This window comes from Microtus oregoni, unplaced genomic scaffold (assembly GCF_018167655.1).
Source record: "Microtus oregoni isolate MIOR12 unplaced genomic scaffold, Mior012 000055F_ref0000237, whole genome shotgun sequence".
Taxonomy (NCBI): domain Eukaryota; kingdom Metazoa; phylum Chordata; class Mammalia; order Rodentia; family Cricetidae; genus Microtus; species Microtus oregoni.
Genome location: NW_024543831.1, coordinates 8,290,772 through 8,362,860, shown reverse-complemented (window position 1 = coordinate 8,362,860; position 72,089 = coordinate 8,290,772). Strand labels below are relative to the sequence as shown.

At 43.7% G+C, this 72,089-nt stretch overlaps 1 protein-coding gene across 1 annotated transcript; it reads left to right on the top strand.

The window, feature by feature from the left end:
• Window positions 1–38,064: 38,064 nt before the first annotated feature.
• Window positions 38,065–69,701, top strand: CUNH11orf53 (chromosome unknown C11orf53 homolog). Its single transcript, XM_041638402.1, has 4 exons — window positions 38,065–38,199; window positions 64,790–64,832; window positions 67,950–68,248; window positions 69,300–69,701. Exons 1-4 carry the CDS (start codon window positions 38,065–38,067, stop codon window positions 69,699–69,701), a joined length of 879 nt encoding a protein of 292 aa, XP_041494336.1.
• Window positions 69,702–72,089: the final 2,388 nt, after the last annotated feature.

The following is a 72,089-nucleotide window of genomic DNA, read 5'->3' as shown; positions in this document are numbered from 1 at the left end:
TATCCCAGTTCAACCTCCGCTTTTATAATATCTGTGTTATTTTCCAATCACATTAAAGTGGATTTCATTATGCTAGAAAGTAGAAAAATATAAAATCTTATCATCAGGAGAAAATGTCAAGAAAATGAGCTAAAATATTCACAGTGATCCTCTCTGCATTATCAGATTATGGCTTTCTTTTTTGCTGTGTTATTTTAAAGAGGAAACTCTACTGTTTTCCTCAGAACTTTTCTAAGACCCAAAGTCCCTAGCTACACAGAACACTTCACAGTGTGCCCTGAAGTCGGTAGTCAGTTTCCACAGTTCAAAAGACTCTAACCTTCGCATGTTGTTATGTTAAGAAGGATGGCCTGCGTAGTCAACCGGACATTGTAAAGTGGAGGGATGGCTACCAGCGCCAAACTATAAAAGTTGTACCCTGCATTTCCTTCAGTTGTTTACTGCAGGGAAAGCCAGGCACTGTATCATGAAGATACCCAAACAGCCCCCTAGAGTAGGGCATGACATGAAAGATGCAGCTCTCCAGACACATGCCTGCATTAAACAGTTCGCGTATGTGAGCAGGGCCCACGGAATCAGACTTTCTGGCTGTATCACATATGCAGGCGACTTCAGGCCAGGTTGGCACCTCAACACAACTTCATGAGAGGTTCTGAGCCAGAATCATCCAGCAAGGCCATTCCCCAATTTCTAACTCACAGGAACCATGAGATCACCAGTAACTTCGAAGCTGCTAAATTTTGGCGTCAATTTGTAAACAATAAGAGTCAGCTGATGTCATCCCTAAAATATCAGCCCAGCTATATTGTCAGCCCTGCCCCTTGAGCATTGTCCTATCAAACTGAATCTACAAGCAGGTCCTAGACACCTGCAGGAATTCGCTCCTGTGTATTTGTCAACTCCAATACTTAGCCCTCCCTTGCAGTCCTTTGAAGTTTAACCCAGAACTCACCTCCTAATCCAGCAGAATCGATCCCTACCTCCTCTGCACAGCCTGGCCGCATCTTCCCATCTTTATAATAGCATTTATCCCACTCCACTGCAACACACAATGAACACGTTCACAACTCTCTCTAGACTGTGAGTCATGCAAGGTCAAGGCTGAATCATTATTAATCTTGGTGTCCTTGATACACCAAAGACAAAAAGTAGTTAATGAATGCCCTGAATTTATACACAATGAATATGAATATATACAATTACATGAAGGATTATATTACCAAGACTCTCTTAACCAGAATGGAAAGCGCACATAAGATCTCTGCATTTTAGCTCAGAGGACAGGCTAAACTTCACCTGTCAAAGCAATGACTCATATAGTACATTAGGACGCCACAACCACTGATGAATCAGGTCAGTGTCATGACAGCGGTAGAGTTAGCTAGCAGAAAATGACAAAGAATAAAATAGGATAACTGGGCAAAATTTAAACCATGGATAAAATGTAGTAGACTCCATAGGAGAGCTTGTTAAAATAGGTGCTTGGGTGTACTCGACACTGAACTGTGTCCCTCAAACACTGTCTATGTCATGGAAGGAACAACCACGGCACAGTCAAGCCGCTAGACAGACCCTGGGAAGTCGCGTGCATCTGGTGATTATTTTGCTTCTGAAACCAGTATTTTGGCTTGATTCTTCTTTTGGAAATATCTATTTGTTTAAAGTTTAAGAGCACTTACCACATGCTCTGATGCTGGCCTTTATTAGTTTATTAGTGCTGCTATTTTATTATTTCTTATTATTTTTTCTATTTTTGAAGATAAACATACAATATATTCTGATGATGGTTTCCCCTGTCCTGACTCCCTGCTCCTGACTCCCACAGATCCTTCCCATCTTCCCCTCAAATCCAAATCCATGCTCATTCATTCTCTCTCATCAGAAAATAAACAGGTATCTAAAAAATCAATAATAAGATAAAACAAAACAAACAAACCAGAATAGGACAAAACAAACTGAAGAAAAACAGTCAAAGACAAAGCATAAGGAAAGTATATAAATGTAGAAATACACATGTTTGAACACACAGAAATCCTATAAAAACCCAAAACCAGAAATATCCCACTATGTATGCAAAGGACCTGTAAGTTTAAAAAAACATGCTTTGACAAAGCATTGAGTCGAAGAAACTCCAAAAAATCCACTGCGTTCAGTTTGTGTTGGCCATGTACTGCTGGGCATAGGGCCTGCCCTTAATCAATGGTTAGAATTCCCAGTGAGATTCCACTGGAGGTAAGCAATTTTTCGTTTGCAAACAGTTATCAATCGGAGGTAGCATCTGGGTGTGTTCACTTCTGTTGGTAAGGGCACCCCATCAAGCCCAGACCTCTGCAGACCCTGGGCACGCTGCCACGGGCTCTATGAGTTCATGTGTGTGCACCACCCCTGCTCTGTTTAGAGGACCTTGTTTTCTTGGTCCCATTCCATGTGACTTTTACCATCTTTCTCTACTTCTGCAGGATTCCCTGGGCCCCTGGGGGAGGGATGTGATGGAGACACCCCATTCAGGACTGAGCGTTCCGAGGTCTCTCACTCTCTGCACACTGTCCAGCTGTGGGTCTCTGTATTTGTTCCCATCTACTGCAGGAGGAAACTTCTCTGAGGGCGGCTGAACAAGATACTGATCTATAAGGATAGCAAAATATCATTAAGAGTCATTTCATTGCTCCATTTCTTTGGCAGAACAGTAGTATTTAGTGTTCCTCTAGGTCCCTGGTCTATCTGTTCTCAGATTCTTAGCCACCTGTGCCGTGTCAGGCATGAGTTCCATATCACGGAGTGGGCCTTAAATCCAGTCAGATATTTGATTGATTATTCCCATAAGCTTCGTCTTTTGTTCTAGTGTATTTTTTCAGGCAGGTCGTTGTTGTACACTGAAGGGTTTGTGGCTTGGTTGCTTTTACCATTTGTACTGGCTGGTTTTGTGTGTCAACTCAACACAAGCTACAGTCATCAGAGAAAAAAGCCCACAGGTCAGGGAACCCTGATTGCTCTTCGAGCAGATGAGGGAGGGGGACTTGATCGGGGGAGGGGGAGGGAAATGGGAAGCGGTTGTGGGGACGAGGCAGAAATCCTTAATAAATAAATAAATTTAAATAAATTAAAAAAAAGAAAAAAAAGAAAAAAGCCTCAGCTGAGGAAATGCCTCAAGAGATGCAGCTGTAAAGCATTTTCTCATTTAGTGATCAATGGGGGAGGGCCCAGTCCATGGTAGGTGGTGCCATCCCTGGGCTGTTGGCCCTGGGTTCTGTAAGAAGGTGGGCTACGCAAGCCATGAGAAGCAGGCCAGTAAGCAGCACCTCTCAATGGCCTCTGCATCAGATCCTGCCTCCGGGATCCTGCCCTGTTTGAGTTCCTGTCCTGACGTCCTTCAGTGAAGAACAGCAATGCTGAAGTGTAAGCCAAATAAACCCTTTCCTCCAGACCTTGCTTTCTGGTGTTTTGTCTCAGCAATGAACCCCTAACTAAGACATGTTTCTTCTCTGGTAGCACACCGAGTACCTTCCAGGACCATGAGCACTAGTCAGTAGGGTGAAGGTTATAGGTGGATAACAGTTGGACTTCTCCGTGTTCAATGTTAGTTTGTGGAGAGCAATCAGGAGACTTGACAATAGCCTGGACTATGTAGGGATATTCCCATGAGGCCCCTTTGGCCAACTGCTAGGTTAGATGTAACTCATTCCTGGTACTAGGGGCTTCATTTGTTGACAAAAGATATTGGGGCTCTGTCTCCATTTTTTAGTGATTTCATTTTGATCACCTTAATATATGTGTATATTTTAGGAACCTCAATTGTTTTAGATTTCTATACAATCCCTCTAATGGTCCTTAATTTTAGCTGTCCCTCCCCATATTCTCTCCTTCACCCACCTCTGCCCTTCTCCATTTTCACCCATCCCCAACATTCATCCATAACTACTCATTCTCGTCCCCTTCCCTAAGGAAGCCTGTCCCTCCCTCCCAGTCCCTCACTCTATACCTAACCTTTGTGCTTATATAGACTGCAGCCTGCTTATCAAAGATTTAACAACTAAAAACCACATACAAGCAAACTGTTAAAGTCAGTTTAAAAGGATTGTTTCTCTAAAACATTTGTTTTTTCAAGTGAAGAAACATGTTCCCCTGAGAGAACCATTAATTTACACCAACTGAGACCATGGTTCAATTATTGATTTAGAAACAGTTTTAAGGAGTCAGATATTTATGGGCATTTTGCCAAGATCCCAAATTTAAACATATATTAGCAGTTAAGGTCACCATGGCATTCTGAACAAAGTATTTTAGTAGATTCTCCTTTCCTCTCACATCCCCCTACTCAGGACTATTCCTTTCTTTTTGACCTCTCAAGTCTTCTTTTCCTCTTTTGAAAAATATTGGTTTTGGACTGTTAACAATTTAAAGGCAGTCATGCTGGCATCCCGATGGCTGGGTTCAGCTGTCTTCATAGCTCGCAGCCAGCTGTCTTCACAACATCCAGCTGAGTTCTACTGTGGGATCTCAGGTTCAGTTCTGTGGGTTGGTGGATTCTCTTTTCTCTTCGGGCTTCTGTAACAATAAACCTTATGCTTGGTCATCTATAATGAGCTGAATTTATTTCTCACAGCCTGGGAGGTCCAGAACAATGGCACCACCAGATCCAGTATCTGGTGAGGGCTTTCTGGCTGCTTCAAAGATGGCATGTCTTGCCATTTCCTCCCATCTTGGAGGTGTGGACACATGTCCACATGACAAAAAGGCAGCGGCTCCCACAAACCTTCTGGGGTTCACAAGGGCACTGATCCCACTCCTGAAGGCAGAGACTTCCTAGTCAGATGACACACACAGACATCTCAACCTTCATTTCTTTATCTAAACTCATTTCTGACTCTTGAGAAATCTGAGAAGGTTTCAACAACTCCTCAAAAATTATGAGTACTATGTTGAATTATAAAATTCATAATTCTTATATTTTTAAAGCTACAATTGCTTTGTGTCACATATTTGAAGCTAGACAACAGAAGAAAATGTGTTTTTATTCATTAGCATGAATTTTAGTGAAAAATGTAAACTTGATTTTTTTTAAGTATCAAGACAAACAGCCCCCAAATGTGTCAGTTTAATTGTAGGTAAAAAATAAATACTAAGTGCATTGCATGAAAGTAAACAACCCACAATCCATGCAGAATCAATGTTTGTATCAAAGGAAACACCAAGGCAAAGCTATATTTAAATAATAAAAACACTTTCCAGCCACATTTTTTATAAAGATTAGGCAAAAAAAAAAAAAAAAAAAAAAACCTACAAACAAAGAATATCTCACAGAGTCGGTTTGTCAGTTTATAAACAGATATTTAGAAGCTCCACTCTAGAGAAGCTTCTGGGTGAATTTTATTCCTAAATCCCGTGCTTGTTCTGCTAACCGATCACTGGACACAGCCATGTAGTCTTGGCTCCAGGCTCTAGGGCTACAGAGAGCCGGACCTCAAGGAGGACTGAATGCATAAGGAAGTGATAATTCATCAAGTCAACCAAGCGGCCTAATTTCTCTCCATTGCAGCCACCATGCCTCAAGGGTGAGCCCTCCTCACCACAGGGTCCCACCCTCTTGTGAGAGCTTTCAGAGCTTTTCAAACTCACATTCCCCATGCTTCCTGTCCACATTGCTCCCAGTTATTTGGTGCTCCCAGTTTGCAACTGGAAAGCTCTCTTGCAACTTCTCGCTGAGCCTTTTGTTAACCGGCCTCTCTCCATGAATACCTCTGGGGCCCAGGCCCCCTCTCAGCCCAATACACTTCTGGAAGGATCGTCGGGGTTCCCACTGGTGGTTCAAAGCCAGCTTTTATATACTCTTGGCCCTCACAGAATGCCATGGCCTCGGCCTCTGCCTCTGCTCACTACACACGCCTCTTCAACGAATGTGATCATTTGTTTTGTCTGATTTTAAGAAGTCAGCTCCTGGCCATGGATATGCTTGACACCCCAACTTATTCTCCTTACCTGGGATCCAACAACCTCTGGAAGCAAGCCAAAGTTATGGAGAGACGCTTGGTGTGACTAACAATCTAGCAAATTCAAATTAACACAAACATTGCCCATTTCAATACTTACTAGATTGGCAAATTTTTCAAAACTGTAAGCCTGATATTATATATATATATATATATATATATATACACACAAACGTTATGTAATATGTGAATTACCATACAGTAATGGAATTACAGTCATGTCATAGTGGAGCAATTTCATAGCACAGCTAGAAGAAAGATAAACACACCCAAAAATGCTACTTTTAGACATATGCCCACAGACATAAGAAAAGAAATATTTCAAGGTTAATTTCAGTAGGGTTTCTAGAAGTAAAAGCGGTAACCAGAGAACGATGACTTGGTGGTGTCGTTTTGTACAGAAGTAAACGTGCATATTCAGACAGGAAGAAGCGGGAGATTGGATAAGAGTAGCTCCCCTGGCACCTATTCTAATCTATTTATGGCTTTAGAAAAAGAGCGGGGGCTGGAGAGATGGCTCAGTGGTTAAGAGCACTGGCTGCTCTTCCATGTGACCTGGCTTTGGTTCCCAGCACCCACATGCCAGCTCACAGCCCTCTGTGACCCAAGTGCCAGGGATCTAAAACTCTTGTCTGGCTCTGTGGGCATCAGGCACATATACAGAGCCCATGCATACATGTATGCAAGCGCTCATACACATAAAATATAACTATTTTTTGAGACAAGATTTCTATATATAGAAACTCACAACATGGACCAGTGTAGTAATAGGAGCGGCGGGGCTGCGTCCCCGGCACCCGGCTGCCCCCACGGCTAGGTTTACCCAAAATAATTACACGGACACTGTATTCTTTTAAACACTGCTTGGCCCTTTAGCTCTAGCACTTACAGGCTAATTCTCACATCCCGATCAACCCATCTCTAATAATCTGTGAGAACCAGTCTTACTGGGAAGATTCTAGCCTAGTCCATCCTGGGTCGGAGCTTCATGGCGTGTGTCTGCCCAGGAGCGGGGCATGGCGTCTCTCTCAGGTGTCTGCTCCCGAGAGGAGAGCTGTGGAGTCTGACCTCACTTCCTCTTCCTCCCAGCATTTTGTTCTGTTTACTCCACCCACAGGGCCAAGCAGTTTCTTTATTGCTTAACCAATGAAATCAACAGATTGATATATGACACTCCCACATCAGACCAGGCTGGCCTCGAACTCCCAGAGATCTGCCCCACCCTACCTCTGAATGCTGGGGTTAGCAGCGGCGTGTGCCACCATGCTTGGCACAAAACTAAAAGCTTTTAAAGGAGAGTAGGAATATGAAACAAAGCAAAAGGAGACCAGAGTAACAGGTATATTATTTTATAAAGGAAAATATGTTCAGCCAATTCTTGGCAACAGGAGTTAAAACCTGGAATAACTTTAGAATTCCAAATATCCCCCAAGCAATATAAATGCTGTCTATGTAGAAAAAAATTAAAGATGTTTGGCAGCTATTCAACTACTTGTATTGGTGTTAGATACCGAAGACTAAGATTTGCATGAAATTAATGCATTTGTCAGGTACATTTCTCAAGCATTTAATACTGACCACAAGGACCAAATAACAGTCAAATAGCCTCTGCACTGTGAATTATATGGAAATAATCTTCTTCAAATACAAATCTCTATAAAAGCTCAACAACAACCCAAAAAAAGAAAAAGCAATTTGTTTCCACACCTGGCCTCACTTAGGAAGAGCAACGCTTTATTTATCCGACATCATTGTGGAATGAAGCATTTCAAATAATTTTACGCCTTTAAGTGCCAAGACTTTTCCTACTTTCAACTACTTGGATTGAAACCATTTCTGGAAAGCTGTTACACATTTGGGTGTCTGCCTTCCTCTCTGAGGGCAGTAGACACGAGATGATTAGAGTTTCGCTGTTGACCCGAGGTCATGCTCAGATAGATTAATCTCATTTTTTTCTTTTATAAATCCAATCACCCTCTCCACTTTGGTCTTCAGGAAGCGCATGCTGTGGTAGCTCTCTGCACACTCTGGTATGCTAAACAATTATGGGATGCTCGTCTGGAAAACTGTGCTTTTCCATGTCTATTTTAGCAAGCTCACTGAGCTTAAGTAACACCCATGCAGAAACATATCTTTGGCAATGTCTTCATTTCCACAAGGGCTCTTGAGAGATCCCATCCGTGTTTCATAGTTCCGGCACACAAAGCTATGTGAACCTAGAGATTGACAGTCCCAGCTGTCACTAGAGGATGGAGATTTTCGATGGTTGTGTAGATTTCAAACCTGTATCTTCTTTTATTCTGGGCCATCAGCCTTCCACCACCCCTACCCAGAAAAGCTTTCCTATTCTCCTTTTTGAATTTGCTATTTCTAACCCATCCTGGCCTAGGAAATTAAATTATTTGAAAGTAAGATTAGATACGATGTGACTGGCAAGCTGGGGTCTCTCCTGTGTAAACCTGGGCAGGAGTCAGTTTTTAAGCTCCTCCCCTGTGTACTTCCCACTGTCTGTAATGCTCTGAAGTATTTCTGTTGTCAGATGACATGTGGGCTGGGTTTCTGAGTAGAGGTGAATTGACCGCAGGGAAGAATTGAATTCAGGGACGCTTGTGAACCCTGAGAGGATCCCTTTCCTCCTGAGAAACATCAGAAGAAAACCAACACCCACACTGAGTCCTGAAAACTTCTCAGTTCAAATTCTGATATTTGAGAAATTTTCTGAAGGGACACACTGACAGAAGAAGCAAACATCCACCATAAATCCACGGCTGCATTTTGTAAGCTGCCTACTGACATTTATGTAATGCCGCTTAACTTCCAAGTTGAGAAAAAGTTTGCTTTGAGGGAGACATTTTACTTTCGTAGTCAGCCATCAGCAAATAATTTCCAAAGGGCCCAATTCTAGCGGGTTTCCCGGCTACAGTTTTATCAGAACTCAACTCATAAATATACGTATTATCTACTATCACTCTGGTGATACTCTGGCAGAATGTAGTGGTTGAGATGGAGGTTGTTGGGCCCAATGTCTGAATAACTTGGAGAAAACGCTAACCAGCCCCTGATCTATGCTGAGTCAACACCTAGCTAAGCACATTACTTCTGCGGCAAGGCAAATTCAAAAACACCCTCCTTTTTCTACATGGAACCATGGGAACCTTGAAAAAGTAATCAGATCAGACCACTGGGCAAAAACTACTTTCTGAGATGTTTGAATGTTTTTAGTAAATAATTCATTTTATTCATTCCTGTTGGGAGCCTGTATATGGAGATCAGAGGACCACTTGCCAGCGTCCATTCTCCCTTTTCACCTTGTGGGATTTTGGAATTGAACTCAGATCATTAGCGTCATTGCTTGTTGCGTCGAATCTCTTGTTCAGGTAAATTCCTAATGACTGAGATCTGTCCTACTGAACAAAGGAAGCTATACACTACTGTAGTTGTATATTATTTGTATTTTAGTAAACAAATCTTGCCAGAGGCAAAGCTAAAGCTACTAGAAGTCAGGCAATAGTGGCACACACCTTTAATCCTAGGATTTGGGAGACAGAGTCAGATGGATCTCAGAGACTTCAAGGCCACCCTGGATTACACAAATTAAGGTGGTGGGAGCTCACACCTTTAATCCCACTCCCACGGAGTTACACACCTTTAATCCCAGCACTAGAGGGAATATAAAATGGGAGGAGAGAGGCTTAGTCTGCTTAGTCTGCAGTTGTCCAGCCTTGGTAGAGGTAAGACTTCTCTAGTGGCTTGGCTGCTTTGCTTTTCTGGTTTCCAGGCCAAACCCCAATTCCTCTAGGTTTTTATTATTCATGCTATACGCAACACTAGAGTTTGCACCAGCGTCTCTCAAGAACACCATGGATGGCATGCTCTAACCTGGAGGGAAATGCTAGAAGGGTGCACCCCATAACTTCATCCTAGACATAAAGTTAGATGAGAGAGGAAATTCCTTAAATTATGACTGTATTCTACAATGCAAAGTCTAGTTGATGTAGAGTTAGGCCCACAATTTGGAAGAACTACAAATGTTAGAAAATGGCTGGTAATTGACAGATCATGTTATTAAGGCAAGATACAGTTTATGCTATGTTAGAAAGTAAATGTTATTTATAACTACTTTCACTTTTTCTAGGTTTTCTTATTCTAATACCAAGAAAAGAAAATACAAACTGTTCCTTTTCTATGTTTGGTACCTTAATACAGAGCCCTGTAATTCATCCGGTATGTTTTATTTTTTTTTCATTTTCAAAGGCTTTCTTGCTAGATAGAGTCTTAATATTTATAGGGACACAATTAGAACTAGAAATAACAAAAATTCTGTTTCATGAGTTCCAACATATTTATATGTGGTGCATATCTTTAAAAATGGGTTGTGTGGGATTTCATTAAAATTCAGCCTGATTTCTGATTTTTCGTGTGCTTGGAAATGATTCAGTGAATAAAACTTTGCCCAGAACCACAAGGAAACTGCAGGTTCCCTAGTTTTTTATTCACTTATAATAAGAGAAACTTCATACTCACTCGAAAACAGAATACAATCTCATCTCGAAGAGTGAGCATCTGTCCCAAGACGTCAATCAATATTTCAAGCCCCATTCAACTAAAAGTAGCTGAGACTCAAGTAGTCTATTCTAAGGACAGTTGAAGCATGTGTTTTACCTAGAAGTGCACAATAACCAAGTCAGCAAGTTATTGTTGAAAGAACAGAAACCTGGCTCAGAATGGGGACGGCAGAACAGAATGGAAAGTTGAGAATGAGGCTCACATAGAAACAGAAAAAGACAATTTGATGAGGGCAGCAAGGCTTTCTCTTCCACAGACAGTAATCACACAGTTGTGTGTGACTAGAGACCAGTATATGGTAGGTGCTTGGTGGGGGAGGGAGGAGAAGAAAGGAAGAGGGGTAGGATAGGAACATAGATTTTTGTACAAAAATTTAACTCAAATTAGATCACAGACCTAAAGTTAAAATACAAATCTATAGATTGTTGTTTTGCAAAACTATAGCAATCATAAAATTATCCCTAATTTAGGCTGGAGAAACTGCTGAGTGGCTAAGAATGCTTGCTACTCTCAGCGAGGACCAACACTCATTTCCAAGACCCATGTTGGGTGGCTCATAACCATTTGTAACTCCAGCTCCAAGGAATCCAATGCCTTCTTCTGGCCTCTGTGTAGAAACTCCCATACAACCACATACACATAATTAAAAATGAAATTAAATATTTAAATATATGTTCCTAGTTGTCAAAGGCTTACAAGGATGTCTGGGACTGAGCAAGCAGAGCACAGGGGAAGAGTTTGGGGCAGTGAAAATATTCTGAAAATAAAATTGTGGATACAATGATGCTGGCCATCTATTAAACTCCAGAGAACTTCATGGCGCAAAGACAACCATAGAGTATGCAGATGTCAAACAAAACAAAGAGCATTGTTCAGGAGATCAAGAGAATCCATGATGAAATTCAGTTTGTAAGGAAGCATCCCAACAGCAAGGATGAAACAACCTCAGTGCAAAAAGCCTTGGCCTTCCTTGGAGTGCAAGAGACTAAAGAGTAAAGGCGTTCACAGCATTTTGATTGCAGAGGTGTTTCCCACAGAATTATGGCTCAACAAGTTTGAAACCACTATATTTACACATGCATGAAATAAGCAGACGATAGAGGTAGGAACCATTATTCTCACTGTTGGCATGGGAGTTTGCAGGTGAGTGAGTATGAAGGAAACTGAGAATAGTGCCTGTGACCATGCGCTCGAGAGATGGCCCTGAGCTCATGATTGCCTTAATACAGACACAAATGACCACACAGAGAGATACAACTGGGCTACACAGGACATTTGCTGTCTCCTTCAGCAGAGGGACAATCGCAACAGCACACATTCAGACAAGGGAAGAGTCAGGAAATAAAATGATACATATGTACATGCGTGCGAGCGTACACACACACACACACACACACACACACACACACGGGTTGTGTATCAGAGACACAGAGTCAATGAAGATAAAACTGCAGTGACCAAAGCTTTAACAATTTGATTAACACGGTAAGAGAGTTTGGGATTTTTAGCACAAAGTATTTGATAACTCTCTGATAAATAAATTGATACTCTGTCCTTCCCTACCCTCAGTGCTCCACCACCCTCAGTACTTCACCACCCTCAGTGCTCCCCTAGTCCTCCTCCATGCTCACTGCTCCCAATTCTTTTTCCTCTCCCACCCCCAGTGCTCACCCACCCTTAATTCTTCCCAAATCTAAGTCCTCCCCACACTTAGTGCTCCCCACCCTTTGTCCTCCCCCATCATCATTGCTCCCCCACCCTCAGTCCTTCCCTACCCTCAGTGCTCCCCACCATTTGTCCTCTCCCACCCCCAGTACTCCCCCACCCTTAATTTTTCCCGAATCTAAGTCCCAATGCTTACTGCTCCCCACCCTTTGTCCTCCCCCACCCTTACTGAAGCCTCCCATGGCTGCAGGGAAAAGTGAGCTCCATCTCCACCACACTGCAAAGCTCTCCACACTGACTACCCCTTTGGGACCGTGTTGGCTGAAGCCAGAGGGTAAAGAGTTGAACCCTGCTCCACAACACAGGTTACTGCATACAGGATCTCTAGGGATTAGTTACTTTTTTTTTAATTGGGGTTTTATTTATTTATTTATTAAAGATTTCTGCCTCCTCCCCACCACCGCCTCCCATTTCCCTCCCCCTCCCTCGATCAAGTCCCCCTCCCTCATCAGCTCGAAGAGCAGTCAGGGTTCCCTAACCTGTGGGAAGTCCAAGGACCCCCCACCTTCATCCAGGTCTAGTAAGGTGATCATCCAAACTGCCTAGGCTCCCACAAAGCCAGTACGTGCAGTAGGATCAAAAACCCAGTGCCATTGTTCTTGAGTTTCAGTAGTCCTCATTGTCCTCTATGTTCAGCAAGTCTGGTTTTATCCCAGGCTTTTTCAGAACCAGGCCAGCTGGCCTTGGTGAGTTTTCGACAGAACATCCCCATTGTCTCAGTGTGTGGGTGCACCCCTCACGGTCCTGAGTTCCTTGCTCGTGCTCTCTCTCTTTCTGCTCCTGATTTGGACCTTGGGATTTCAGTCCAGTGCTCCAATGTGGGTCTCTGTCTCTGTCTCCTTTCATACAACAAAAGTATATGCTCAATTATGTTCATAGCAGCATTGTTTGTAATAGCCAGAACCTGGAAACAACCTAGATGCGCTACAATGGAAGAATGGATGAAGAAAGTATGGAATATATACATATTAGAGTACTACTCAGCAGTAAAAAACAATGACTTCTTGAATTTGCATGCAAATGGTCAGAAATAGAAAACACTATCCTGAGTGAGGTAAGCCAGACCCAAAAAGAGGAAGATGGGATGTACTCACTCATATTTGGTTTCTGGCCATAAATAAAGGACATTGAGCCTATAATTCGTGATCCTAGAGAAGCTAAATAAGAAGGTGAGCCCAAAGAAAAACATATGGGCATCCTCCTGAATATTAACCTTCATCAGGCGATGAAAGGAGACGGATTACTTACTTTAGACTCAAAGATATCTCCTGGATCTCTCAGGAACTGCCTGCAGAACTCTTCCAGCCCAGCTCCCTAGAAGTTGGTGTCTCCTTCCACATCCCCTCAGCACTGGCCCTAGTGGTCTCAGGGCTGGCAGGCTTCTCCCACTGAGACATACAACCTGGACTCTTCACGGCTGCCTTTGCTTTCCTACCTGCAAGGAACACACAGAAGAAATCCTCAGACATCACCTGAAGCACCTGGCAGCCCGACTGGATCATCCTTCTCTTACAACAAGGCAGAAAGGGAGGAGGAGGAGGAAGAGGAGGAGGAGGAGGAGGAGGAGGAGGAGGAGGAGGAGGAGGAGGAGGAGAAGGTGGGAGAGAAGGAGGGAGACAGAGACAAACAGGGAAACCTCCAACTTTCTCAGGCCAATGAGATGGTTCACTAGGCAAAGGTGCTTTGTGTCAATCTTAATTTATTGGGTTCCCTAGACCAGTAGTTCTCAACTTTTGGGTTAAAGGGTCAAAGAACCTATTTGCCAGAGACACCTAAGACCATCAGAAAACACTGATAAATTATGATTGTGAGGGACCAACAAAAATAATTTTGTAGCTTGGGATCACCACGGCATAAGGAAACTTATTAAAGGGTCACTGCATTAGGAAGGTTGAGAACCACTGGTATATATGTGCATGCACTCACACACACACAAACACACACAGATAGATAGATAGATAGATAGATAGATAGATAGATAGATAGATAGATAGATATAGAGAGATAGATGATAGATAGATGATTTAATAGATAGATAGATAGATAGATAGATAGATAGATAGATAGATGATAGATAGATAGATAGATAGATAGATAGATAGATAGATAGATGATTTAATAGATAGATAGATAGATAGATAGATAGATAGATAGATAGATGATTTAATAGATAGATAGATGGATAGATAGATGATAGATGATTTAATATATAGATAGATAGATAGATAGACAGATGATAGATAGATAGATAGATAGATAGATAGATAGATAGATAGATAGAGTAAAACAAGCCATTTAGTTAAAATTTAACTTCCACACGTTGGTCACACATGATTTGTGCAGGTCATCTATGAATCTGGCACCTTTCTTAACCATTAGCTTTTAAGAATTCCTCTATTTCTTTTCTCGTGTCTCATCTTAGTAAATAACATCTGCTGCCTCAGCTGAACCTTCCATCTTAATACTCTATCCATGTCTATAGAATAAGCACAGATTCAGGGACAAAGAAACATCTGTGAGATAACTTAGTCATAAGTCAGAGCTAAGTTCAGCCTACTAATTCTACAGACTACTGCTGGCTGTATTACAAAGACCTGAAATGAGAGACGCATATCTTCCCCGGGTCTGTCATGTACACACATGTGGAAATTTAACTCCTGCCCTAAAATTAATTCAAGAAATTCTAATGCTACTTGAAATATATCTGTAAATATACTATAATAACTGAAAATAGTAAATCCTACAAAAGCAATAAAGCATGAATTTGAGGCTAGACCGCTGAGCTTTTGGCTACATCATCCATTGTCACCTGCAAAGCTGGCATTGTTGGCCCCAGAATGAATCAGATCAGAAGCCAGCCCTGAAGATCAGTGGGACGACTCACACTGAAATGTGTGATGATGGAGAACCTGCCCATGGCTTTCCTGGTTCACAGAGAAATCTTAGGATCTTTAACAGTTCTGAACAGCCTACCTTGGCCAGGGACTCAGGTTTCCTTTGACACCCCTTTCTCACCATACAGAATTTCTCAGAGACTCCCCAGGACTATGAACAACAGGCTAAGCGTGGACAATGGATGGAGCGCTGTGTGTTGAGGACCAACTGCTAGCTCCATCTGCCATGCTTCCCCTGGCTAGGACTCATCTCCTCCCAGCTCCCAATGGTCCAGCTGCTTTGTTGCTCCACCCCTTTGTCCTTTCTCCTAACTCCAGGCTTACCTGGTCCTTAGTGGTAATAGAAAACTCTCAACATTGGCCGCAGCGCAGTCTGCTCTATCCTAGTGAGGCCAGAAGTTCCTTAATCTATGTTTACTTTAGTATGGCCTGAGCAAGGGAATATGGCCCCAGGTTCTGTGAGACCACACAGAGAAAGATGCCATAACCCGAGAAAACATACTGGTTAACACTTTTGAGCTATGTCTTCCAACCAATATAAAAACAAACAAATACAAAAGCCTGACTCCATTCACCCATGATGTGAAAGAAAATGGTTTGAACACAAATGTGACCCCATCTGGAAATGTTCATACAGGAGAAAAAGCAGAGAAACAGTGGACAAAGCAATCATCACGGCTGAACAAGAGAATTTGGTGAGCTAGACTAGACTGACATCATCCTAGGGGGCAACAGAGAAGGGGGTTATAGTCAGGCAGGGTTAAGGCAAGCAAAGTAACCAGCTGAGCAAAAGAACAATGTCTAGTTGATCGCGACACCAGGAACACGAGTTTCCTCCTCCTTGAGAAAGGGTAGGTACTATGGCTCTATTAAGCCCTCAAAGAGGAAAACCCTTGAGAGCTGAGCCAGCCAAGACCAATGTAAATTCTGGAAGACCCTGGGAGTTGGGCTTCAGTGGTATTTCAATTTATGAATCTATTCAGAGACATTTTAATTGAATATGAATCTTAGAATACTTGGTGGATTTTGAATCTATTAGCTAGCTGAATCTATTAGCTTCTAATAGAAGCTAAATAAGAAGGTGAATCCAAAGACAAACATATAGGCATCCTCCTGAATATTAACCTTCATCAGGCGATGAAAGGAGACAGAGACAGAGACCCACATTGGAGCACCGGACTGAAATCTCAAGGTCCAAATCAGGAGCAGAAGGAGAGAGAGCACGAGCAAGGAACTCAGGACCGTGAGGGGTGCACCCACACACTGAGACAATGGAGATGTTCTATCGGGAACTCACCAAGGCCAGCTGGCCTGGTTCTGAAAAAGCCTGGGATAAAACCGGACTCGCTGAACATAGAGGACAATGAGGACTACTGAGAACTCAAGAACAATGGCACTGGGTTTTGATCCTACTGCACGTACTGGCTTTGTGGGAGCCTAGGCAGTTTGGATACTCACCTTACTAGACCTGGATGAAGGTGGGTGGTCCTTGGACTTCCCACAGGTTAGGGAACCCTGACTGCTCTTCGAGCTGATGAGGGAGGGGGACTTGATCGAGGGAGGGGGAGGGAAATGGGAGGCGGTGGCGGGGAGGAGGCAGAAATCTTTAATAAATAAAAAAAAATTCTCCTTTACGAAGGAAGTATAAGTTCCAATTTATACTATAGTTTTTCTCTTAAAGATCTGGGCATACTTTTGAATAAAGACCTTTAAAAGATCTGTAGCCAACCCTTGCTCTCTATCAATGGAATGGTGTGTGAAGGCAAAGCCATCCTTACTCCTCTTTAATTAGCGTCCTGATCCACATTCCACCAGTCTGCTCCCTGCACCTCTTCATGTTACCCTATGTAGACTACAAAACCCTGACTTCATTTTCTGTTATTTAAAACTGTTGACACTTTAATGTCTAACTCACGGACAGCCCTTACCTCCTGCCTTTAGCATGCTCTTGCACTAGACTCTGGGGACTGAGAGATGAAGTGACAGAGAGGACCTGAGCCACTTTGCCTCTTTGCCGTCAAAGCCTGGTTTCTCCAGCATGCTGTCAGGAAGCAGGGTTACAGGAAGCAGAAGTTACAGTGTCTCATCTTTAGCCCACCATTGGGCACTTTTGGCTCTGCTTCTCAAGTTAACTCCTTTTACGTACGACACCGCTCCTTTTGATAGTGTCCATGTCCCTCCTCGGCTCCTCCAAAGAGACCATGGAGGAGTTCCACTTGTGCCTCCCTCCCTCAGATCCAGCTCTGATCCAGCCTCCTTAGTCTCCACAGCCTCCATCTCTACAGATCATGGCTAAGGCTATTCCCTCTGCTAGAAACTCTCCTGTGTGGTCCAAAGTTATCTTCCACTGTGGCTCCTAAGCCCACAACAGGCATCTGTATCCTTGTCTTGACCACACCCTCTTCTGGACCCCACCATCTCCCAAATTGCCTTCCACTGCTCAATTAAGTGAGAAGCAATGGGCAAGCCATCCTCCAGGGACTAAGACGTGATCTGTATTTTCTTGGTGCCTCCCCTCATGTGACTTTTCCCACCCATGCGCAGAGGAGGAAAAACACATAACAGAAGCCCCACACACATGGCTTCTTTCCCCGGTCCCCTATTCTCACCCCCAGTTTCATGTTTGTGCATTGCTATACCAAAACTCTGGGCAACTTATAAATAACAGAAATTGGTTCCATGTAGCCCTGGAGGCTGAATAACCCCAGTTCAAGCACCAGTTTCTGGTTTCTGCTGAGGGACATGTGTCCCTTACTGTCTTGCTGCCTCAATGACAAGGGGAGCAGACCCTGTGCTCTTACATGCCAGAGGACTGAAGGACACAGTGGGACCTCTTAGTTCCCTTGAGCTCAAGCTAATAAGGGTGTTAATCCCATCCTTGTGGGAGGAACCATCTGGATGGAATCACCTTCTCCAGCCTCCCCACCTCCAAATCCCATCACATTGGCTCATGGATTCTAAGACAGTGAGTTTTAAGGGACCTGGAGCTCCACCCTCTATAGTTTTCTTTTTTTTTTTGTTTTGTTTTGTTTTGTTTTGTTTTGTTTTTCGAGACAGGGTTTCTCTGTGGCTTTGGAGCCTGTCCTGGCACTAGCTCTTGTAGACCAGGCTGGTCTCGAACTCACAGAGATCCGCCTGCCTCTGCCTCCCGAGTGCTGGGATTATAGGCGTGTGCCACCACCGCCCGGCTTTTTTTTGTTTTTTTTTTTTGTTTTGTTTTATAGTTTTCTTGCCTAGACTTGGGGGAGCGATGCAAGTAGGGAAAAGGGTGGAGCACCTGCTGCTTTCTTATAATCGTGGGGGAGAGGCCTCATAATGGGAGACAGCTGCTGTCTAATCATTTTCACCATGGCCCCTGGTGTCCGTGGTGAGACATTAGGATGGGAACCACCCGACAGCATTCTTTAGCAAGTTTCAACAGAAAATGCAAAAGCTTTAAAAAATAAACAAAAAGGACAAAATGTTTTCACCACCGAACTCAGCATGCAAATCTACTGATGAGAGATGAGTGAGTTTGTCTTCTGCGTGAGCACAGAATTTACTTCCTATCTTTCTCTTTTCCTTTTGACAAGGTCTCAGTATGGAGCCCTGGCTGGAACTCATTATCTAGACCAGGCTATTTTCAATCACACAAGGAATCCTCCTGCCTCTGTCACTGGAGTGCTGGGATTAAAAGAGTGCACCACCATCGCCTGCGCCATGTTCTAACTTAGTAGCCCAGTTCCCTTGTATGCTCCTGGTATGTCATGAAGGAAGGATTATTTCCCCAGCTGAAGAAAGCTAACAGCCACTTAGATTCCCAAGGCTTCCAGAATCCTCCCCTGAGCAATGGGGACGGGAGCATGCTCAGAATCCCCCCCCCCCCCCAGCCCGGGGAGGATGCTGGTCTCCTTCACTCCCTAGCCACTGTGTATCCACAATCAGTCAGCAAGCCACTAAAGGCAGGGCAACCTGAGGCTTCCAAAGAACAAAGGAAAGGAAGACAGTTGTTTTCAGGGGAGAGCAGGTTAGCCCCAGTGTGAGGTCAAAGTGGACCCCTGAGGCGATATGAATGCCATTTTCAGGTATAACACAATAATATGTAACTCTTGTATCTGGCTGTCTATGGCTCCCTCCTCACTTTTACAGCCTCAGTACTCGCTCTGAGAGCTGATGAATGTCATTACAGCTATCTGAGACAGAAAGACACACAGAAGCAAGCTGGACCCTCCCTCAGATGGCTCTAAGTGTAGATGCATTCCTGAGTAGTATCTCACCACATACAAAATCTGTGAGTACAGCACCCAGCCAGAGGAGCCACTAGGTAAATACTTCCAAACCAAATGATTTCAAATGATCTAGGAAAGTAGGAGCCATTTTTTTTTTTTTACTTAAGGAAAAAATGAAAACAAACAGGAACAAGAAAACAAACTGTCAGTTATATACGCAGTGCTTACAAGGGGAGGAAGAGCCAAGAGCAGGATGGACAATGCAGGGCGGGGGACTGGAGCCCGCAGCCTGACTGTTATCCGGTTGAGCTTCCACCCCGCGAGGATGCGGTCAGCTGGAAGAAGTTCAACCCCAGAGAACAGGCTGCCATTCTCATACCAGATTGCTTGTTAAATGCAGGGCTGTCCCTGACCCAAAAGCAGAAGGCGCACCATGCCAGAACTCCTTCTTCGAGAAAAGGCTAGATGTTCTCTTGTGGGGGTCAGCGAGATAAGGCAGAGCCTCTTGGGTGCCGGAGTTTGCTTGGCTCAAACTACTTTGTAACTTGGAGCGTGGTAAAACAATAATACTAGTCAGCTGATTATCACAGTTCAACAGCCCCATCTGGCCACCAATCTTCTCCCATCTCACAGGAAAGGAAGAGTGGGGGGAGTACTTTGCAGGGAAGGGTGGGAAATGGGTTAGACGACTGGGCTGAGGACTTTGTGCAAAGGGCCTCCTTTCCTGCAGTCCCCCATGAAGGACTGCTCAGGCTGATTTCCAGAATTTAAAGAAAGAAAAAAGTCCACACCCTCCTTTCTCCACACTTCCCCAAAAGCTCTTACTGTTAACCCTGAGCGCACAGTGAGCTACGTATAGAGTTGAAGCGCCACCTCGTGGCTAAAGCCGGAAGTACATCCAAGGATGAATCGGGCAGGGGGCAACAGAACCAAAACCAAGAACTCCCCACTGCTCCGGGCTTTCTTTCTGCATTCCCTGTAGCTGATAGCTGCACAGCACTGGATGCTGCCTTTACAAAATATCAACCTATTGAATAATGTTGCCCAGTATGTTAGGCACAAAAGCAAGGTAGCTAGAATACAGGCGATCTAAACCCCACACCCTAGCACTTCTCTGACGTGGTGCTCCTCCAAATAGCCCTTCAAGCTTAGAGCCTCCTGAACAGCTATGGACCCTAGTTGGCACCCATAGGAAAGTAAGTTCATTCAGAGATTGGCAGCATGGAGCAGGCAGGGGACAAAATGAAGGGGGAGGGCACAGGTGGAAGGGGGGGGGGGGCGAGAGTCAGCAAGCCAGATAAAGTTCATTCTCGCCAGAACACAGCTTTCTGCAGAGCCTACACAAAGGTGCAGAATATTCTAGGGAAGGAATGGCCCAGATTCCTGTGGTTTCAGGAGCTGGCTGATGTTTAACTCTTTCCGGTTGACACGTTTAAAGGAGCAGCCTGAAGGGACCAGAGTTAGCAGAACCGGTAGAGGCAACTCGCCTGGGGCTAGAGCTCTAAGCATCCCCTCGGGAAGGGTTGGAAGGCCAGGCCAATGGATCCCAAGGCCTCCAGCACAAGGGTGATCTGGGTCAGGCATGTGAATGGGGAGGTTTTTGTTAAGAAAGGAGAATTGGGAGATGTGGTCAAGGGAACTGAATACAGGAATATAATACAGTTTCTAGAACTCTAGGTAATGTTCCCAGCAGGGTGTCAGGTACCAATGAGACTGTTAACTGGCAAAGCCAGTCTGGGATAGTTCTGGATGGATTTGTACTAGTGTCTAAGGCCAGAAACCAAAACACTGCTTGGGATGCCCCCCCACCTTACTACTAGAAACCTAAAGGTCCAGGGGCAAGCACTCCACAGTTTGCCATGAATGCGTCTTCAGACGTTTCTATTTGTCCCTGAACTTTTTTTTTTCCTTCTCCTGGTTTTTTTTTTAATTTATTTATTTATTAAAGATTTCTGTCTCTTCCCAGCCACCGCCTCCCATTTCCCTCCCCCTCCCCCAATTAAGTGCCCCCCCCCCTCAGCCCGAAAAGCAATCAGGGTTCCCTGTCCTGTGGGAAGTCCAAGGAACCCCCCACCTCCATCCAGGTCTAGTAAGTTGAGCATCCAAACTGCCTAGGCTCCCACAAAGCCAGTACCCTGAACTTTGTGACGCCTGTCCTGCTGGTGTCCCGGGTCCAGGGAAGCCTGGCTTGCAGACACAGCAGAGAAAGGCGTAATTCTTGTCCTTGTCTGGGGTGCTGTGACAATTTGTGCTCCACCCTTTCTCTCCATTCCCATCCTGGTGGCAGACACCCTGCCCATCTTTGCTGCTTCTTTCTCTTCTTTGTGTTTTGCCTTCAAGGTCATGCTTGCCTTGAGTAGATTGTGGCTTCTTTACCTATTGTTCCAAGTGAACTGGAAGCTTACTTTCTTCCAGGGGCCGCATTTCACGGGTCGCTCAGGCTAAAACCCTTAATTCTGTGTCAGAACTCTGCCATGACTACGAGACTGTCGCTCTGTCTCTGTCTCTCTGTCTCTGTCTCTGTCTCTCTCTCTCTCTCTTTGTGTGTCTGTCTGTCTGTTTGTACCTCTCTTTCCCAATAACAAACAGTCTAGACTGCTGAAGACCTCCCTAAACTTACTCAGGCTAACAGGGTTCCCGGGTCTCCATTCACTTGTTATACACAGCTGCCTGGGCCCTAGAAAGGAAGGAACAAATGAGCTCCTATGCTAAAGGATCGTCTGCCCGTCTGCGCTGCCTGGAAAGGTTAAGGTGCTGTAACAAAGAAGCCCTGGGTTACAGTGCTTAAAAAAGTCCCTCTCAAGCTGCAGACGAGGACGTTGGTCAGCTGTTTGCTTCTGTTTTTCTGAGCACAATCCTTCAGACTCCTTCTTTTCTTTTCTTCATTACCATTTAGAGAATGGTCTGCATTAGATATTTGAGCATCTTCTGCATTCCATCCTTAGAACTCATGATCTTAGTGGGGAGTCCAAGAGAGTAAATGGGTACAGTTCAGAGAAAAAAATAAGTACAGTTAAAAGATCTGTAGAGATTAAATGAGAGGGAAAGGCTCGCTATCCAGGGATAGCAGGGGGCTCTTTAGAGAGGATGCATTGCCATATGAGATGGGATTGGAAGGATGGGCTCTGGGAGGCATAAGAAGAACCTGTACCAGAGAAGACTATGATGAACAGATGTGGGGCTTAGAGATGCGGGAAGCAAATCGGGGGACACTACAAGCCACCAGACAGTTTGGCTCCACTAGAGGTTACTGTGCTACCAGAGAGGACGTGGATGCCAGGTTGAGACCTAGTCTTAGTTTATGGGCCTGGGCCATGAGAGTCATCCAGGATTCCATTTAGCAGTAAACGTCAGAGCTGTGGGTGACCAAGGCGGATGGAACGGAAAGGTTTAGCATGGAAAGTGAAGGGAATTCACCGCTCAGGGTGAGAAAACAGACTGGAGTCTGATGACAGATGCCACCTGGGTCTAGTTAATCCCAGATGTAGCCAAAGTGACAGCCAGATATAGCCATTGCCAGAACTACACTCTTCTTAGAATTACCATAACTTGAGCAGAACCCTTTCTCTGCTATGCCAGTGAGTAGAAGATGGAAGAGGAGGAAAAGGGGAGGGGGAGGAGAGGAGGAGGAGAGAAGAGGAGGGGAGGAGTATGGGAAGAGGAGGGGAGGGATATGAGGAGAGGACAGTAAAGGAGAGGAGAGGAGAGGAGAGGAGAGGAGAGGAGAGGAGAGGAGAGGAGAGGAGAGGAGAGGGACAGGAGGGGAGGGGCATGGGGAGAAGAGAAGATAGGGAGAGGAGGGGAAGCGAGGGGGAGAGGAGGGGAAACAGGTCAAAGGAAGAAGTGAGAGAGGGAGAAGGGGGAATGGAGAAAAGATGGAAAGAAATGTTTCCCTTTCTGAACATGTGGGTTAGCTGTGAGCTTGGCACAGTCTAGAGTCAGTCACCTGAAAGAGTCTCAGTGAAGGACTGTCTAGGTCAGCTTGGCCAGTCAGCATATCTATGAAGAGTTGCCTTGAATGCTTTCCCTGATGAGGGAAGACTCAGCCCAAGAGTAGGCAACTCCATTCCCTGACCTGATGTGGGAAGACCCATTTCACATGCAGGCCCAGCAGAGAGCGATCTGTGGAAATTACTTCACATTTCTTATTTGAGAATTGAGTTGGGGAAATCGACATTTGGACTAATAAATCTTAGGAAGATTTCCTCATTTCATGAACTCTGCGCTACATGTGAATTCATGTTTCCATAGTCCCAAGATAGAGTCATGTCATAATCGCTGTAACATGTGGTGTCCCTGCCTGTGTCACTGATGACGTACCACCTCAGGTGACTGACTGCATGACTCTCCAAACAGAGCTTCTTGTGAGAGTGAGAGGGGAACGATCAGAGGACAAATCATTATAAATATGATGGAGACTGTCCCACCCAAACCTGGACAGAGAAGCTCACCCCAGTTTTATCCCTTGTAGTAAATTATCTAAATATCAGCTAAAATGTCTTTCTAAAAGAGTACATTATGATTAAAAAATTGTCATTAAAATATCTTGTCAGAGCTAGAGAGATAGCTCAGGGGTTCAGAAAGCGTTCTTTCTTCCAGAGCACCCAAGTTCATTTCCCAGCCCCCTCAGCAGGTGGTTTACAAGCTCAGAGGGGATCTGACACCTGCTTCTGGCCTTCATGAGGACCTAATGCACCTGTCATATCCACACCCATACACACAGAAGCAAAGTCAGTTTCCAGTGGAAGCCACACATCTAGGAAAACATAAAAACATAGTCCAGCAAAGATGTCTATGACGTAAGGCGTTCCAGTATATGCTGGTCAGGCCTGTGTGACAGAACAGAAACTTTGTTTCCAAGTTCTGAACTTAAATGCCCTTCAAGCAAAGAATGGATAGGGAAAATGTGGTATATTTACACAATGGAGTACTACACAGCAGAAAAAAAATAACGACATCTTGAAATTTGCAGGCAAATAGATGGATCTAGAAAACATCATACTGAGTGAGGTAACCCAGACCCAGAAAGACAATTATCACATGTACTCACTCATAGGTGGTTTTTAAACATAAAGCAAATAAAACCAGCTCACAATTCACAATCCTAGGGAACCTAGACAACAAAGAGGACCCTAAGAGAGACATACATGGATCTAATCTACATGGGAAGTAGAAAAAGACAAGATTTCCTGAGTAAATTGAGAGTGTAGGGATCATGAGAGAGGGTAAAAGGGGAGGGAGAGGGAAGAAGGGGACCAGAGAAAAATATATATCTCAATAAAAACAATTTAAAAAAAAAGAACAGAAACCCACTGTGTTTGATAACATATAACAATTCAGAATCTGAACTGAAGTGTTTCAGGCAGCCCTCATTGGAGCTGCATGGTATGAAATTTAGCACAATGCAATGCATGCATGTCCTGTGTTCAGGACCAAGGCTGCAGTAAAACTGCACCATGCAACACAGGCAAGCACCACCAGAAACACCTCTGGTTCATTAGACGTTTGATCTTGCAATCATTTTGGGTTATCTGTGTTATAGGACTGTGAAGGAGAAATGGGAGGTGGGAAGGAAAGGAAGAAGTGTGTATTGCAAACCACACATAAGGAAGGGCAGTGTCTGTACAGATCTCACATCAGTAAAATCATCTTGGTACATCCACAAGTAAACCATGAGAGAGAGAAAAAAGCATATCTGTGGCTGAATTTTAAAAGAACTGCAGAATTTTTATCAGCACAAAGTGAGGGGATGGTGCTTTGATTTGAGTCGAGTATAAACAAAGACAGAGGCTCTACAAGGACCCTTGAGCAACACTGAGCAGGGCTGAAGATCTATCAGTTGGTAGGGTGCTTGGCTACCATGCACAAAGCCCTGTGTATGATCCCCAGCACTGCATCAATTTTCTCGTGGCACATACCTGTGACCCCATCCCTGGGGAGGTAAAAGCAGGAGTACCAGAAGTTTAAGGTCGTCCTCTTCGGCTACCTAGCAGAATCAGGGCCAGCCTAGGATATAATAGGACCTCTCAAACATAAATAAATAAACTACACAAACATTTGAGTGATTGGTTACAGCTACCGTAAATGCCATCAGCTCTTAGGATTTAAGAACGCGGGGAGGAACTCTTTACCATGTGAATTACCTGGCGTGGCTATGTAATACTCAGACTGGAATAGGGGAAGACTGGAATAGGCTGAACTTTATAAGCATTCTGAGTGATTCTAGGGAAAGTGGTCCAAGAACCACAGGAGAAGCTATGATGCTTAGAGAAATGGCAGGCAAGGAAGGAAGGTGGGATGGAGCCAGATCACAGGCAGACTTGACAGCCAGCTAAAAAGGTCGGTGATCTTCATTCTGTCAGCAGTAGGAACTCATAACTGTGTAAGATTGCTATACTCTACTTGGAATTATTATTTCAGGCTCTTTTAATAGTATGATGTTTTAAGGCATCTACAAGCTCGCTGGAGTTTATTATCGAGACAGTGAATAATCGGCCTAAGAAATTCCTAAGAATGTGACCCTGAACTGCTTGCTGTCTGGGAGAACACACGATGAGCTGGAAAGACTGGGCACCGCTGCTCGAAGAAGAACACGTCACCAGGGTCTATGCAGTCCATGAGATGGGAGTCAGAAGCAAATAACCTGAGACGAGTTTTGTTTTTTTGGTTTTCTTTTAGACATCCAGAAACCCAAGCAGTGTGACTCCATGAGAAAAGTGAGCACAGACATCGAGCATGCAAATTTGTGCATCAGAAAATTCCAGAAGTTCTTTTAATCTACAACAGTCTATCAGGTAGCAGATCTAAAAATCTCATCCTCTCATACTCTCTAACTCTCTTACCAAGTACCTATGGCCCCAAAGGTAGTTTTAAATATGAACTATTTCTATATTTCCACATACACTTACAGTATCAAAATTAAAACTAAGAATTGCTAGCTCATTCATTTAAATTGACAATAACAAAGCATTACATATTAGCACTCTTTCTAAAAAATGTATTTTCTCCCCTACTCCCAAAATCTTTTCAGTGAGAAAAGCGAAACTGATTTTTGCAGTTTGGTAAATTACTTTATCATTCAACTCCATAGAAAACAGCTCTGGTTTTTTTGTATCTGCTTCTCGAACCTGTGCTATTATGCATCCAGGAAACTCTAGGATTCACCTATGAGAAACTGGGAGGGTGAAGGATTAATCACTCGCTGCTTTTATTATGGAGATAGTTTTGGACTGTGCAGAGCCCCTGGGGTCTCTAGAGCATACTGATGTTTTAGATTCTTTTGATCTCACTCCGTTTCTTGAGAAGCACTGTGTGGTGCCTGTGTGAACCTATGAAACATCACTTGTACAAATCTGGAATGGCTAGGAAGATGTTCCAGCAGGTGCCTAGTTCTAACCTTGTTCAGAATAGCAGACAAAAGTCTAAACTAGATTAAGCAGCAACTGTAAGTAGCTGAAGATGAGTGGGGGAAATGCTGAAATGCCTGCCTTCTGTTCTCATGAAGTTTTTCTCCAGAGGAATTCAGAGCACCAAAAGGAGTCTTTTTTAATGAAGACATTTGATCAAAGGCAGCTCTCCGTGTACTTCTTTGAACCCCACTAGGAGGGCAACTTATAGAATGTTTTTTAAAACAGCTTAGAAATATTTGATACATGAATCTCTGAAGTAGCACACATATTAGGTTATAAATAAGAAGGCTATCTACATGTATTTAAATGGTCTGATATTTTATTTCTGTTTGCAAATGAAAATATCTAAGATTTTTAACTATGTCTAAAAAGCAGCCACTTTCAAAAAAACCTAACTGCCTAGGCAATACAAGTGCAGTACCAACTGGACAATATGGACTTTTACAGGCAACACACTATCTTCTAAAGCCAAGCCCTAAGTTAAGGGATGAGGAAACACCACTGCTATTCACGAAGCGAATAATAGCTGCATTGTTTCCATAACAAACATTTAAGAGAGTTGTTTCCTAATGGAAACTCATTGTTACTGAAGAAAAATCCATAGAGAGGGGAAAAGTACCTTCATATATAATCTGCATTGGGGATGCAAATTGGAGAGAAACATACACCAAAGATTTGCATTTAATCAAATCTGAAGCAGGTCATCTCAGAAGCATCGCTCCCTATGCAGAAGGCTCCCCGCCAGGACCAGCCTGAGCTCTCTGGGATATCAGGACCCTCTCTAAGGATATTCACCGGAGGCCAGACGCTCCGGCACCATCCAGGATGGACAGTGGTGAGTGGATTACTACAATAAGAGCAATCTTTAGAAATCCTAATTCTTAACAGTCTTAACCTCATCAAACATAAAAATGCAATCACACTGTCTTTGGCTAGAGTACACACAAATTTAAGAACAAAGGCAGAAGTCAACTGTTGTTAATATTTTCATAACTCAAGTCACAATGTATTGCTCTTAGATTTGATTTGAGTTTGCCTTAAGTTTAAATAGGTGCTCATTCTGAGCAAGCAATCTATTCAAATAAACAATATTCTCATAAAATGATGGTTTGAATATTAACACATTTTTCCAGTATAATGGAACTTTGCGTTAAATGTAGGTACTTTCTGGGAAGCCCTCATATAAAGGAAGGACAGAAAAATCCACATGTGTACAGAGCTCAAAACATCTCTTGGCTTCTGACTTCAGGCTCTTTTGGTTAACATCCAAGATCACTCTCTTAATGTATGATTAGAGGAGGCTTGAGCGTCATTTCACAAATTCAGAGTACATACAGGTCTTTCCTAGTGTGTTCATCTTGAAGTGGTATGTGTTAGTGTTGACGTAGAATAGAGCCTACCCAGTCAGGATCAACTTTGAGATGTCAATAATAGCAACATTAATGTTAATAAATGACAGAAGAGATACTTCAAAAATTCTTTATTAAGCACTTTGAATAATAATGATGCATCTTAACTGAGAGATCTCCTCAAGGAGATCCCTCCCAAAATCTAGGAAGTGGGATGGACCTGTCAGAACTCCTGCCCGATGCAACATGGCCTTGGTTACCAGTGGGCTCCCCCGTGGGAGCTAAGAGGCAAGAGGCAGGAGATGAGACAGGTTGTGGGTAGCCCTTGCGTGATGAAATGACTTCAATGCAATCCTAAAGAAAGCTCAGAAATTTCACTATTCCTGCTGAAAATGCTTTATCTTTACTGCTTACGCTGCCCTGAGCAATTGACATCATTTTCAGATTAATAAGAAAACCCTTCTAGACTCCATGAGCTTGGAGACTGTTGACCCTGACCCCTCATCTCCCCAGATCAGAAGACCCGCAAACAGTGGGCTCCTAGCAGATGTACAGCAAGCAGTACTAGTGGTTCTGAGAGGGTATCTCCCTTCCCTTTGGTGAGGCAGCTAGAGCTATGGAATGGGATAAGGGAAGGAGTACGTACGGGATGGGGGCTGAGAGTAATTGCACACAGACTGAGCACACTGTATCTCTGCTGCGCTGTCTGGGACCTCATTCTTGCCTCTCTGACAAGCAGAATCTGTCTCTCCATCAACAACCCCTCCCATTCAGTATTTCTACTTTGTTTCGGATGATGGGGGCCTACGTAGACTGCCCTAAGGGACTATAATTCAGACACTTGTGACTACTGATTTCCTTGTGTTGTTGTCCAGTTGCATAACTCAAAATGTAGTTTCTTTCCTGAAGTGATTCTGGTTTCTTCCTTGTTTCTTTCACCAGACCATTTCATTCTGCTTCTTTATGTCACAGCCCCTCCTTACCTCTCCAAAGAATGTAAAAGTAAGAAAACATAGCACAAAAAATTCATTAAAATATTAAAATAAGTATGTATTTCAAATATCATGTGTGTACTTAGCATAACTAAAAATGCATTGGGGAGGGTCACCAATATTTTAAGCATTAAATCAATTTATAATATGTGAGTTTGATTTGATGGGAAAAGCAAATTTCAAAACAAATGAAAACAACGACACCATTAAGTCTACTGTGGATCAAATTCTCCAAAGAAAGAGGGGGACAGTGTGACAGACACATTTGGCTACATATACATAATCATAACCCAGCAGTGCCAAGTTCTTTCCTGATTCTAAAGCATAAATTGATTTCTATTGATGAATTTGCGTGTGCTTTCTCTCTGGAAACACTCATCTCTGTTTTCTCAACAACCCATCTGAATGTAAGTTTGTATCTAGAATATTTGAATAAAAACTCTCCAATCCTCCTTGCCGACGCAGGTGTGGACTCTAGGCACAGTGCACAGAGAGGGTCAAGTATCTAGGAGTGGAAACTCCAGGAACATTTGTGAACTCTAAATACCACTCCGTTCAGAGCAAAGAATATAGACTCTACCAAAGGAAAAAAACTGTGGGATTTTAAAGAACATATGCTAAGCTCCATTGATTTGCTAAAATTTATTTTCATACACCCGCCTGGGCTGTTGTCAAAGCCACACTGCTGCCACAGAGCTGGTTTGTGCACCTCCTTTACTACCCTTGCCCCTAGACTCCCAAAACTAAAATCTTCACCTCCGCATCCTATGAAAGGACTCCCAAGTTCTAAGAACCTTTCCAATCCCACTGGCTCAAGTTCATCTCCCCCAGCTTTTTAAAAGTGTTACTGAGATAAAGAGATAGATAGATAGATAGATAGATAGATAGATAGATAGATAGATAGATAATCATCTATAGATAAATGATATATAGGGATATAGATATCTTAACAACTTGTAGGCATCAATATATATATATATATATGTATGTATGTATGTATGTATGTATGTATATGTATATATGTATGCAGTTTTTGAACCTCTACTAAGGACCAGGTACTTGAAATTGCTGGTTATCCTTTTTTCTCTGGGCCCCCTTTTTCTTTCACTTCCCTGGTGCTTCCATATTGATCCAACACTACTGTTCTGTCTTTCTAGATTCTTCCTACAGTGGTCCTTCCATGGACCTTTCTTTCCCTAAACATCTGTAATTAAATATCCTCTTCCTTCTTGTTATTCCTTCTCTATGGAGAGAGCTATTTTCATGGCTCTAATTATAATAGTTTTAAAGACATGCAGTGCCAGCCCAGATCTAAATTCTTGTTTTATCTACAGGACACTTTTACTTTTTTATTTGATTGTATCCCTACAACTCCAAAGTCAACATATTCAAAATGTTCTTTCCCTATCCAATCTTCATCATTCACTATTTGTTTTTGTGTGTGTATGTATGCATGTCTGTGCATGTGTGTGCACACACATGTGTGTGCATGTATGTGTGTCACTTTGAGAGCCCTCCTGAATCTTCTGTCCTTTCTTGTCATTTTTGCTGCTGCATGCTAGCTTCCATCTTATAAGTTCCCACTCCCTCTGCATCCTCATCCGAACCCTGTTATAGGATCCACTCTTCCTTGAGTCTTTCAAATATTTTTCAAATCTTCCAAAACTATGACAACGGTCATAAATCTTTCCCACTGTTCTTCTGAAGGGGCAGGCAGGACTTTTCCTGTCTCTTCTCTCTCTCTCTCTCTCTCTCTCTCTCTCTCTCTCTCTCCTGTCCTTCTCTCATCTTCTCTCTTCTCTCCCCTTCTCCCTCCCTTTTCCCATTCCCTTCGCTTCCTCAATAAAACTCCTCATTAAAAAAAAAATCTCTGTTAAATATTTTAGTGGCCTTTTTCATCTTTGATATCAAGTGTGCCCTACAATAATGTTTCAATCAATTTCTGAATGTGTAGAGGACAGTTGTCCAGTAACATTATGTCCACAATGACATCATACCACCTTACCTTGCAAAAGTACACTCTGTGATGTCTGCCCAAGGTTGAAATTGCCTAACAACTCATTTCCATAGCATGTTACCACACAAAACCATGCACGACAGTATATATTTCATTTTAATGTACTATAAATCTTAATTGTATCTACTCATGTACATGCATAGGTGGGTTGAGGGGGCTACCATACAGTACACCATTCACATCAAAGTCAGAAGACAACTCGTAGGAGTCAGTTCTCTCCTATTATATAGGACCTGGGGATTGAACTTGGGTTGTCAGGCTTGGTGGCAAGCCCCTTTATGTACTGAGCCATTTCTCCAGCCCAGTAAAATAAATTCCTATAGACATTTGTTGGTTTACTTCAGCACTTGCTGACAACAATGATGAAAAACTTTCTACAGATGTTTCCTTAGACGCCTAGTGTGCGGCAGACACAGGCATCAGGGTATACTAGTGAGAAACCCTCTTCCCGCAAGGAACAGTCAACAATATGCTTCTAAATAGAAAACTCTATGGGACATTATAAAAATGGTGGGTCCTAAACAGAAATCAAAGTACAGGAGAAGAAGAATCTGGAATACATATAGGGACAGTACAACATTTAAAGTGCTTTCACGGAGAGGACATTAACACCGGGGCTCTGAGCAAAGACAGGGCTGTCGGTCACAGTGGAAAGGAAGTAAAGGACAGAGGAAGACAGGACAGTCAGTCACAGGGGAAGGGGGATAAAGGACAGAGGAAGCAGGACACTCAGTCACAGGAGTAAAGGACAGATGGACAGGGTGACCAGTCACAGGGCTGAGGGGTAAAGAACAGAGGAAGAGGGGCTGGGCAGTCACAAGCATGAAGAGGTATAGGAAGAGGAACATTCTGCTCAGAGGCAGTAGTATCCCCAGGCAGAAGCACTCTTGGTCCATTTCAGAGCCACACTAGAGTGCAGAGAGGGAGAGCACAGAGGAGCCAGCGAGCAGGGTCATCTGAGCCTCTTGTCAAGGCTTTGGGTTTCACTGAGTGAATGAGGAAGTGCTGCGTAGCTCTGAGCACAGCAATGACACAACTGGATTTTTTAAAGGACGCCCCCGCCTCCCGTGGCTCCTAGCACCATGGCTCCCACTGCTGGGAGGACAGACTAGGGCCGAGATGAAGGATGGAAACGGCAAGCCCATTAGAACAGTGGTTCTCAACCTTCCTATACAGTTCCCTTCATAGTTTCTCCTTTCCCCCACAGCGTCAAACTATTTTTGCTGCTACTTCATAACCGTAATTTTGCTATTGTTATGAATCCTAATGTGCATATCTGATATGCAGGATATCTGATATGCAACCCCCGTGAAAGGGTCATTCAACCCCAAAGAGGTTGCAATCCACAGACTGAGAGCTACTTTATTAGAGGGATTCTAGAATGATCTTCATGAAAGAACAGTATTTCTTCTGGAGATGAAGGGAGACTCAGGAGACTCTCGACCTATACTGTGTGTAGCATCCCTGTGTGTTTCTAAACCACCGCTTGTGAAGCGTGAGAGAAAGGAGAGTTGAGCACTGCTGTACAGTGTGGGGAGTGAGGGGCTAGGAAGGTGGTGTTGCCATCAGCCAAGATAGGGAAGCATCTGGAAAGTAGGAAGGAGATGGTTTCTATTTGGACATGGGCAGGCCGAAATGTCTGCTGCAGATGCATACAGAGATGGTTTTCCAAACCTAAAGTGTAGGTCAGAGCCTGAGTGAGTGTTTGAAACTCATCTACATACAGGCTCATTTAAACTAAGAGCTGTTGCCATGTAAAAAGGGAATATGAGTTTGAATCCCTAAAATCCATATAAGGAGCAGGAAATGGCCCTGCATGCATGGTAACTCTAGCATGGTGAAGGGCAGAGACAGGGGTTTTCTGAGTGCCAGTGAGCTCCAGGTTCAGTGAGAGACCCTGCCTCAAAGCAATAAGGGAGTGACAGCAGGGGACCAGACATCCCCCTGTAGATTCTGTACATACGTCCACACACGTACATGCACTATACATACATACAAACCATGTAATTAATTAGTTATTAAGGAAAACTGCACCAATACTTGACCCCTTCCACACAAGCATGGCCTCTTCCTGCCTCTTCTCGTTAGCCAATGCATATCTACTAGCCCAAAGTCTCTCTCCTCTAACTTATCTCGACATCCTTCTAAGTTCCCTCTTAGCCTCATGCCCTCCCACAAAACTTGGCTTAGACATCCAAAGACCACTCAACTCTACTTCCTCTTACATGGAAATGCCTCACTGATCTCACTAAAATGGGATTCTGCTGTGTTTGAGACTTAAACATCCTCTATGGCATACAACCCCCCGTCTCACACTGAGTCAAGACCAATAGGTACATATGCCCAATTGTTTGATGACAAAACTTCCAGAGTTTCCATCTGGTTATTTTCTGTCTTGTGAACTGTATCCATCTGTTAATTATCATGTGATTGCTATTTAAATTATTTACAAAGAGCATGTTTGCCATAGGCTCCTTGGCCTGCACATAAGACAGAAATTGCTAGTTCAGATTCAAATAATCAATTTAAAAGTCCTTCAGAGAAAAGCAATGTCAAGACTGTCTGCAAGCACATGGGAAATCCAGCCTGGACCTCTTCTCCTCCACCCTCTCTTCCTTCCCAGGCCTGTCTGAGTCTGGGCCTTCCATCATGCAGAGTGGCCTCTCATTGCTCAGCAGGACTGCCGAAGTTAGAGCTGACTCTCACTTTTGACATGTTGATGTCACATCTCACCACACACAGGAACGTCATAAAACCCTTCCTGCTGTGTCTGGTCAAGATTCAGGCACTTCTGAGGAAATCAGAATCACCTAGAGAGCCAGACCACATCCTTAGGGTTTCTGACTCAGTGCTCTAGAGTAGGGTCTGAGAATCTGCATTGCTCACAAGTTCCTGGTCACTGATGCTGAAGATCCAGGTGAGAAACTCAGTTGTATATTCTCAACTTGATGTGTCTACCAGGCTTTGACCCCTACTTTCTTCCAACCATTAAGATCCCCATTAACCTCCCCCTTGGGGTTACTCTTCATGCATACTGTGACTGTCTTATTCACCCCTCCCCCATGCCCCATCTTTCTTTCCTTCTTCGAGGTTGAGGATCAACAGGCTTTTATCACAGTTTATTCCTTTTTCAGGACTAATTTCTAGCATTCCTGTCAAATACTTTACTTTTTTCTTCTTATTAAAAATATCTTTAATTCTTTGTTACCCCTAAACATGTACATAGGCAGGAAAACCCAAGCAAACCTCCCCTTAATACTGAACTTCTCTCTGGCCATAATCCAATCCCTTGCTACTCTTTCTCTTCAAACTTCAAGAATGATTAGGACCCCTCCCTGTCTCCATTCCTCTCGACATCCACATTTGACTTCTATGCACCCCCACATTTTCAGTCTCTTTTGCTAAGGACCACACCACCCACTGAACTGGAAACACTTCTATCCTCATCTTCATTCTATCTTTCTTTGCTGTAACGTCTCCCACGAAGTTCTCGATGGGCACTGGTTCTTCTCCTATTGATCTTGCCCCATCTTCTTTGTAAAGAAGTAAAGTCTTCTCTCCCTCTCTCAATATTTCTTCAAATGAGAATATAACCTGGCGTCTGTCATTGATCTTCTGGTCCAGAACCCTGAGCCTGTGTGTCAGAATATAGCCTGGCTTCTGTCATTCATCTTCAGGTCTAGAAGCCCCACCCTGTGTGTCAGGATACAACCTGGCTTCTGTCATTCATCTTCTGGTCCAGAACCCTTGCCCTGTGTGTCAGAATATAGTGATATACAATAGAGTTTTATTCCATCATAAAGAAAGATGAAATTAATGCTGTTTGTAGCAAAATGCATACAAATGGAGAACATAATATTAATAAAAGCAAGTCAGGCTCAGAAAGACAAATGTGTGTTTCTCTCATTTGTGGATCCTCAATAATTACATAATACATAAATGTCTTTATGAAACTTATTAATATGCATAATGAATACATGCCAATAATTATATCACACACACCCATACAATCAGTGTCATAGGGATTTCAATATAATTGTCTCAGCACTTTAGAGTATCCTGACCTGTTTATCCCAGTAGGCCAGATGCAGATTATGACTTCGTCATCACGTGATCTCATCAAACATTCCCCTGAGGGATTACTTCCTCTTTCCTCGTTTGTCATCAATATCATGATGGCTTCAAACTATGTCTTAGAGCAATGCTGGAAACATGAGGAATTCCTTTTAATCTTCCCCTCCATAACCTCGTACCTCTAAAAAATGTTCACATCTGGCCCTCCTACCTGCCGTATGATCTTTTGTCTCTATTACTCTAGAATTTTCCAAACTGAACTCCCTGTGGCTTTGTGGTTCTCAAATCCACCTCCATGCTGTTGTCTGAAGAGTCTATCTAAAATGCAAATCGAAGCAGACCTGCCCTTGCTTAAGAGCCTCTAGTGGTTCTCTGCTGACAGGATGGAGTCCTAGCTGCTGCAGCAGACCAAACAGCATCATGGTTGAATGCTATTCATTTCCCCCGTCTCCCTCTGACCACTTCCTCTCTCACACCTCATTCTGTTCTGCTCCCAGGTCTTTGCCTGCCTTGCCCTCTACACCTGGAATGTTCTTCAAAGCCTCCACTCACATTTCATCCTGCCTTTTCCAGCTCCCACCCACCCTGTCTCCACAAGGAAGTAATACAGCCCATGTTTCTCTAAATACTCCAGACGATTTTCACCTTGATATATTTCCTTTATAATTATTTTAAGTTACTTCCCTCTCTACTAAACAGTATGTTCTCTTGTGTTCTATTGACAGAAAATATTGGATAAATAACTAATTAATAAACATAGCCTAAGGCTTTTCAGAAAACAGATAAGATATAACCTACTCTAGGTCAAATCTCATGCTTTATATTAGACAGTGATTAGAATGAAGTACTTCATTTGTCTTTAATCGAAACTATATAGACCAAGTCTTGTCAAAATTAGACAAAAAGGACCATTGAAATATCTTACTTCGTGGAAAGCAGACTGTGCAGTTTTATTCGAAGTAGGTAACTCATTCTTTTGAAACCTACTTTTGTTTTCCCACTCCATCTGCATACAGGTGTTTTTATGAAACTAAGTAGTTTCAAAGAGTTTTCAGATATATATGTATGTACATATATATATATATATATATATATATATATATATATATATGTTATTTTCCCTTATAAATCCCTGAAGACAGCTAAGAAGAAATTATAATCATTTCACACATGAAGAAAACAGGGCTGAAGGATCATCATTTCCACAACAGTAACTAGTGTGTGGCAAAGCAACTCCTGATGATAAACCAGCAACCTCCTCTACCCATTACTTTGCCTATAACAGTTCTCTCTGTGTGTCTTTCTCTCTCTCTCTCTCTCTCTCTCTCTCTCTCCATCTCTCTCTCTCCCTCTCTCTCTCCTCTCTCCTTCATTCCATTCTTTATGTGATAATGTAATACCAATTGGTTTGTGTGTTAGCAATATTCTAGACTTTTTACAAATCCAAAAGATTAGAGCCGTCCATGTGCCTCAGACACGTATACATGAGTACATTCTGTCATTTGCACAGATACCCAGTCTGTACCAGATGAATTTGCTTATAAGCCAGCAACACTTCAGCTGAAGTGGATCACAGCCACCCGGCCTACCGCAGCAATTTCAAGCTTAAGAATATTTCAAACTGTGTCTAATTCAGCCACTAACTCAGTGCTTGAACACACCTTCAAGGTGGTCCAAACAGGAGATTCTGCAGTAATTACTTGACTGTCTGAATTCACCAATCTTACAATCGCTAAAGACAGTGCTGGCCAACTGCAGAGCCTTGGGGAGACATTTCTCTATAAATCCACCCATCTGCCACTTATTGGCAAAGGTTTTGTCCTAGTTGCCAGAGATACAAATTGACCTGAGTTTAAAATGCTTCTAAATTGCTATCAGTAGAGGATTTGGAAAATAACGTAGCCCAGTTTGCTCTTATATAAATGGATTAAATTAAATAATGCGTGCAAATTGGCAAGTACTATAGTATCTTCAACAACTACATAGAGTAAGTACTCAATACCATGTTAACTAAACCAATAACTCTTCTTAATCTTTGGTATAGTTTTATTTTGAGGGTGTGGGGGGGTGGAAACCAGAGTCCACCATGGAATATCTTTCTCTATCATTTTCTACATTGATTTTTAAAGCAGGCTCTCACTGACCCTGGAGCTTGCTGACTCAGCTAGATCAGAAAGTCCAAAGGATCTTCCTGTCTCTGCTTCCCCATTGCTGAGATCACAGGCGTGTATCTCCATACCTGGCTTTTTATGGAGCCCTGGCCCCCCCAAACACAGCAAACACTTTACCAACTGAGCCTCTCCCAGTCTCCATTGACATAGATTTTAGCAGCAATTCCTTAAATCCAGTCATCAGATTCTCAAAGATAAAACACATTTAATGAGGTAAATAGAACCCCGATGACTTTCTTGTTAGGAACATAATCCTCAAACAACCCACTTTGACTTTCTGCCACACATCCCCATACTGACAGAATGGGGTAGGAATGCAGTCTCTTAGTAACCTGAGTCATGCAAATTTAACTTCTTCCTGTGTAGTAAGAGGCGTTATTCCAAGTTCATCCAACCCTTGATCTTGTGACCAAAGCATAAATTGTAAATCTTATTGGAACAAATTTTGACAAACTGGAGTGGAAATAAGAAGTCACTTTGAAGAGCCACTGTGTAGGAGATAGAGGTGTGTCTCTTCCATCTACACAGAGGGTGGGTAAATTTTCATCAAGCAGCAGGAAATAGGACTCATTTGAATCCATCTCAAATTCGAGATTTTTCTCCTTCTAATGAGAAAGCAACATCATGAGCTTCAGCGTTTGGCAAGTGACCTGCTGGCTCCATCTATAACTGATGGTGACTTTTCCATTTGCTTCAGTCTCTGGGGACTACAGCAAGCGTGTGTACCAGGGCGTGAGAGTGAAGCACACCGTCAAAGACCTCCTGGCAGAGAAGCGGTCCAGACAGACAAGTAACTCCAGACTCAATGTAAGTGCTGATTCGATTCCAGCTGAGTCCTGCAGGTCTGAAGCCTCTGTTAAAGTTCCTTCTCTCCTCTCCTCCTTTACCTGACCTCACCCGCTCTTCCGCCTCCTGCCTCTTGACTATCCTCAAGAGAGAGGACATACTTTACCTAGGACATGCTTCAGAAATACTTTGACATTTTTATTCCTCCCTGCAAGGGCAATCTTTCCTCTCTGAGGACACCCATGTCATAGTATCCGGGGACTTGATTAGTGACATCAAGGTTTGTGCTTGAACTTTTATTTGCTACACTCTCCCCATTGTCCTCCTCGCCCCATTTACAAATGGTTTTTGTTTTACTTCTGGAATTTTCTGTGTATTGCTATTCATCTGCTATTGCTCATCTGACCCTGGAAATAGAATGTGCTACTCCTTCATGTTATGTAAATAACAGTCCATAAATGCCTGGCCTCCTCCTTATTAAGATATCTGGTGTAATAATAAGAAGGTGAGTAGAGAGAGTGCCTTTGTCTGCCAGGGACCATCTGTGTATGTGACCCTGGAAAAGTCTCTGGATGCAACAAAAAATAAATAAATAAATGAAGCAACCAAAATGATCATTAGGGGTTCTCATGATGTAAAAATGCCTGACTGTTCATCACCCCAAAGCATGTGATTTTTCCAGCAACATTTCCAGAGCTGTGTGATCTAATTAGCTTACTACTTCAGCTAGGGACAGTAGAAACGGGATATACCTGGACTTTTCCACATCTCCCAGTCACTGCTTGAGAAAGGCTCAGGGTTTGAGGATACACTGCTGACCTTTGATATACATTGTATTCTATATCCAACAGATGAGATTTATAATAAGTCCTCTCTGAAATTCTCAGTAGGTGTTTTTTGTATGTTTTTTGTTTGTTTGTTTTTGGATTTTTGAGACAGGTTTCTCTGTAGTTTTTCGAGTCTGTCTTGGAACTAGATCTTGTAAACCAGGCTGGCCTCAAACTCACAGAGAGCCACCTGCCTCTGCCTCCCAAGTGCTGGAATTAAAGTCATGCGCCACTACTGCCTGGCCTCCCAGAAGGTGTTTTGAGCTTCATTCCTATCTGTCAATCACATCTGTACTTACAGCTTTGCTCTGTGCCTGATAAGCTGTGCTCAGGTCTCAGAAAGGGACCAGAGAATAGCAACGGTATTAGGCTAACATGAAAAATCAATTCCATGCATTCTACTAATATAATAGCCTGAATGCTGGGCATGTGCAGATAACCAGGAGTAAATGGAGCAGTCACATCTAGCATCTAGCACGGGGCACACAGGGGAAGTACTTTCTCCAGAACAGCTGCTGGCAGTGTGGATACCACCCTCCATATTGCTCCAATAGCAACTCCTATGACATCAGTGATCAGCTTCGGAATCAACTTCTGTATCAAAAACACCTTTTATGCACATCCCTGCTACCCTTCTCTTCAAACAGCCTCTTCCTTTGAGTTCAACACTCAGAACAGCTTATAAGAGAAATCTGAGCAGCTGGGCTCCTTGTCTGATCCCCATTCAGTATTTCTCAGGGTGCTTGCTCAGAAGCATCTGGAGGGTGTGTTCGAAATATCATTACCAGACTGAGAGGGAAATCAGAGAGAGTGGGGTGGGGGTGTTTCTGAATCTACTCAAAATGAACCATTTCTGTGCACAAATGAGGGGATTGCTCAGCCACAGCTTCAAACAAGAGAACATTGAATTTTGAAACCTAATAAAAAAGTCCCAGGAAAACATCAAATTAAGTAGAGAAGAGGCACACGTAAGGACACTACAGGCAGGGAATGAGCTGTGTATCTGTACAGCATGCATTAGGGCAGATTTCACAGCTTTTGGTATCATCAATATTTACATACAGGTAAGAAGGCAGAGTTATAGACTTCTATTATAAAAAAAAAAGTTGTGCCATATAAGAAAACAACAAGGCAGGCTATATCCAAATGGTGAATTCATGTAGATTTTTAAGAGCAAAGGACTTTGTGCCCAAGGCCTATAAATATCAAGTCATAGATGTTTGTCTTCTTTTTCTCTCGTTTTTAAGTTTTTCTTTTTTAAAATAAAAATAAAATAAGCACAGTAGTAAGTCAAATTAATTAAATATCAATATTCTATTAAATCTTTTAGACTTCCATACAATATATTTTAATCATATTCACCCTCAATTCCTTCCCCTAACTCTCCCCAGATCTACCACCCACCTCCCAACTTCATTTCCTTTTCTTTCTTTAAACCAGAGTCCAGTCTGTGCTTCCCATATACCCACCGCTGTGGGGCCATCCGTAAGAGCATGGTCAACCTTTCAGAGCCAAGCTCATTGAGAAAACGGATTCGCCCTCCCCAGGAAGCCACCAGCTGACCATAGCTCCTCTCTTTATGACCCCTTGCTGGAATAGCAACTGGCTTCATCTTGTCCCAGTCTGTGCAGGCAGACATAGCTGCTTTGCAGCATGAGCACAGAGATCCTGCCCTGCCCAGTGGTTGCTGTTTTGCTCTGGTCCTCATTTCCCCGTCACTCTTACAATCTTTCCAACCCCCTCTTCTGCAACAGTCCCTGGGCTTTTGGAAGAGCAGGGTGATGGAGATGCCCTGTGTGTGTCTGAGCATTCCCTCCATACACACTTATTCTCTGCCCTCAGGTCAGTTGTGAATTTCTCTGCCAACCTCTGTCCACTGCACCAAGAAGCACCTCTGATGAGGTCTGAGAGGTGCATGTTGAAAACATATCATTTCATTTCATAATGCACAGATGCTTGGGCTTGGCCAGAGAATGATCATCTCGACTTTCTACAGTCTCCTCAAGAAATTCTTTTGCAAATGGCTATTTACAATAAAGAACAAGTGCCCTAGCCTCACATAGCACGGTGGCTCCTTATCTCTTATCTAGCTAGCCCATTGCTGTTGGCCTAAAATGAGAAACTGGGAAACAGCTGTATGGAGCATGTAGACAGCCTGCTAAATACCAAATAAACCTGTAAGAAGAAAAATAGCTACACATAAAAAGTGTACATTCATATAGCCAAACACTAAGCTGAATGCTTATGACCACACAAGCAATATGAAAATAGCTATATTTATGTGAGGATAGATTAAAATATATTTTCTGTGTTTTATTTCATTCCATGGGCACATTATCCTCTGAGATTCGCATTTACAGTTTCCCATTTTACAGATAAATATGTTGAAAACAAGATAAAGGAAAGAACTGGTACACTGGAGAGATGGCTCAGAGGACCTGAATTAGGTTCCCAGCATCTGAGTCGTGGGGCTCACAACTGCCTGTATCTCCAGCTCCAAGAGACCTTTCACCCTCCTTTGGTCTACATGGACACCCTCACACAGACACGGACAGACTCACACAAACACAGACATAGACATCCTTACACACACACAGACACAGACATGGACATCCTCACACACACACATACATGGATACCCTCATATAGACACCCTCATGTGGACACAGACACATAAACTTTATTTTTTTAAAAAGTGCACAATTTGCAAAAAGTAGATTTGTTGAGTCTTAATTCCATATTTAAAAAGTCAGCTCAGACTGGACTAAAGTAGAACAACCTTTGACACATGAAAATAAGGAGAGAGAGAGAGAGAGAGAGAGAGAGAGAGAGAGAGAGGAGAGAGAATATAAGAGAGAATATATAAGAGAGAATAAATATCAGATAGAAAAAAACCTGGTAACAGAAAAGTGAGTCTCCCGAAGCCATGGTCTTGGCAGGCCATTGTAGGTGTACAAATGGACCTTAACTCTCTCTCCTCACTGTATCATCTCAGCGCTAGCATCGTCTTTCCCACTTTAGTGATGGGTAAGCTTCCGTGGTTAATCATGTAATTCATATGTGAGCTCGTTTGAACTTTAAGCATCTCTGAATTGATTTTCCAGTCTGCTTACTATTTAAGAATACTGAGAAATCTGTCTAGAAAGGTGTTCGCATCAGTCACCGCCCACTCTGAAGACCTATTTCTATCCCTGCTGTGAATGTGACTCAAAGAGCAAAAATTGGGGAGCACCCTATAGCCAGCAGACCCTCACTCGCAGGGCTCTGATTTCATGAGCAGGGCTGAGACCACCTCCTTTTCTCCATACTGATACGTAAGGATACAGTGAGTCTTCAGCCTCAGATGGGTTTATAACAAGGACGCTACTCATGAGGCATGCTTAAAATCTTCAGCTGGCAGAATGGCTAACAGTCAATGATGAATGGTCCCAACCCAAAACTGAATTCCCAAAGATCCTAAGTCAATCCTCTGGGACCAGTGGGCAGATGCAAGTATCTTGAGAGGAGTTTACCTGGGTGGGCACTTAATGCAATCAGCTGTGTCCTTCTAAGGGAGGTTTGGGATGGAGACACAGAGAAGATGCAGGAGTAAAAGGTAAAGCAGCCCCTTCAGTAGAGGTTGGAGGCAGCAAATCAAGGAATCCTGGCACCTGCAAAAGCGGGTTGAAGATAGGTCCCTCAGTGAGCACCATAGCTGGGACAACTTTGCCAAGAGCTAATTTTGGGATGCCTGGCCTTCAGAACCACGAGAATGCATCCAGATGCTCACTGTGATAGGTGATAGGAAACTTGTGCATGGATTATGAAAAGTTAGGTCCCTCTCATCCGACCCCCTTCCGGATGGTTAGATGCCCTTGCCACCACCTGGGTCCTGAACCACCCTCTGAGTAAGGTGGCACAGCTGTGGTTTTCTATCTTTACCAAAAATTTTCTCAACTCTCATAATTTCGCAGTAAAGTTTTGGAAAATATCATAAAACAAAGATCTTGTATCAAGCAAGATTTTAACAAAATCTCCTCCGTCTGTTTTACCTGTTATACTATGGCTGTGCAACTGCTGTGTCTATGTGCTTTTAAATTGTGAATTTCTTCATCTTTTTTCCTATCACTCTTCACTACATCACTGGATTTCTGCCAGAATAAATAGATACCACTTGCTAACACCTGGTGCCAAAAATAGATAATTAGATTTCTGACCGATGAAATTTTCTACAACAATTGAATTCCTAAAAGCTAATCATTTAATCATTTAACTTTTTAAAGATAGCATCATAAAATTCAATAAGCTCTGTTATCTATAGCACAAAAAGAAAAATCAATAGGCCTAATTGCCACCATTTTTCTCTTCCGTTTTGAAATTCTGTCAGTGATTCACAGGCTGTTTAGCTCACTAATCAAGTTTTTCTTATGCAATCATAAAGATTCATCTAGAATCACTAACTATACAGCAGCTGGCATGAGGGGAGAATGAAAGACTGGAATGTCAATTGTGTGGGAGGGTAGGGGAGTACCTTGTCGTGTGTGGGAGAATAAGAAGGGCCTGGAAGCACAGTCTGTAGTTACTCTCGCCTACACATTGGTGGAGATGGTGACGGCTCTCACTCTCAGCACGCCCACGGAAACACTGCACTTAGTGACAATAGCCACGCAGATGCGAAGGCTTGAGTTAATATTTTACATAAACATGAGGCAAAATAAATAGAAATATCTGGCTCCGCTTTTGAAAGCCTTTAACTGAAGGAAATGCCAAGAGCTGTTCCACGTAGGAAATATTTGAGCTATGCCGTCTTGACCGATGCATAAAGTCAACGCAAAGCCAAACTTACTTTCACAGGGTATGATTCTTTCCTCTCAACCTCAAGTGTTCGCTTCTCAACTATCAGTGATTACACCTCTGCTCTTTGTCTACCCGGTCCTAAGTCCTTCTACTTCAATTTGCTGCTGAAGTCTCGGTCTAGGGCATTGGGGAAGTGACCATATTGGCAGCTGGGGTTCTGGGTTAATAATTTGTCCTAATCAATTTTCTGGTAAAAACATCATGAGTAGTGTAACGGAGCCTGGCAGAGGGTCAAAGTGAAGGAAGCTCTGAACAGAAGGTAAATGGGTATCATCAGATCTAGCATCTTTATGGCCTGGAGTCATTGCAAATGTTTGCTCTTCTCGGAGAGGTGTGAAAACGCTAACTGCAGGACAGCTGTCCCCTGGCAAGCGCTGTGCTGGGGACTGTCTTTGCACTGAGGCCACGATAGGGTGGGAGGTCTGTTCAGCTCCCTGCCCAGCGGCTGCTGGGCTCTGCCAATCACATGCATGCTCCATTTACCACTGAATATAAACCTGTGACATCCAGATCTGTAATTTGCATCTGGATTTCCTACGAAATCCTAGCGGGTGGGGGGGGGGAATACGCAACTGGAAACCGTATATTATGTCATCTCAAAAGTTTCCTTGACTGCCCCGAAAGTGGAAAACATAGTCAAGACATTTCTTCTGCCCCCAGAGACAGTCTGCTGCTGGCTTAGTGTAGTCTCTTTAAGACCCTCACTGTAGTAAGTTAAAGTGGTTTGGGGTTTATCCCATCTCCTTCCTGAGCCTTGGTGCCCCCGTCAGTAATCAGAGTTGAACCATTTCTCTAAGTCACCTCTCATCTCAGCATTCATTTTTATTTTTATTTATCTCTATGTGTGTGCAGGTATATTATACATGTTTGTGGCAAGGGTGGGGTAGGCACATCTGTGTGCCCACGTGTGTATAGAAAGCAAGCTCAAATGTGATTTAGGAACTCCTTGGGACTATTTCCTACTAGGCTGGAACTCACCAGTTGTGCAAGGCTGACCTCCAGGGCGCCCCAGACAAGCGTCTGTCTTCACTGCCTTTCCTCTGGGATTGCAAACTCCTATCATTATGCCCAGTGTTTTCCTGAGGACTGTGGGATCAGATTCAAGGCCTACTGGTTTCTGGGCAAGCACTTTACCAATTAAGGAATCTCCCCATGCTCAGTATTCATTTCTAAATAAATTTTATTTTGTATATTTGAGATTTATAATGTGATGCTATGAAATAACATGTAGATAGTGAACTGGTTACCATAGTGATACATCTTAACATATACATAGATGAATACACACACACACACACACACATCATTGTACATAGTTACTCTTCTGTGACAAGAATCATTGCAATGTGTTTCTTTTTTTTTTTTCTTTTGATTTTTTTGAGACAAGGTTTCTCTGTAGCTTTGGAGCCTGTCCTGGAACTAGCTCTTGTAGACCTCGAACTCACAGAGATCCACCTGTCTCTGCCTCCCGAGTACTGGGATTAAAGACATGCGCCACCACCGCCCAGCTTGCAATGTGTTTCTATGACAAAGGTCCCAAACAGTAAAATTTTGTGAACCACAATCCCCAGTACTGGGTATCAGACCTTTTGACTGGTTCTGCCTAGTTCCTCCTCTGAACTACACCTTGGTATTTCATTTTTAAAACCTTTTTTAAAAAATTGTCCTCTTCTTTCACCCTCTTTATTTTGGTTATTCATTTTCAAATGTTCTTATCATGTTATTTAGTATTTAAAACAGTCTGTGAGGGCTAGGGAGATGACTTGGTGTCTCCTGGAGACTAGGGAGATGACTTGGTGTCTCCTAGAGACTAGGGAGGTGATTTGGTGTCTCCTGGAGACTAGGGAGGTGACTTGGTGTCTCCTGGAGACTAGGGAGATGACTTGGTGTCTCCTGGAGACTAGGGAGGTGACTTGGTGTCTCCTGGAGACTAGGGAGATGACTTGGTGTCTCCTGGAGACTAGGGAGATGACTTGGTGTCTCCTGGAGACTAGGGAGATGACTTGGTGGTTCTTGCAGCATAGGGTGATGACTTGGTGTCTCCTGTGGGTTAGAAAGATAGTTTGGTGTCTCCTGGAGACTAGGGAGGTGATTTGGTGTCTCCTGGAGACTAGGGAGGTGACTTGGTGTCACCTGGAGACTAGGGAGATGCCTTGGTGTCTCCTGGAGACTAGGGAGATGATTTGGTGTCTCCTGGGGGCTAGGGAGATAGATGGCTTGATGGCTTAGCAGGGAACATGGTTTCTGGTATGCATGAGGACTTCAGTTTTCATTCCACCCACTCAAATAAAATCTAGGAGTGGTGGCATCCATCAATAACCTCAGTGCTGGGGCCAGGGAGAGAAGGGCAGAGATACACAGGTTGCTGGGGCTCACCAGCCAGCCAGGTTCAGCAAGAGATTCTGTCTCAGAATAATAATGATGATGATGATGATGATGATGTTGATGATGATGATGTTGATGATGATGATGATGTTGATGATGATGATGTTGACCTGCTGAGGAGATGGTTCAATGCTAATGAGCTCACTACACAAGCATACGGACCAGAGTTCCTGTGTCCTAAACTTCTTACAAATGTCAGGAATGTGGCTCTCAGCCCTTAATTCAATCCTCAGAGGTCCTAGAGCAAACTGACTATGAGGACTAGCTGTATTTTGAGCTCTGGGTTTTGGGTTTGCTTAAGAGCTCCTGCCTCAGTGGATAAGGTGGAAGAAGAATGGAGGACGGCTCCCAACACCAAGCTCAGGCTGTCACATGCGGGTGCACACTCTCAAACATAGGTGTGCCCACACCCACGTGAACACGTGTGCAAACACACACGCATATCTCACATGCAGGAGAAGATGCCTGAAGTCAACCTCTGGCCACCATACATGCACACGCAGATAACACCGCATATACATACATGTGCACGCACACACACACACCACACAGTAGATGGCTGAAGGAATAATCTGACAACAAGCCTCCGAGAAGTAGCTTGTCCTGACTTTGCAGCTTCCTTGAGCTGCTGTTGGAGACCGCCGTCACCCAGAAACCAGTCGTAGTTCATCTAAGACAAGAAGAACTTAGGCTGTATGCCCAGGTTACCTCGATCCATGCCCCAACTCCGCCACCTACAAATTGTGTGTTTGGCTAAGGTTTCTCTACCTTTCCTTAAACCCTGCCAAGGTTATCATAAAAGTCACAGTTAATCTTTGCCAGGGACTTACCACAGCATAGGTGCTCGATTGATGGAGTTTTGAGGAAGATGACTCCGGAAGTCAGGGAGCAGTAGAGTCCAACAGAACGCACTAGGGGACAAAGGTCAAGGGAAGGGAGAGCTCCACCAGCCTGTCTGCCACATGAAGTAGGTGAGCCAACTTTGTCTGCAGACTGGACAGGCGAGAAAGTGGAAAACAAGCCCTTCGAAACTCATGTCTGGCCCTGCTTAGGACAGTTTCTCAAATATGCTCTTGGAAAATATGCCCCACTCCCCGCTGATGTTTTGTTATCTCTGCCCATCCTTTCTGGATGATTGGCGGTGTGATAGAATGGCCAGGGGCTTGTTTTCAGAATTATGGATCAGGCTCAGACTCCATCAGTAGAAGATAAACCTGGTTTCTGAGTCTCAGTCTTGTCCCACAGAGATGGGGACAGTAATACCCACCATAGGCAAGGACAACAGTGACATTAGGTTACGTCTGTAGAGTGCCTGGCACAGCACCTGATGTGTCCTGAGGGCTCAGCATGTGGCAGCTTTTCTGAGTGTTAGAACAGTTGGCACACGGCACCACTTTCTAAGCTCCAGAGACAGTAAGTACCAACCCCATGCAGACATCCATGAGAACATGGGGTGTTCTGAGAGCAGGCCTGGGAATCATCCATTCCCGCCCTCATTAGTACCGTCTCTAACACAACGGAAACTCGTCAAACCATTAACTCTGTAGCTCAGAAAAAAACTACTCCCAATGAGTGGATGAGGCAGCAGAATGGCAGGCGCGAGGGCCAACAGTCTTCAATTTTGTGGTTTGAGGTCTTTTGTTTTTAATGGTGTAATTATACATATTCATAGTACAATGTGATCTCTTGATATACTTGTACAGTATATAATCAAGCAGTGCGCCTGGCATATCCGTCCCCTCCAACAGTGGTCATTCCTTTGTTTCACTATGTAGGATGCACGGTCAGTTACCAGCCAGAGTTGGATGCTGCTGTGCAAGGAAACCTTCAGTCCTTTCTTCTACTCCAGTGGTTCTCAACCTGTGGGTCGAGACCCCTTTGGGGCCAAATGACTTTTTCCCAGGGGCTACCTAAGACCTTAAGAAAACACAGGTGTTTACACTACAATTCATAATAGTAGCAAAATTACAGTTACGAAGTAGCATCAAAAATAATTTTATGATCGGGGGTCCCCATCACATGAGGAACTGTATTAAAAAGAAGGTTGAGAACCATTGTTGTATTCACAGGTACCATCCTACCTTTTAGCTATGCTCCTTCCCTTCTCTCCACACACATCCCCCTGACCCTTCCCAGTCTCTCTGGTAACCGCTCTAGGAGATGAACCTGAATAGGTTCCAGATATGACCAAGAACATGTAGTAGCATCATGGCATCCAGTTCCATCTGGGCTGCCACAAGTTACAGGGTTTCTTTCTTTCAAAACCAAATAATACCCTGTTATACACCTGCACCCCATCTTCACCCACCTGTGGGTAGCTCAGCTCGCTCCCTGTCTCACTTGAACATGAAGCTAGTGTCACCCTCTTCCCTTTCGTGGGCCAGGACAGCTACGGTTAAAAGTTTATGTTAACAGCCAGCGCTGACTACTCCAACTGCTTCGCTCTGCAGTCCTAAACGCTCTTCTCCTTGATAAGGGTTTGACTTAGTCATCAGAAACCCCATTTCACAAAAAGCCTTATTTCAGACGGCAGGAAGAAGATCAAAGCCAGGATTTGCTACCCACTTACTAACCTGATATAACTTCCTCAAGCTGCGGCTCCTGAGGGTGAAAGGGTCTCTTGAGAGGTGTACAAGAGAGGGGATCAGTGCTCACCACAGCTCAAAGTGCCCCCTTCTCCCCACTAGGCAGAACTCTTCCTAACTCAAAATTTCCTCAGACCTCAAAACACATTCCACCCATGCCCCAACACACACACACACACACACACACACACACACACATACACACACGACTCTTACTCCTAACCTCCAAGGTTAAGCTTAAGCCCCTCTGCATTCTGAGAAAGATAAATCCTCTTTCCTCAGATTAAATTGGTTTTTGTTATAAGTTGGATTTCTGAAGGAAGATGGAAAAGAGAAAAATCACATAAAGCACAAAAGTAATCACATGGCCTACAAATAGCCTGACAGGAATTTTAATATCTGGTCAAGGACTGGCACCGGTGGTGCAATTGATCTGACTTCATCCCTTATCTCCAGGATCATTATCATCATATAATAATTAATAATAATAATAATAATAATAATAAATACTTGGATGTGGTGACACACGCCTGTCTATCCCAGTACTGGGGAGATGAAGGCTGGAGGATTGGGAGCTCAAGGTTCTCTTCAACCACATCATGAACTGAACACTACCCAAGACCCTGTCTCAAACACTAATCATCATAGCTGCCATTTACTGGGCTCTGAAATGAGACTTTATAAATATCCCCATTTCTCTACTTTAAAATAAGCCCATTATCAGCAAGAGCTCAGCATCCTGTGAGGGAAATTAGATAGAGGCATGAAGAAGCAGGCAGAGAGCTCTGGGACTCAGATTTGGGCCCAGATTTGTGGGACTCCAAAGTGTTTCTTTCATCTAATGTGTCACCTGCCAGTCTCATGTAGCCCAGGCTGGCCTCAAATCCACTATGACTGAAGATGACTTTGAACTTCCATTCCTGCCTCCCCCTCCAGAGCTCTAGTCTAGATTGCATGTGTGCGCCACCATGCCTGGCTTTTGTAATCCTAGCATTTGTACATGCTAGAGTAGAATTCAACCAACCGAGCTATGTCCTCAACTATACCGCCTCCTTAGAGGTATGTATCCATAGCAAGGTGAGACAAGGTTTGGCGTCACCACTGTTTTTCAGGTCTTCACATTGAGCTCCAGGCTTCGTATGTAATGATGGGTTCCAATCTTGTGCTCCCCATTACCCGCATGCAAATCTCCATGCTTATTGCAACAGGTGTGTAGATTGTTCAGGGAATGCCCCACCCAGCCAAGACCAAAACCAGACACCCCTTTCCTGTGATTCCAAATATATTTGAAAAGAAACTAAACCCCCTAAAAGTTCTGTTTTCCTTCATCAATTTTCTCCAGTTCGATTCCAGAATCTGCTCCTAACACGTGCCCATGTCCATCCTTTCCTTCTCCCCTAGACCACTAGATCTCATGGGTCTCTCCACGGTCCCACCCAGCGTATAAGACCTCCTGAGCCAGAAATCCAATCATGTCACACATGGACCTTGAAGAAGCCTCCTTTCCATCCTCTTAAAAGTCCCTCGGGCTCACACAACCCGCTTCTCTCTGCCTTTCTCCTCTTACGTGCTTACCCCCTGCTACATCTTGTGGTGACAACTCTGATTCGAGGAGCTGATGTGGCTCCTGCGTTCCCAGGTAGGCAGAGTAACACATGAACTTCATTCCCAGATCAACTCCCACTCGAGGGAGGATTTCTGAACATGTAGTCCCTGGAAACCCATCCCTCCATGTGATCCTACTCCCGTGGTATGCAGAATTCTCTCATCATTACACACACAAGAGGGCATTGCTCATGTTTTGATATTTTATTAGGATATATTAATTAATTTTACATGAGTTTCATTGTGACATTTTTAAGCATGTATATATTTTGATCATATGCCCCCTATTATCCTCCCTAGTACCCTTCCCCTCTCACTGATCTCCTTTCTCTTCCCAATTTAATCCCCTTCTACTTTCATGTCTTTTTCTTTTGGAATGACCCAATGATTCTTAATAGTGTTGCTTATAGACACATGGGCGAGGAGTCATTTGCAGGAGCTAGTACACCTTTACCATGGCTTGACTATAAAGAAAATGAGTCTTTTCCTCATCTACCAGCTATGGTGTATATTCTGAAGCGGTAGGACCTCATGAGCTCCTTCCCCCTCCAGACCAGAATGTCGGCAGGCTGTATAGATTTTGTGCAGGTAATCACATCTGCTGTGAGTTCGAGAGTACAGCAGCCATACTATGCCTGAAAGTCAGCATTAGCAAAGATAACAGTAACTGGAGAAAGAGGAAGGCAACATCCTTATACCTTCCCTTCATATGGAAATAAGGGAAGAGATTGGAGGATGACGATTACCAATGCTCTCATTTCCCGGGACCCTATGCAAAAGGCAAATGAAACCCTTTCCTGATATGGAACTCTTAATTTCAATCAACACACACACACACACGCACACACGCACACACACGCGCACACGCACACACACACACACGCACACACGCACATACACGCGCACACGCACACACACACACACACACACACACACACACCTACTAAACTCTGGCAGTTTGTACACTGGTTGCCCGTTAATGATTCCGCTGGCTGGAAGGAACAGTGTAAGTGGATTCTGACGCTGATTACCCATGTTTTAGAAGCATGGAGTTGATCATATAAACTCATAGCTACTGTCAGGGTACAAATGCCATCTAGGATCAGGCGTTGTAAATTTTTGGACAAGGTGCCCCAAGCTCTGAAGGCATATGAGTGCAAAGAGTTAGTGGCATGGCTATTAAAGAATACACCCACGATTGGAGCTGATTTCCTAAAATTAACTATTCCGCAGCTCTCATAAATAGAACCAATCCTACAATGGTTTTGGTTTTAGTAAGATTATATTGCTTGCCTATGCACAACTGACAGTCATTAAATGGCTAATGGGTGTTTAATATTTTGCTACTGCTTGGGGGTTTTCTGTTTTCTTGTGTTTTTATTTTTTCTTGATGATATTTTCTTATATTTTGAGAAATGCCTCGTGCTTATTTGGTAACTAAAGTTGTTGAAAAAGCTTTAATTTTTTATATATTTTTTTTCATTTTACCTTACTTTCATTTTGTAAATTTTCCGCAGAAAAATCCACATCTTACTCCCTTTTAAATTGTCAAAGTTCTCTGGTAAAAAGAACCCATGTCTAACCAGAGAGAATCTTCCCCACAGCTTTTGCTTATTTTCAAGGCACAGGGTTTAGCATGTTGTTGTTAGCATTGCTAAATAACCCCCTTCCTGAGCCTAGGAATTAAAACAACAACAACAACATTTTCTGAGCACTCAATGCCTTGTAAACGCAAAATGCTGTTGTTTGAATCTAGAGACACACACAATATGGTTGGTCTTCATTTGAATGAACGCTTTATTTTCTACTACTTTCCAAACCACCTTTTGTCTGGCTTTAATTAGACCACTGTCCTGCCCTGTTTGGAGAACTGAACCACATTTCCAGAGCTTTCTGTGGTCCCCACCCAGCCACCTGCTCTTTCACAATTACAGAAGAAAAAGAAAATGCTAAATAATAATAAAAGCAAGCCTTTCACGGGGAACTTATTTTCTCAGCTGTCCTATTGGTTCCATGGAATTTTCTTTTTAAATGTCATGAAACTTAAAATCATTCCTGGTGGTGGATTCTTTCATGCAGCTTGCAAAAATAATCAGGTTTTACAGCAAAACAACTGTGACAGGTCCAGCTGGCAGGTCTGAGGTTCTGTGGGGATCCCTGCCGGCCAAAGAGCTTCCCAGTCGCTCTTGTTGCTCTAACTTCGCTCCACAAATACAAACAGCATTTCAAAGGCACGCCGAGAGCCCGGGTGTAAAAATATGTTTTATTTTGTGACTTAGGCAGCAGCAGACCCTTCCTTACAGAGACAGCCTGCACAGATTGGGTGCCAAGCGGGAGAGCTGTGAAAATGAAATCTTAAGAAACTGTCAAAAAGTTGGAATTCTGTAACCATGTGGGCTTTCCAAGGGACATAAAATAGCTCATGGCTCGGAAATTTAGACACTCAGAATCATTTTTTTTCAAACATTTGAGATTAACCATAAGGATCTAAGACCTAATACCCATTTTAATATTGATTAACTAATTGCTTTAAGTACAAAATAAAACAACCGTTTTGCAACTGCCAAAGAGAATGCTCAAGTAGGAAGTGTATAGGAGAAGCCTGTGGAAGTCCCCTCCATCCACTGCATTCAGTTTCACGTATGTTCTTACACATGTTTGCTTGGGACCTAAGTTGATGCATCAGGGTGACGGACTTGCGCACTTACGTTATATAAATCCTCATACGATTACAAAAGTAAATTCGTGTTTTCACGATAAGTTCTTTTCCCTTAGAATTAGAACACGGCTTTCATGCGACACTTTGCCTCTGTGTGTGTGTGTTTTTTTTAAGTTTTAAAACAATCGCTTATCTCTCTTACATAAATGATGTGGGCCCTAAGGCCCAGGCTAGGAAGAGTGAAGACATACCACACAAAGAGAGGCTTTGTAAACATAAGGCAAGTGTTTTTAAGGATGCTTCACTACCCCTTCCTCAATTAGACATTGACATTGGCCTTAGGACTGAACCTACACAATTTGTCATTAAATTAAATCATGGAAGAATCTCCAGGCCTTTGATCTTGTAAATAGGGACGCCTGGCCCCTCTGTACATCGTGGGAAGGTAACGGTGGTGAAGCAAAGAGGACGGGAGCCCTGGGAATTGTACAGTGTCCAGGAGAGATGGCCGGTATGGCTCTCAGCGGTACAGGCATGAACCAGCCTTCCTGGTAAATCCTCTAAAAGGATGCCAAACAGAAAGACAAAGACAGAAGTGTCACGTGCCAACCTCCTGACTCCCCTCATCATCAGGACCCTGCTGGACTCTAACAGCTGGACACTCACTCCACCAACAACCCATGGCTTCTGCATCAGCATCCTTGTTCCAGAATAGCTCTTCCGTCACGTGTGTACCACTGAGACTCTGAGCAGTCATTGCCCACTGGTGGACAAAGTCCAAGCCTTTAGCACTGCACAAAGGCCCTTTGTAACCATGCTGCTGTGTCTTCCTCTGGCTTTTCATCATCATTCCTGTCTTCACACTTCCTGCTCACATTCCCACATCTCAGACTTGCTGCTGTAAACATCCCAAGCTGAGGCTTTCCCCACAGTGACACATCTTTCTCCAATCTGCTGAGTGATTTCATCTTTTTAGACTAGATTCAGGGGGCATCTATTCTATGACATTAAAACCATCCTCTCAAGACAGCCAATCACTCCAACTCTCCTCTTTGCCCTTGCTTCTCTACCTACACCACATTGTGGTTAAACAGATCTAGAATAGAACCCAGGCTGTGCCACGCGACCATGAACAGATCAAGCTATAGACTAGAGGATATCTATGACGTCATCCGAAGATTCATGGTGAACAGTCGGTGAGAACACCTAGCGCACTGAAGAGAACACAAACACATCTTCGTAAGTGACACATACATTTGTCACTAAAAATGAGTGGCACCTACATAATGCCTGAAGTCGAGCCTGACAAGAAGCAGCTACAGGAAGTGCTGGTTCCCTCAGCTTCAACTGTTACTCTAAATACTTCTCTAATTACCCTTGCATTTGTATAACTATTGTCGCTAGGAATCTGTACGTTAACTACAAAATCCATGTCTCCTTTGTGCTTCTGGAAATCACTCCAGTCCTGGAGCACAGTGGGCACATGATATATTTTTCTGTGAGCATCAAAATGAAACATCTGCCGGCCGTGAACAGGCTACTCTCCGCTCCTTACAGAGAAGCCAAGCTTCTCCCTACCAATCCTCAGCTCATGGGATTCCTTGCACCCGGGAGCTTCCTAGCCCCTCAGGCTTCAAATTCAAATCCTCAGTGCATTCACTAACCTGATTCCTAATCTCGCACTTGCAGAAAGCCAGAACAGCCATTGGCTCTCATGAGCGACTTTTCCTAGACATGTATCTGCTATCAACTGCTGCCTAAGAAACTGGCCATGGTAGTTTAAAACAACTGTTGTTTCTTGGAGTTTTGAGTGTCATCCGGATCCTCATTTATTGTCTCCCAGGGCTCCTCATGCAATTGCATTTAGCTGGAGTGTCGGGGAAGTGCATGACCAGGAGCATTCTCCTTTGCCTGGCTGGTAGTTGGTGCTGCTGGCTGTTGGCAGGGCCACCTCATTTTCTCTTCACAGGGTCTTCTGACCTCCAGGAAGCTAGACTCCCTTCCTGAGGAAGGCAAAGGATAGTGACTGACCTTCAAATCCCCTTGAGGCCTCAGATCTGAAACTTACCTGTCCCTTTGGCCATGTTTTATCAGTCCACTCAAACCACAACCCGCTCCCCTAAATTCAGATCAGTGACTCTACTTCCCGACGGGAGGAGCGTCCAAGAAAAGGTAGTCGTGGTTTATTTTCACAGGGGGCTCGTCTCCTTAAGCGGCTCCGAATCTGAACAGCTGATTCTTCTCTTCGGGCACCTGTGAAGCCCTTTGGTGGTTTTCCACGTCAGGGGTGGCCGATGAACTTCATGATTCTGCTGAGGAACTAGCACCCAGAACTTGCTAAGGTAGCGGTGAGAAGTCATTGGCACACGGTAGATGCTCATACCTGGAATTTCTAGTCATGACGCAGTGCTTGTCCTGTTTGTGATTAGTTGAATGACTCAGACACATGGTCCGTAAGGGAAATGTGTTTTTCGAATTTTGCAAAAAAAAGAAGTCAGATTCCTTAGAAGATGCTTGAGGTAGTGTATGAAATATGACATGGATCGGATTTCCGTGGGTTTGGCAACGTATTTGTCACATCAGCGCACCCAATTCTCTATGCCCATCTTTATTTCCTGGCAGGAGAAAGTGTGCCAGCCTAACAGGGGTAACCATTTGAAGGTAATGTGTGTGGACATCAGCATAACTTTATGTTCATTACGAAGAGTGGAATCATGTGACCTGAAATGGATCTAGATGTAAAAATGCGGTGCTAGATGGACCTGCCTCCCAAGTGTGGGTATGATGATAGCCAGAAGCTCAATGTGTAAAGTGTTGCAAATACCTTGGAGATACTACCTACTCACCAACAGCTATCACCATCGCTTTTGAAGAATCAATATCAATATCTTTAAGTTTAAGAAGACGCTTTACAAACTCTGTAATTATTTTTAAACGGATTTAACAGTGCAAGAGAAACACTGTGCCAGTGTTTTAAATGGCACCTAAAATATTATAGGGTCATAAAAATGGCAATAAATGTACTCGAAGGAAACTCCTAATCTTATCACTTTACTACCTTGGTGACCTATTAGTTCAAATTAACTCATTTCCATGGAGGGGCTTTTGGGGCAGCTGTGAGACTGCCCTGCTAGCTACAGGAAGTTGCAGATCGGCAAATTTCATTCAAATATAAACCTCTAAATTTGGCTACCTGGTATTGCAGGATCCTGTTGTTTGCAGTATGCAAAATAAAAATTATATACCATCTTGCATGGTCACAAGCTAGGGACTCCGAAATATGGGATCCAGTGTTATTGGTAGGATGGGAAGGAACTGAGTGAATATCATGTATTGAGCAAATAATAAAGGAAGTGAGCTGCCCCATCACCTGGGGAAGGAAGTTCATCTGGCCGAGGCTGTTCTCTCCTAACCTATGAAACCCGAGAATGCGATGGAGAAGTAAGCCCTAATCCCTGAATCTGTCCAGGGAAGTCCCCCCCAGTCACACAAGGCTCTTTCTTCCTTGTTCTGTGAGATGAACTGGAGAGATGTGTGTTAACAATGGTTTTAATGTGGTTCATTTGGCTAGTTCCTGGCCACAGAGGGGGACACACACCAATTATAACGACAGAATAACTAATTCAATAAAAGTCTTCAGTAACAAGATTCTGGTGCTGGGTTGTAAGGGCTCATCAGAATTTGTCAAAACATATCAAATTGTATATTTAAGATCAATGAATGTTAGTACATGTAAATAATGCCTGAATAAATCTGGCCCCCATCAAAGTAAAATGTCATGGGAAAAATTAAGAAAAAAAAATATATCCTGTGTGTAGATGTACATATTTTCACATATATACATACCTACATCCACACACATGTATACGCATCTCAGAAGTATCCAATTCCATCTGGTAGTTCTGTGAGCTTGAAAATTGTATAGTTTCTCTGAATGACATTAACTCTCCTTCAAGCTAAATTTTTCTAAAATAGTGGTACATTTCTACTTATATTTTCAAATTATTAAAATTCTTGGAAGGTAGCCCGGTATGGTGGTGAAGAAGTGGGCTCTGAAATCAGAGTTCGTGGTTGAACCCGTCCTCTGCCACCACAACCACCTGCCCTAGGAAGAAACTGTGTGTTCCTTCGATGATTCAGCCTCATAGTCAATAAAATGAGAATTCTGATACTTACCTTTGAAGACAAAAATCACTAAGCGATTAAAATAGAATTTATCACAATGAAAATGTAAAATATTAACTAAAAACAACTCACTATGGATCTGGGAAGATGACTCAGTCTGTAAGGGCAGAGACGGGAGGATCCCAGGAGCTTGCTGCACAGACTGTGTAGCCAAATCAGTGCGCTCCAGGTTCAATGAGAGATCTTGTTTCAAAAACAAGGTGGAGGGTAACTGCAGAAGATCCCCGACCTCAACCTAGGGCCTCCACTCACACATGTGTGCACACTCACATATGTGTGCACGCACGCCAGCACACTCGGGCACATAAATAGATATTTTTTAACTTAAAGAAGCAAACTACAGTTAAATAATTAGTGAACCAAAGAGATCTGAGGAAATTTATACCAGTCTCTAACAAATGCGAAGAAACACAAAATCATGGATAGAGGGTAAACAAGAGGAGGGTGTAGAACATAGAGTATAAAAGCGAAAGAGCCAAAATAAATCTAAATAGTCTCAGGGGTTGTAATAGGGATAGAGTAATAGCCAATGAGATAATGGTTCAAAACAGTCCTAAGCTGATGAAAGACTCAAAATCCCAGACATGCAAAGACACAAAGCACATCCTGCTCAAGCAGAATAGAGAGGAGTGGGATCTACTTCCAGACAATATAAGCTGAGCTTGAAGAACCTAAAAGGTGGAGGGGGGGTTCTATTTTAAAAACATCAAGAAAAGAAAACACAGAATCGCTTTAAGAATAGCAGCAGACTTCCTAACTGAAATTATGGCAATCGAAGACAGTGGTCTTATGCTTTCAAAGTGCCAGGAAATTAAATACTAAAATGTTCTAATTATAAAATTAGAATTACCTTCTAAGTACAAGGTCAAAAGCAATGGTACCTTTAGATCAATAAAATCTGAACTAGTTTACTGAACAAAAGCACATTACTGGGATTTTCTAAAGAATTGCTTTTGGAAGATAAAACAAATACAGGAAGTGTGGAAGAGCTCTGGCCAGAGAAATGGTAAACACAGAAATAAATACAGTAGAGAATTGCTTAATGTAACAGTGATATCTAATTGTGGTTGCTTGATTTTAAGAATAAAACAGGCCAAGGTTTAAAAAAAAAATACCATAGCAAAATGGCAGTGAGCGTTAACGTCCTTGGGCTCTTGTCTTTCAGGAGAAGTTTTAAGATACTGTTTGTAGGCCTTGTTAAATCTGCATGGTAAAGTTTTATGAGTGACCATAAAGAACGGAAATAATGATAATCCCCACAGTGGGCACAAGGTGAAATTATATAAAGGGAACGAACACAAGAGACTTCTTTTTGTCAAGTCATAGATAAAATGAACTAGACTCATAATTGGTAGAGCCCTTGGTGTTAAAATGGGGTTGGGCGGGAGTCGTCCTGGTATTGCCACTGTAATGATGAAGATTATGCAGAAGGAGAAAAAGAATGAGAGGTTCAGGGTTGGTGATGGAAGGGAGAGATGGGGAACTCTGAGAGCAGAACTGGAGAAGCCACGGGATCTTTGTCAGCCAGCGGGAGCTGCCTGGCTGCGGCACAGCCTGGTGCAGTCACGCGGGCTGATGAGTGATGTCTGGGGGATCCATGGTGCTCTAGGACTGTCTGAAAGGCAAACCAAGATTTCATTCATAACATCATCCTTGTCCCAGCTTGGCTAGAGACAGGAGAAGACATGGGAGCGGTAGGGCCACAGTTGATTCAACCAGAGAAGCACCCTGAAGAGCAAACCATCCCACTACAACCTCACCTTGCTGCAAAGGAGGCTCAGACAAAAGTCGGGAGGTATCAGGTGTGTCAGTCCTTCCAGGAGAGACACTGACAATCAGAAGAGGAATTCTGGATAGTGGGGGCCCTGGCAGCATGGGGGTGGGCATGTGCCCCCCCCTCAAGCTCATCTATGATTTAGTCAAACAGATCTGCACCTCTCTGGCCACTGCATCTCCGAGTTCCTGTCAGTCACTTAGCTAAGGTAGCCAGAGGTGTCAGAACACACCCGTACTCCCAGCAGGCAGAAGCCCAGGCCTGAGTTGAAGGTCTGCGTGGACTATGCAGTGAGACCCTGTCTGCCCAATTACTCTCTGGAGTAATTCACTAAGAACAGCAGGTTTTTTTGTTCTTATTGTTTATCCATCTATTTTACGACCCAGCTGCAACCTCCCCACTTCCCTCCCAGTCCCTCTCTCCCATTCCCCATCCCTCCCCCCAATCCCTTCCTCCATCCAAGAAGAGGCAGGTCTCTTATAAGTATCAATAAAGCATGGCATAACACTAAGCACCTCCCTATGTATTAAGCCTAGGCAAGGCAGCTCAGGATGAGGGGTAGGGTCCCAAAAGCCAGCAAAAAAACGTCAGAGACAGCCCCTGAGAATAGCAGTTTTTTTTTTTTATGACCTAATATCTGTTTATTTTTTTCACCTGTGGGAACATGTACATGACTATGTTATCTGTGTGTATTGAGTGGGTACCTGTGCCCATGTGCACACTCACAGAGCCAACCGCAGTATCTGTTCCTTATTTTCTCTGGACAGGGTTTTTGATCAATCTGGAGTTAGAATCCAACCAACCAGGGCCCTGTTCCTTCTATCTCTGCCCAGTTGAGTTTTCAAATGCATGCAGCTCCTTCTCTTTCTGCCCCAATATCTCTATAGGGTTGCAGGTACATATATGACTAAGCATCTAGCTTTTTTTTTTTTTTCTTTTTTAAATTTATTTATTTATTAAGGATTTCTGCCTCGTCCCCACAACCGCTTCCCATTTCCCTCCCCCTCCCCCCGAGAATAGCAGTTTTAAAATAAGCCACGGAAATTCCATAAATGAATTAACTCATAATTGTATGCCATGCTAAGGAACAGATGAAACCTCTGTTGTCTCACCAAGTCCTGCCCAGGAGATGAATTTGACCTCTGTCCAGTGTGTCTGCACCGCAAATGCTATCTGCACTCCGGTCAGTCGGAAGCCTTCTCCTTGGGATGGGGAGGTGGCTCCATGATAGAGTGCTGGTGTCTGGCCTTCACAGGCCCGGGTTCCACCTCCACCTAACATAGCTAAAGGAGAGAGGCTTCTTGGTTACCAGGCCAACATCACAACATCTCAGAGCCTAGGTCTGAGTCACTCTTGTTCCACTTAATTACTCCAAAGCTAGACAGAAGAGATGCTGGCAATTTTGTTAAAGCATATTGTATTAATTCTGTTCTATATTCTTTTTAGCAATCTCTTACTGAGCCTGATGTATAAGCTAAACTTGATTAGCACGTATAAGCAGGAAAAATAGTGTATCTAGGCCTCGATAACAAGAGGGGACTACTGTAACAACGTCCATTTAGCACAGCCGGGCTGCTGTACGCCAGGTGCTATTTTAAGCACTCCACACCTACGTTCTAATTCAATTTTCATGTACCCAAAATTCACAAAAATGAGGCAGGCCTGGGATTCCAACAGAGACATGTTGGTTCTAGAGCCTTCACTCTTAAATGCAGTGCTGCCCCTGAGTGGTTGCACGATGATATTTTACCTGGAAGACAGAATTCAAAGTCAGTGCGATACACTGAATGGTTGAGACGACACGATCCCTAAGATGGAACTCTAACCTCCGGCACGGTGATATGTGGAGGACTTGGAGGTAATCATCATATTGGATACATGATCTCTGGGTGTCACTTGAAGTCACCTTCAGAAGACCGCAAACCAGAAAGGGACCCTCATCAAAAACCAAGCCATGGCCTCAGATTCCCAGGCCCTGGGACTGTGGGATAACGTGTTGCTCCAGCAGTCTGCAGTCTGCCTTGGAGCAGACAGAGTGACTAAGAAGACGGCTGGTAGGGGCGTCTTGAGAAAACTGCTCAGTCAATAAAGTGCTTACCATGCAGGCATGAGGACCTGAGTTTCATACCGGGCACCCACACACAAAGCTGGGCATGACGGCACAAGCATGTAACCCCAAAGCCGTGAAAACAAAAACAGGAAGATTCCTAGGGCTTGCTGATCCCCAAAGATTTCCATGAGCCCTTGCCTCAGAAAGGAAGGTGGATGAGATTGGCCTCCTTTGGTCTTTAAACAGACATGCCTGTGCCCCACGCATATATATGTATACACACATGAACATGTACACACGAGCATACATGAAAACAAGACAGCTCAAAAATGACGATTATCTTCAAATATTTGAAAAGCTCTACCTGGAATAAGAACTAGACGTATTCTATATAAACGGAAGAGATGATTAGAAAGGAGAGGAGACTTTTACAATCAAGTTTATGGAATCATATCTCCAGGAGAAAAAAAAAGCGTGAGTGGAGAAGCAAACAAGGCACCGAGTTCTCCATCATCGAAGATTGGATACATGGCGTTAGAAACATGCAGGCTGGTTGAGTGAGATTCTGTGAAACCTCTCCAGCTCTTAGGAGTCTCGGGACCGTGAAGGCATAGGCTGAGAGCTCAGGCCTGAGGTCTGAGTACTAAGGATGCTTAACCTCCTTGAAAGGTTTTTTCAGCTCCTTCTTTATTTGGGGCCATTTTGGAGCTACCATTTGCTTTTGTAATATTCTGCAGTGGTATTTCATTTGCATTTTAATAAATAAAGCTGGCCTGAAGATCAGAGAGTAAAACAGCCACCCTGGTCAGTCTTAGAGACCAGGCAAGGTGACACACACCTTTAATAACAGTAACCACACTTGTTTGCCATAGAAACCGGGTGGTAGTGGTGCATGCCTTTAATTCCTGCACTAGAGAGGAATATAGGATGGGAGGAGACAGCTCTCAGTTAGTCTGAGATTCCTGGAGACAGGATCGCCATTTCGGACTGAGATAGAGGTAAGAGCCTGTGGCTGGCTATTTTGCTTTTCTGGCCTTCAGGTTAAACCCCAATTTCTGTTTCTGGGTTTTTATTAATTATGCTACAGTATCCACTTCTTTTTTATTTTATCTGTGATTGTGTTATGCTGTTGTATGCATGGATGGTACATACACACGTGTACATGTACGTGTAGAGACCTCAGGTCACTGTTGAACGGCTTTCCTCCATTGCTCTTCCACTAAAGACTGGCTAGACAGCAATCCTCAGGGATGCAATGGTTTGTAATGCCTACCCCTAAGGCAGGGTTACAAGCACATACTGCCTGCCCAGCTTTTTACACGACTCCTGAAAATCCAAACTCTGATTCTGGCGCTTACACAGCAGATACTGAACTGACATCCCAGCCCCATTTCTATAAGACACTGCAAATTCATTTATCCTTCATGCTGATGCCAGTACATCAGCCCTCCTCTAGAATGTGTTCCCACTCATCCTCATATCCACATCACTCATCTTCCCAGTCATGTAGCACCAGTCCCAGGTTACCACAAGGGAGAAAGCGGAAAACAATTGAAATACATTGTCTCCCAGTTCTGGGGATGTCAGTCGGTCCTGGTCCCTGGCAACTGCAGGAAAAAAAAAATTCCTTTACTTCCTCCTAGCTTCTACCAACCAACCTTGATCCCTAATCTTGAGGTTAAATCATTCACATTTTTCATATCTCCATATGACCCTCACCTCATCTGTATCACTGTTCTCTTATTTTTTTTAAAAAAAAAATTGTTTAAAATTTTGTTTTTATGTGTATGGTTATTTTTGCCTGTGAGCAGTATCCACAGAGGCCCAAAGGGGGACACCAGATGTTTTGGGACTAGAGTTACAGATGGTTGTAAGCCACCATGTGGGTACTGGGAATTGACCCTGATTCCTCTGGAAGGCCAGACAAGGCTCTTACCTACCAAGTCTTCTATCTAGCTCCCCTTTTCTTCTGATAAGGACACATCTTAATTTAAGTAATTATCCCTTCAAAGATCCTATTTCTAAATAAGGTTCAGTTACAGTTACTAGGAATTAAGGCGGGACTTTAATGTTGATGCTCAGCTGGTCACAGGATCACCTCCAAGCCTGATGAAGTAAGTTCCATACCCAGAAGGTGGAAGGACGCAACTGACTCCTCAAGGTGTTCTCTGACCACCACAAGGTGCACGCTCCCACAGGGCACACGCATATACATACACACACGTACATGCACACACATAAACACACATATACATACACATATACACACATAAACACACACACGCACACACATAAACACACCATACACATATACACACACAAACACACCATACACATATACATACACATGCACATAAACACATCCATACACATATATACACACATATACATGTGCACATACATATATACACACATAAACACACATTTACACACACATACACACACATAACATGCACACACATACACATATACATACAAACATACACGCACACATATATACAGGAATATACACATGCACACACATACACACGCATAAATACATATTCACACAAACACACATCTAATGAAACGTAAAGGCACGCAATTTTTCAACAGAACAGTATTCTGCCTACCACTTCCCCACCCTCCACCATCACTGCTCTGTGTGCTCTCTGAGAACTGCGTTTCAGCCGGGCGTGGTGGCGCACGCCTTTAATCCCAGCACTCGGGAGGCAGAGGCAGGTGGACCTCTCTGAGTTCCAGGACAGACAGAGCTGTTACACAGAGAAATCCTGCCTCGAACTGCATCTTCTCTCCACAAATGTTTGTTATGCCTTTTATGAACCATGCTCTACTTTGAGCGAGAAAGAAAAATCACACTCAGGATTCCTGCTCTCCGTGGATTATTTACTTTGCATAAAGACCCACAATAAAATGTAGCCACTCAGGGTTGAGGCCAACTGCCAGTCGCATATAGGAATGCAAACACACTGATATATATGTGCATATAAAACACTGTCTAAGATATTTTATGAATGAGTATTGACACAAAGAGTAAAACACAGGATAAATCATTCTGTTTCATCTAGCTAATGCTTCTTGGCATATCTATCAGAACCTAAAAATTTGGTTTCTCTCTTGCAAAACTTTATTCTATTCTATATAATAAACTTACATTCTACTCTAAATTGTCTTCCTCCAAATCTTCAAGTAACATTTCTAAGCATCAAAATATAAGAGTTTAGAGAGTGAAGAGGTAACTGTTCATAAACGATAGTCATACAAGCATGGCGACCTCACTTAAAACCCCAAGATTTATGCAAAAAGCTGGGCATAGTATATGCTCACACTTCCATGCTGAGGAGGTGGAGGTGGGAGTTCCAGTGAGCTGGAACTCACTAGCCATTCAATCTGGCCTAATCCACAAGCCCAGATCCTGATGAGAGACCTTATCTCAAAAAAAAAAAAAATCAAAAAACCAAAAAGCACGCTAACCAGCTGGCCATCCTGAAGACAGCACCCAAGGTTAACCTGGGTACCTCTGGCCTTCACACACATGTGAACACGTGTGCACTTGTACATGTGCATAAGCACACATGTCCACACCCAGAAAAGAAAGGAGGGAAGGGAGAAAGAAAGGATGGTTTGGAAATATATTCCTACTTTTAAAATTAAATTCGAGCTGTAACTAAGGTTGACAACACCTGCATTCTGTTTGCCTTCCAGGGCAGTGTCAGCTCCTCCCAGCCTCCGTTCGTCCAGATGCCAGGTGAGACCTTTAATTCAACAAGCAATTTACTGGCTTTTAAGCAGCAACTGAGCATTTGCGTTTTGTTTTCCACCAAGCCCAGAGCTACGCACATGTTACGCAGCTACTGTATCACCGAAGTTCCATCCCCAGCCAAGAGCCGCCGAGGTTCTGATAACCGCCTCATTTTCTCATTTTTGCATCTTAAAAAAAAAAAATCAGTGAAGACAAATCTCACCGAATCATCATGAGCTTAGTCCTTTAGGTCTTGAGAGGCAGGCTGTTTTCAAAACCCTGCCTGGAAGAAGCTTTTAGGCCAAAGCAATAGTAACCAGGCTCCGGGTATAGTGTTAAAACATCTAAAGCTCTGACACCATGGTCTGATCGTAGACAGAGGGAGAAAGGAACATTAGGGGCAGGGGCTACCTTTATTAAGTACTTTCCATGGTACATCACACACAGCGTTCAAGATACTGTATTCATGTCAGTTTCCTGGGTCTCAATTCCGCCATCCTGGGAGGATAGGAAAGGAATATTCTTAATGGTAATAAAAGTGATATACCCCCTTGCCCTCACCACTCACAAGCCACACACACACACACACACACACACACACACACACACACACACACACTATTCCTCCAGATCTCAAACTCCAGAGAGATTTAGCACTTTTCAAGTTGCATAAAGCGGGGAGTTCCAAAGCCTCCCGTAACTGAACGACTCTTGTATTTTCCCATCGTGTTTACTTCCATTTGAATTTGCTTGCCTCTGCTCTTTTGTACCAGAGGGAGTATCTGCCGATTCTCCTACCTTCTAGAATGTGTCTCCTCCTCTTTAAGGAGAAATGGATACACTGAGTAAAGCAGAGGCTTTCCCTCACGCTTGTTTTTATTTTGAAATTGGAACTATAACTCCGTCATCCTGCGAGTCCTATTTACCTTCTCACTCTGTTCTTTGCCTGCACCAATTCTTGGGATGTCTTCATGACATGAATTTTCATTTGCACGGATTTCTGTTCCCGAAAGGGTGCTGATAATTAAAACTGTCACCACAGAGTTCAATTGTGCAGGCACAGATTGGATATTGGTGAATTAAAAATGAAAGCAGCGTAGCGAGTCAAAACCTGCTAAAGGGTTTGCTGGGGAGATTGTTTGCCCCGAGTGTGCCCCCTGCATGGAGTGTTGGATGCAGCATTCCACGCCTGGGTCTACAGACCAGACACTGCATGAGATCTGCTACACCACCATGGGACTTTTAGACCCACTGGGAAGATAGCTGTAGCAGTGACAGAGTAAAGAGCAAAATCTAAGACGCCACGGCCACGTTGGCTGGAAGGGGCTCAGGCTCTCACTGTGACAAGCCACCAAGGGAAAGATCCCAATGATCTTCATTCCTCTTCTCTCTAAAGAATAGGCCGGATGTCATCAAACCGGACTCTCTGAACGTGGCTGACAAGAAGGGCTGACTGAGAAGCCAAGGACAATGGCACTGGGTTTTGATCCTACTGCATGTACTGGCTTTGTGGGAACCTAGTCTGTTTGGATGCTCACCTTCCTAGATCTGGATGGAGGGGGGAGGACCTTGGACTTCCCACAGGGCAGGGAACCCTGACTGCTCTTTGGACTGGAGAGGGAGGGGAAATAGGGGAAGGGGGAGGGAAATGAGAGAAGGGGAGGAGGTGAAAATTTGTAATAATAATATAAAAATTTTAAAAAGTTGTATTTGGAAAAAAAAAAAAGAATAGGCCGGGACAGGGACAAAGCTCAGTTGTAACCTCCCATTGTTGAGGAAAGGGACGAGGGACAAAGATGGCATCTCCTCCACATCTCAGCCCTTTTGCAACCTCCCTGTGTTGGTCTTGATGATGAGATTCCACCCTCTACTATATGGACTGTACAAGTGATAAATTACACAGACCTGGAGTCTGTGTCCCACACGGATTCCCGAAAAGCGTTGAGCATCTCTCCTCTCTCTTGAAACCTACTGGTCTTTCTTAAATAAGGTTCTTGCCAGTTTCAGTTTTCCCCTCTTCCTTTTGAAACCCTATTCAAGCTGTCTCCATAATGTCCAAAGTGAATGAGGGATCCAGTGTGACCACAAGGGGGCAGCAAATAACACTAGAAGCGTCAAAGCCAGACATGTGTGGCGGGATGGGTATTGTTTTTTCTCAAAAATTGACTTTTCTACAACTATACTGTCCCATGGCAAGTCATCACTTTATGCCAGCCGGGTGTGAGACAGGTGGTGAAGATCAGTGCGCAGAAGAATCAGAAGACAGTACTGCCCTTGGCAAGAGATGGGCTGTGTGTTATCTTATCTAGAGAGACATTACCTCCTATAAGAAGCCCAGAAGCAGCCACTTGGAAACTGTCCTGTATGTTACAGGATGCCGTTCAGAGATCTTTATAGTTCATTGGAAGGCATAGGTTCCAAATAGCCCAGCTTCATTCTGTCGCTGCAACAAATGCCATGACCTAAAGCAACTTTTGGGAGGAAAACACCCTTTTCAGCTTCCAGATTCCTGTCCATCACTGAGGGAAGAGGACCTAACTCTGCAGGCAGGAACTAACTTAGGCAGGAGCTTGGAGCAGAAACCATGGAGGAATTTTGGTTACACTTTTGCTACTTTTCTTCCACAGCCCAGGGCCGCCTGCTCAAGGAATGACGCCTCCCGCAGTGGGCACCCCCTACATCAATTAATAATCAAAGCAATCCCTCACACACATGCCCACAGACCAACCTGATAAAGACACTTATTTGAGACTCTCTAAGCCATGTCATGGCGACAGTTAGTATTGACTAGGATACCAAGGGGCTCTTTAACTTACCTCTCTATGCCCCTCTTAGAAGCATCTGGACCTGGAAGATACTTGATACATCATTATCTGGGAAAAGTTATTGTACATCTAGCATGAATTCATCCCTAAATCCAGGGTGAACTTTAAGCATATCTGTTATTTGGGCTGAAACAGTGATGCAGGAATATTGTACACCATTCAAGACATGTATATTTCTTTGTCAACGACGTCAGGCACATGTGGGTACCATCTTTTCACGGGGTCCCGATGAAGGAGCTGCAATGCTCTGAACTTCCAGCATGAAACTTTTGCTCACTTCTTTTTCCCTTGGCCACAGGCTCGCCAGTCATGTCAGGTTACTACGGTGTCCGGAGATCTTTCCTGTCTGACTCCGACTTCCATAGCAGCAAGCAGTTCTCAAACGACCTCTATCCCTCCGGCGTGACTAAGCCCTTTGCCTGTGAGTCCTCAGCGGGACAGAGTCACCCGGGCCTGCTGGAGTCCTACCTGGCAGAGCCCTACGGAGACTACCGCCCACCAGCGCTGACCTCCACACCGGGTTCCCTGTTCGGCACCTCAACTCTGCCACCGCTCCTGCCACCTCCGTTCCCTGGCGATCCAACTCACTTGGTGTTTGTGAGTACGGTTATTTCAATGTGCAGGGAGGAAGGGGAGGCCCCAGCTCCGGTGGCCCAGCCCTCATATGTGGTGACCAAGCTGAAGCCAGAGATAACTCACCAGGGGATTCTTGCTCTGCTCAAACCTGGAGGTGCCCAGTCAGGCTGGACCTGCTGGGACACTTCTGAGGGATTCAGGCCTGCACAAAGATCACATTAACCAAGGCATCGAAATTGTCTAGCTAGGGTTTCGAATCAGGGGCCCTGTAAAGTAGAATTCAGGCTCCTCTTGTTACTATCCTGTTTGCTGAATGCACCGCACCCTGTTAGAGTAAGACTTGTTTAAGCCCATGGACCCTAAGAAGCAAATGCTGAAGGGTTCACACTCATCTTCTGCTCCCTTGCCATTCCCTCTGCTCCAGCTTCCTCCGGAAGCCTACACACACACACACACACACACACACCGTGTTCTCTCTTGATCCCTCCAAAGAAATAAGTTCAGAAAGATCTAAAAAAAGCTGCTAATACTCCTTTTATAGAAAACCTTAAAGCCTCTTGGCACAAAGGAATGAATCGCTGAAGGTGGAATTTTAGACAATGAGGGCGGGTCAGGGAATTAGCCTTATTTTGTGACAAGAACTTTCATGGGTCTTTGTTCATTTAATATTTGCAGCAGCTCGATTTTGGGCCCCATTTCACAGACGAAGGGCTCAGAGGGTGGTAGGTGATGCGGTGAATGAACTCAGTCCACCCCAAAGAAAGTACTGTTGAGGAGGTAGGGAGTCCCTACCCCACATCATTGGAGGACTACCCTAAACCAGAACCAGGTACCGCCTTCCCCTGCTTGTGTAAAGAGGAATGCAGGACCCAGAGAAACATCCCTGAGTAGAAATTAACCCAGATTCCCCTGACTTGAGTCAAACAGCAGAGGGTAAAGTTGCCCAAAGGCTAGGCTTCTGCGGCAGCGAGAGGGTTTGAAGGCTTCTCTGGATGTCTTGATCCAGCAGGCAGCGCTATATCCTCAGTGCATCCCTAAAAACTAATTTCCATGCCTTTACCATTCTCCTCAGAGAGACTCCTGGGAACAGACGGTGTCGGATGGACTCAGCCAACCAGACCCTGTGCCAGCTGAGGTCCTGCAGACCCTGCCACCCAGCACCAGCTGCCTCTCCCAGCTGGAGTCAGGAAGCAGCAACCAACACAGGAGCATGGGATGGGGATCATCCCTGGCTGGGGCTCAGTCCTACTCACTGCATTCACTGGAAGATCTGCACCACACGCCAGGGTACCCCACCCCGTCTTCATACCCCTTCACTTCGTTCATGACCATGTCAAATGACCTCCCATCCAAGGTGGTGCCCCTCTCCCCAGAGGAGGGGTCAGACACCTCTTCCCTTCACGATCCTTCACCTTGGACAAAAGAAGATGGTAGCATGACCTGGGGCTCTTACGAATGCCGGAGAGCCTACTGAGACTGCAGGCCAGGGGACTTCTGCATTCTGATGGAAGTTGGATTCTGTGTCCACAGATTCTTCTAGGTGTGCTAGCTCAATCAGAACTGGATTCTGAGTTTAAGTCACAACTCTACCCAGTGCTAGTTGACAACGGCCTTTATCCCTGCTTTTATCCATTGTAACACCCCTGCAAAACACTACAATGTCAACCAAATATTTTTGTTGCTCACATTCTGATGAGACAACCTTACAGGGAGGCCACTTTAGAACTTTGCTAACCCAGTTTATTCTGAATTTTCTGTTATCTTTGAAGCAGCATGTTTGGCATTGGTTTTTTTTCTTATATTACATTAAAAACCTTTATCCAGATCATAAAACACAATGACTTTCCCATCTAATTTTTACTAGTTATAAAACTGTGTATTTAGCAAAAGAAAAAGGAAATGGTATAACGCAGCTTGGAGTGCATAAAACTCATTTTATATGTCGTGTGACTTTAAAGTGTGTAGTGTTACACACATTCCCATATTACAGGGACTTGTAAAGACCCAGTAAAAAATATGGCACCAGGTACAAATGCTTTATTGTCTATAAAATAGGATGAGGTCAGGAGACTTGCTTTGTAAGTGTAGAGTCTTACCCAGGGTGTCTAAATGTTATTTCAGAATCCCCCACCATAAAAGGCTGATCAATGGGAGCCTCAGTTAAACTAGGCAGAATCTGACTAATGGAATCAATTTATAGTTACCAGAGTGTCTGCATGCAAAGGGAAGTCAATGATCAAAACCCAATTTATGTATTTCAAGACTAGACTGTGGCAAACGAGCAGCAAACAGGACACCAAGAGGCAAAGGGGCAATGGGGATGGGCATATTGACAGGCAAGAGTCATCAACAGCATGTCCAGTATTTACCAGCTATACAAAGGAAGTCCTCTGTGGCTTTTCAGGGAGAAACAGAGAGCATTTGCAATCTACAAATATAGAAACAGACATCAGAAACAGGAATCTGCCCTTAGAAAGTCTGAGGAGTGTGAATCCCTTTGCTGAGTTGAGTAATCTCCACCAAGTAGAGTGGTTACTTGCAGGTCATGACCCTCATAAATGACCCCCACCCACCTTGACTTTGTGGATGCATAAACCAAGGCCCATAGGTGACATTACATACCTCCTCCCATCTTCTACCACAGCCATTTCTTTACTTCCTTCTGACATCTTTGAGAACCCTCTGGTCCCTCGTGTCTCCTAGAAGCCAAAGCTCTCATTTCCCACCGAGGTCTCTAAAATTCCTTTTTGGCCCAGTTCTTCAACTGAGTCCCCAAAGTATCTTTTGCTATTGTCTCATCGTTTACCTCAGCTAGCTGGGGGCAGGGGGTCTTGCAAATTCAAACCTGGGTATTAATTCATACTTAAATGTGAATAGTGGTTTTGTCTCCTGTCCTAGTCTTCTGGCGGTGTTTCCTGTCAAAGTAAACCACCCCTAGCTCACAGAATACCAACAGAAATGCTGAAGTTAAAACCCTTCCTCTTCCTTGTACTCAAACCTCCCAACTTGGAAAGTATTCATGTGGGAACAAAGGAACAATGAGCTCCGGTGGCTGTCTGTCCTGTAGCACCCTCACAGGTCCCCTGCCGACTTCCTCTCTTGCCACGGCTGCTTTTGGACAGCCCTAGATACACACATACATATGCGTAATGAGCACATCTGCGGGAGAACAATGTGAGACTTCAATACACATGCTCTAATTTGCTGTCTGCTGCTGTGATAAATACCATGGTCAAAAGCAACTTGAGTAGAAATGGTCCTTACAGTCCATCGTGAGGGGAAGGCAGGGCAGGAACCTGGAGACAAAGACCATGGAGGAACCCTGCTTCCTGCCTTGTACCTCAGGTGTCCCTCAGCTTTTTGTTTTGGTTTATACACCCAGAACCTCCTGCCAGGGGTAGCACCACCCGCAGCAGACTGGACCCTCACATATAAATCCTTAATCAAGAAAATGGCCCCACAGACTTTCCTACAAATCTATCTGATGGAGGCATTTTCTCAGCTGAGGCGTCTCTTCCAGATAACTCTAATCTGTGTCAGGTTAACAAAAAACTAGCCAGCACACTGCACGAACATCATACAGGGATCAGATCCTGGCAGTCAGCGTATCCGTGGCTTCAAAACATTTATCCTGTCTTGGTCATAAAACATTAAAATCCTTTCTTCAACAATTACAATTTAAAAATAAGGGGGAAATCATCTCTTCTAGCTCTTTTGAAATATTAACTCTGTTACTGTTGATGGCAACTCTTGTGTGTGACAAAACCTACCTATCCTAATGGTAACTTTGTACCAGTGACCAATTTCTTTCGTGGTTCCCCCCCTTCCCCCATCTCAGTCTCTGTTAATCATTATTTCTATA

Excerpts from the sequence above, each read along its gene's own strand:
- CUNH11orf53 (XM_041638402.1), top strand. The coding sequence starts at position 38,065 with ATGGTGACTTTTCCATTTGCTTCAGTCTCTGGGGACTACAGCAAGCGT. Across the intron at positions 38,200-64,789 it reads CAAGTAACTCCAGACTCAAT|GGCAGTGTCAGCTCCTCCCA; the intron begins GTAAGTGCTGAT and ends TTTGCCTTCCAG. Across the intron at positions 64,833-67,949 it reads TCCGTTCGTCCAGATGCCAG|GCTCGCCAGTCATGTCAGGT; the intron begins GTGAGACCTTTA and ends CCTTGGCCACAG.